The 59,465-nt window shown below is 36.6% G+C and overlaps 4 protein-coding genes across 4 annotated transcripts; all 4 read left to right on the top strand.

Moving 5' to 3' along the window:
- The first annotated feature begins 1,035 nt into the window (after positions 1–1,035).
- Positions 1,036–2,565, top strand: LOC143597421 (uncharacterized). Its single transcript, XM_077075930.1, has one exon. It carries the CDS (start codon positions 1,036–1,038, stop codon positions 2,563–2,565), a length of 1,530 nt encoding a protein of 509 aa, XP_076932045.1.
- A 16,800-nt stretch (positions 2,566–19,365) lies between these two features.
- On the top strand, positions 19,366–22,636 carry LOC143597420 (uncharacterized). Its single transcript, XM_077075929.1, has 3 exons — positions 19,366–19,520; positions 19,573–20,394; positions 22,267–22,636. Exons 1-3 carry the CDS (start codon positions 19,366–19,368, stop codon positions 22,634–22,636), a joined length of 1,347 nt encoding a protein of 448 aa, XP_076932044.1.
- A 10,658-nt stretch (positions 22,637–33,294) lies between these two features.
- LOC143597419 (uncharacterized) lies at positions 33,295–34,737 on the top strand. Its single transcript, XM_077075928.1, has one exon. The coding sequence runs from the start codon at positions 33,295–33,297 to the stop codon at positions 34,735–34,737; it is 1,443 nt and encodes a 480-aa protein (XP_076932043.1).
- Positions 34,738–57,797: 23,060 nt separating this feature from the next.
- LOC143597418 (uncharacterized) lies at positions 57,798–58,874 on the top strand. The gene has a single exon (XM_077075927.1). The coding sequence runs from the start codon at positions 57,798–57,800 to the stop codon at positions 58,872–58,874; it is 1,077 nt and encodes a 358-aa protein (XP_076932042.1).
- The last annotated feature ends 591 nt before the right edge of the window (positions 58,875–59,465 follow it).

Below are 59,465 nucleotides of genomic sequence, written 5' to 3'. Positions count from 1 at the left end.
AAAAAAGAGAAATAATAACATGCATTCCTTTCTCACACCTTAATTAACTTTGAATCCTGGGATTCATAACGTAAGAATCGAGCACAGCATCAAAACGTACCCGTAATCCCATATTAAAGTTGCCTCACGGCTCGGTTTTTAGGCCCTGGGAACCATCACAAGCCACCGCGCAACCACCACCAACAGCCATAGAAGCTTCCCTCGATCTCATTCATTTTCTTCTACAGAATACTTGTTTAGGTAACCATTTGTATTCGTACTTAGGAATATCATTGAGCCAAATTATTTTATTAGTTAGTTTTTTTAGATTATGGTAAGAACTATGAAAGAAAAAAAAAAGAAAAGTAAACTAGTTTTCTTTATTATTATTTTCATCCATTTATTTTATATCGAAACGTACATAAAAATAAATATATTCAAAATTGTGTTAGACATATTTGAAAAGAAACAAAATATGTTAACTCGATCAGAAACCATAAAAATGAATATCAACACAAGTTCCAATAATAACGATAATGATACCAATGTTCTTCCGTAGGTATTTGTTATATATATATTCGTCACGGATCTAGTACGTTACGTGCGCTCAATATAACTTTTGAAACTTAAAAAACACCTATTTTGAATACAACTCTATTTTTAACAAAATTTACAGTGAAATATTAAGTAAAAAATTAAACAAGCTGCAAATCAGTTAAAAATTTGCAGTTTGTTTAAAAAAGTTACTGAATGAAAGTTATCATTGAAAAAGTACATTATTAAAAAAATAAAATGGGTAAAAAGCTATATCTAGTATAAGTAAAATGGATTTTAATAATCTCAACTTTGATTAATTAAAAATGGCAACTATTCATCGTATGTAAACAAGAAGTGGCACCTTCGATGCTCCGTTTTCTTATGTACATAAGGGTTCAAAATATGTATTATGATGAACAATGAAATGCTCTCACATATCGACTTTCAGTGTTTAATGGTAATATAAATAAGTTGTGTTAGGTAACAAAAAAGAAGATTTGAGTTTACCTTACCACAACCATGGCCATGACATCACTCCCAAGGTTTTTTGTGCTGCAAGCCCCCTCTGGAGGTCCATATCTATGCCCGATAGAAGATCCCCTAGCAAACCAGCCATCGGGATTCTTAAAATGCGATGAAAGTCAAATTTTGAGTCCTCGCGTAAAGTTTGCAATAGAGCATTCAAAATGGGGCGAACGAGTGCACATAAGATCTTGCTATAATAATAAGTACTGGGTAGTGCATCAAAGCGAAGGGAACTCTTGGATTTGTGCGTCCGCCGACAAACCAAATGGGGGCACCTTGTTCGTTGTTAAGCATTCTACTAATTCATCAGGAACCTCAGGTTTTAAGTTCTCAAGCATCCACGGGTATGTAGTGAACAAGAATGGCAATTTAGGTGGTTTGATGTTGTCGAATGAGGGAGACATTTTCCCTGCAGTTGATTGGGAAACACTCGTGATACTTCCTTCCCAAGTCTCATTCAAATCCGAAGACTTAGGTGGCAATTACCTTTGCTCCCGTGTTTGTGACAGATACTATAACTATCATAGGTTCGAGCCTGGATTCGACATTGGCGATCCACGGGTGGCCCATCAAGTCTTCCCCACTGCTAATGGAAACTACCGTATAAAGAGCTTGTATTACGGAAAGTTTTGGAGGCGCAGCCCAAACTGGATATGGGCGGACGCGGAAGATTACAACCATTCTGATGACACCTTGTTTTCATTTGTCAAATTAAGCAACAACGTTATTGCTCTTCGCAATTTGGGTAATAACTACTTCTGTGGTGCACTCACAACTGAGGGGAAAACAAACTGTTTAAATGCGCACTATCCAACTATATCAAGACAAACAAGGCTAATAGTTGAAGAGCGCGCCCTGCAAAGAGATATCTCAAATGTAAGATACCGCCTCTCAGACTCCAGGATTTATCAAGAGGAAATCCAAGAAGTATCCCATGCTTTCGCAACAAATGACAGCCCCGACAAAGAAACCACAGTCACCCTCACGTATTCCATATCTGATTCCAAGACCGCTACATGGACTAACAGCGTGTCAATGACTTTTGGTGTATCTATAAAATTTGAAGTTAGTTCAGTTCCATTAATCGTTGAGAATGGGGTCGAAATGTCAACTGAATTTGGCTACAAGTATGAATGGGGAAAGGCCAATACAACGGAGAAAAAGAGAGAATCGAGTTATGCGGTTGTGGTGCCACCTTTAACTAAAATGAAGGTAACGCTCATGTGTACCAAGGCTGCTTGTGATGTGCCTTTCTCCTACACGCAACATGATCTTCTTACGAATGGTGAAAGAGTTACCGCTATCAAAGATGATGGAGTTTACACCGGCATCAATTCCTACAACTTTTATTTTCAATCCTCAGAAGTAGACAAGGTTCATCAAGGAAGAATGCCTGCATTGGTTAATCCTGATTTCAAGGAGGAAATAAACGAGCCCAAGAATAATAAAGTTCGTTTGTATTTCTTGGTTAAGTTTATTGGTTGGATTAAGTTTAAATTGTTTAATAGGTTGTTCTCCAAGTAAGTCTAATATAAAAGAGTTTAGGGTGAACATAAACCCGGTGTGTTAACCTATCAAAGGGATTACAAGTTGTGTAATGAGATCTCTACGTGTATGATAAATAATAATGGGGTCTCTTGGAATATTATACAGGATTTCGAAGACTCCTGATGCAACTATATATATATATATAGAGAGAGAGAGAGGATTATGTTAGAATGAAAACTCACTTGAGTTGTGAAAACTTTAGAAACTCATTCTCAATCACATGTTTTTAATTAAAGATTAAATCTTGTGTTCCACAATTAATGTTAATAAAAAAATGTAAAAGTTTATTTACATTTTCTCTCTCCTGAAAACATATATAAAAATTACTAAAAAAATGTAAAAAAAAATAGCAAAACATTTTTTTTATGTTTTCGATGTTTTATATTAAATGTAACAACATATTACATGTAACAAAAAAAACAATGTTACATAGGGTTTTCACGGGTTTTATCAACTCAAGAGGGTTTTCAAACTATACTTCTCCTATATATATTATATATATATATATATATATATATATCTCGTGTGTTTTGTGTTCCATGTAATCTTTTGTGTATTAAATATATGGGTGTGTTATCATCCAAGGAGAATGCATGTAATGGCATATATACAAACTAATCCCGACCGAAATATTGACACCGACACAGACACCGGCCCCCTTGGTTTAAAAAATCACGCAAGAGACGTGATCAGGCGCTTGAATACGAGGTGCTCCCCGAAGCGGCGGTTAAAGGGTGGGGCATGTTGAACTTATTTGATCAAGTGAATCAAAAAACATGAACACGATTTGCAGAAACCTTATGCGACTCTTTTTATTAATAATGAACAAGAACGGAATATTGAATACAAATAAACTATGCCCATATTTATAGGCTACATGAAGTGATGAAACTTAGAAAGTAAGGCAAACTCTAATTCTAATAATTATAATAATATCTAATTATTTATAGGCTACATGAAACTTGAATTAGAAAATCTAAACAATTTCTAACTCTAATTATAAACAACTTCTAATTCTAATTAACTTAGTCCATGAACTTTAAATCTCCACCATCTTCCTTCACCCTAACGTGGATCTAATTTATAAAATTTTATACTTATAAGCCGGGAGTTTTATTTTTATTATTTATTTTCTAGGGTCTCAAAGATTAACAAGTAGAAAATGTTATCTAGAATTAAATTATGTGTCCTGATTTGAATCGAAATATTCTGACAACCAGAACTAAAGTCTTTGTGATGACATCCGACTTGGGTTGAAATTTTTTATATTTAGCATTACACAACTGATCAGAAAAATTTCTAAGCCTCACAAAAAATTCTTGTGTTCGAGATATTCATTCAACAAAATTACATAATTCAAAAGAGGCGATGTTCTGAAACTACCAGAATCATTTTTTCATACAAATAAATGTTTTTTCAACTTTCACATTCAGGTACTTCTACCCAAATTTATTTCAGTAGATGACTTTATTAAACCAAAGGTGGTGTTCTTGAAGTGCTCGAATGAATTACCCGATCACGTTTAACGTAGCACCGTCCCTTTAATTGCACTGTAATAATTCAAACCATTAAAAGCTTTAAATACTATGGTTAACCAATTTTTACAAAAAAAAAAAAAGCATATAATAATAAGAATAATAATAATAATAATAGTAAACAGAAAAAAAAAACAATGGTCAAACATAATTATTTACGTGCATATTCTTCACAAGTAGAGGTGCATAAACCAGTTTTTATAATATATGGTTCTCGGATAGAACCAAGCTCGGGTATGATCGGATATTAGAAAATCGGGTATTGACAGTACTCGGATCGAGTTTGGGTCTGGGTATTGTCTCTAAAAATCATACCCTATGTACTGGGTTCCAGACAGGTATATAACAGGGTATTCTAAAACCGGGTATTTGAATACCCTATTTCTGTGTATTGAAAAAAACCCTATATTCAGTTTTTTATTAGATATTTTTCGGATATAGATTCGGTTTTGAAGGGTTGCACTTATTTGAAGTATTTTTCTGGTATTTTTAAGGTAATTTCGGGTATAGATCGGAAATTGGAAAAACCCAGTTCTAAGTATGGAACCGTTTCCAGTTTTTGGGTATTATCGGGTACAAATTGGGTACAGTTTTAGATACGGGTTTTAATACTGAATTAATGCATACTTTATCCATACCCTACGAGTAAGGTAAGGTATTGGTACATGTAGTAAAAACTCATGTATAAAAAAGCCATTTATGGGTTTTTCTTTTCAAGTCCAGTTTCTTTCACCTCTATTTATGACACAAGAAACGAGAAACTAAGTGTTATGGGCCTTGAGTCAGTCGAATCATTACAATCTGCCCACTAGAGCTTTATGCCTTTTCATAATTTCTCATTTTCTTGATCATTGATAAAAGGACCACTAATTGGTCTTCTAAACAAAACAATACCTGGCATCAGATCGACGAGTTTGGTTTCCTTGGTTGTCAATTTTCTTTGGTCAAAACCGAATTGAATTAATTATGCTCAAAACGATTTTCGGTTTGGACCGAAATCCAAATTCAGTTGGGAAGCAACAACTTCAAAGAAAAATAAAACTACTGAGAATTGAACCGGTGAGGCATCATTTAAGGGTGAGCAATTAACAAAGTTCTTTGTAAGTAGCTTATAAGTTAAACGTATAACTCAAAATCAAAGTCACCGCATGAATTTAACAGTGAAGTAGCAAGAAATCAAAATAGGTTTGGGAAAACATGAACTATGAAGCAACAGTAAATCAAACTTACTTAGAAATATGTTCTCGCGAGAAATGTCTTCGAGTTAGGGTTTAAAATCGAATATGTGCTAATCGTATTTGGAAACGAAAATGAGAGAATCCAAACTTCTTCGGAAAGAATCAAAGTAAAGAGAGCAATGTCATTCATGCCCCATATACTAGTCCAAGTTTTTGTCAACAATATCGTAAGGATCAAAATGTGACTTACCATATCAAAAATATCTTTTAGACAAGTGATTAGTTAAAGTTGGCGAGAAATTCGAATTAGAGAGGAGAGAGCTTCTAAAATATCACTGTTTGGCTATAAATAGGGACTTGTATTGTTTTTATTTGTGTGTGTTTTATGATGTAAATCAACCATCCAAGGGGAGCTCACCTAGATGGGATCGGTGTGGTTTTAATATATTAATATTTTGTGCCAATTACGAGATCGTTAATCATCTATCTTATCTTTATATTATTTGTTTGATCGCTTGATTTTGCACACCCATCTCGATCACTTATTAAGAGTAAATTAGTTCGTTTATGTTAGATCAGGTTTTGGGAGACCTACAAATATGACAAAAATAATTAATCGAAATTGACGATACTTCTTTGAACACGAAAAAGAAAACTGTGGTTCATTATTATTAATCCTATCTCCTAAATAAACAAATTATAACAATAAACTTCCCGCAAGTCACAACACTTAAGCATTATTTTTACCAAATACCATTATTGTATTAACAACATAAAAGTTTGAGTTATTAGATTTTATAACAAAATAGTTTAAAAAACATAACTTAATTATAACAAGCTTCTTTCAATATGAAATAAGAAAGGTATGAAATTAATATGCATGAATAGAGAGAGTTTAGTGGTCCAAGTTTCTTAAAACAAAACAACAAATTAAGTTGATCAATGCTCCTGACCTATTGATTCGAGCATCTTTAAAGGGAAAGAAAAGCATGGTTCACTAGCCTTATCTCCTATTGAACAAGTGTCAACAGTCCTTAATATTGGTGCCAATATGTCATCCATTCTGTGCTCTATCGTCCTGATATTTGTATACTCCTTTTGCTACTACTATTAACTTTTGTTTCTGTTTATCTTATAATTTCTTAAGTTTATTTAAATTCCTTAGTAGTGTTGATTTGAATAGAATGCACAGAATGTTTTTATTCATATATTGTTGTGTTTACAAATGAAAAATAATAACAAATAAATAGAAGAATGTTATGTTTTTCAACAAGGAAATATATCAAATAAAGGAACGAAGAATCCTTGATTTATACTCAAACGGTCATCCTTTTGAGGTCTTTTGGTGTTGATGTGATCCAAATAAGGAAAAGATATATAGTTGATTATTTGATATATTTATTATTTTCTAACACTCCCCCTCAAGTTGAGTAGTGCGATCTCCAATGCTTAACTTGACAAGACAATTGCTAAATATTCTTCCGTTGACGGCCTTTGTTAATATGTCTGCTAATTGGTCTTCTGATCGGATAAGTGGTAGCTCTATGACTCCATCTTCAAGTTTTTCTTTGATGATGTTTCTATCGACCTCCACATGCTTTGTACGATCGTGTTAGACAGGATTTTTTGAAATTTGTATTGCGGCTTTGTTGTCACACATGATTCTACTTGCTTCAGTTTGGAGAAAACCAATTTTCTATCATAAGCTTACGTATCCATAGAACCTCTGTCACGCCCCGTGCAATTCCTCGGAATTCTGCTTCGGCACTAGATAATGCGACAACCTTTTGCTTTTTGCTTCTCCATGTGACTAAATTTCCACCAACTAGAGTGAAGTAGCTCGATGTTGATCTTCCATCATCTTTGTCCCCCGCCTAGTCTGCGTCAGTATACAATTGAACTTTTAGATGTTTATTTGGTTGGAAGAGAACCCCGTGGCCTGTTGTCCCTTTGAGATATTTGATAATCCTCCATACAGCTTCCATGTGAGTGCCTTGAGGTTGATGCATAAATTTGCTGACTACTCCCACTGCATATGCGACGTCTGGATGAGTATGCGAGAGATATATTAATTTACCTACTAAGCGTTGATATCGTTCTTTGTCTGCCAGTTCCCCTCCTTCTTCCATATGGAGTTTATGATTAACCATTATTTGCGTATCGGCTGGTTTGCAATCGATCATTCCTGTCTCAGTTAGGAGGTCAAGAATATATATTTTTTTTACATATAAAAATACCCCTTTTAGATCTTAGTACTTCAATTTCAAGAAAGTACTTAAGCCTTCCTAAGTCCTTCATTTCAAATTCTTTAAACAAGTTTGCTTTCAACTTCTTCATTTCTTCATCATCGTTCCCTGTAATGATCATGTCATCAACATATATGATTAAACAAGTTACAAGGTTACCTCTGTTTTTAAGGAAAAGCGTATGATCGGAATTGCTTTGTCGAAATCCATTTCCCTTCATTGCTAGGGTGAATATGCCGAACCAAGCTCTAGGAGATTGTTTCAACCCATAAATAGTTGTTTTTAGGCGACATACTTCCTTTGCTTTAAATTTTTTTGTGAAACCGGGTGGAGCTTCCATATATACTTCTTCTTTTAATTCTCCATGAAGAAAGGCATTCTTAACATCAAATTGGTGAAGAGGCCATCCTTCATTTGCAGCGATCGAGAAAAGGACCCTGATTGTGTTAATCTTGGCTACTGAAGAGAATGTTACTTGGTAGTCAATCCCATACGTTTGTGTGTAGCCTTTCGCTACCAATCGTGCTTTGTATCTTTCAATAGTTCCGTCTGTTTTATGTTTAATCGTGAAGACCCATCGACATCCCACAGGTTTCTTTCCTATTGGACGATCACATATTTCCCATGTATCATTTTTAATCAGTGTTTTCATCTCTGTTTCCATAGCATCCTTCCAGTTCTTTGATCCTAAAGCTTGTTCCACAGAGTTTGGAATTTGTTCGGCGTATATGGAAGCATTAAAGGCCTTGGCTTCTTTAGATAGGTTTGCTTCCGCTATGTTGGCTATAGGATACTTCGAGGATTTAGATTGTTTTTCTGGTGAGTATCTCTTTGCAGGAATTCCTCTATTGACTCTTGGTGGGAGGACATATCTCTCGGTTGTTTCTTCTTGTCTTGTTTCTTGTTGTACAAATTCTTCTTGTTCCACCTGCACTGTTTGTTCTACTCCTATCTCATGATTGTCAGATATATTAATATTTTGATTTTCAGGAGATACTTTATCTTTATACTTTCAGATGTATGAGAATTACTTATCTCAGGTGTTAGTTCGAGAGGATTTTCATGAAAAACATGAGATACTTTATCTATTATACCTTCATATGTTTGAGATGTACTTACCTCGGATGTCAGGTCGAGAGGATTCTTGTTGGGAACACTGGTTATTGGTCCATCAGAGTGTTATGAAGTCACTGACTCATCTTAGGTGCTATGATTGATTGCTTCGGATGACGGAGCCCATTTTGGAACCCATTCTAGCCAACTTAGTGAGTCATGTTCTTTTTCCTCCTGGCTACTGTGTTGGGCGGTATAAAAGAATTCGGTTTCAAGGAAGTCACAGTTCATGGTAGTATGAATAGTACGATTTTTTAGACTATAGCAACGGTATCCTTTTTGGTTGACACCATAGCCTACAAATACACATTTTTCAGCACATGGGTCGAGTTTTGTTCGATTGATTTTGGGTATGTGGACAAAGACGGAGCACCCAAATATACGTAGTTTTAAAGTAAGGGCGGGGGGTAGTTTGGTAAATTCTGAAAGAGCTTGAAGAGGGGTTTTTAGGTCAAGGGATTTTGTTGGTAACCGATTAATAAGATATGCGGCAGTAGCGAGAGCTTCGGGCCAGAATGTAACATCCCGAAATTTCTAAAGTAATATTTAATATATTATTTTTCCGGGTGAAATAAACGAGTTAGTGGAACAATAATAATAATAGCAAAATATGAAGACTTAGTAGGATAATTAGATGGGATTAGATATGGACCAAAAGGAAATATGGGCCTTCGGTCCATGGGCTTAAGGGAGTATAAATACCCCCTTAAACCCCAATCCTTTCCATTCCATCCATTTATCCATCCTAATCTCTACACACTCCAAAACACACACAACCCGAACCAAGATCCGAAGGCGAAAACCCGAGCTTGTTGGTGCTGGAACGTCGTGACGGACCAAAACAACATCAAGGCTTAACCGGGTTCGTAGTTCGACTCGTTCAAGGTACGTTTATAGTTAGAAATCGTTCGTATAGGTTCGGTTTGATTTGGGAAATCATAGATCTGTGTTAGTTTGTTATAAACGAACCTAAAACAACAAATATTACTGGAATTGATTAGCATTTGATAGGTTAATTGTTAACCTAAAAGAACCCGTAACCTATATGCCTAAATCGCACCCCTTAAACATCGATGTTAGGCCGATTTGATGGTTGGGGTTTGTAGGCGCTGGTCAGATGATTACGTGGATACCGAAATCGAGTTATTTGGTTAAGAAACGAAGATGATTAAGGACGAACAATAGCTGCAGCCGACAACTTCGCCTGCAAGCTAAGTTCGCCTGATGAACTTCGCCTACAAGCTAAGTTCGCCTGATGACAACTTCGCCTAAAGCTAAGTTCGCCTGATGACAACTTCGCCTAAAAGCTAAGTTCGCCTGATGACAACTTCGCCTAAAAGCTAAGTTCGCCTGATGACAACTTCGCCTAAAAGCTAAGTTCGCCTAAGGGTTAACTTCGCCTAAAGCTAAGTTCGCCTAAGGGTTAACTTCGCCTAAAGTCAGGTTCGATTAGAAAATAAATTAAAACGATAAGTAAAAGTAATCTAATACTAGGCCACCAGATTAAATCAGGCGAGTATTGATACGTGTAACTTATACAGTCAGCCGAGCTCAGTTAAAGAAGGGATTTACAACTATCGGAGGAAGAAGCAGAGTTCAGGTGAGTTTCTAGCCCCATTCCTTGTTATGTTTTCGGGGCTGTGTGCATACTCGATGTGTTGTTAATACATTTATCCTAAGTGATAAGTGTATGCCATATGTGATATATGTGATGGATATGAATGATTGCTTGTCGGTACGCGAACGATCTTCGGATATTGCGCGTACTGTCAGGTTAAAAATAAAGGTACGAATATTATATGTCGAAGATGTATGAACATTACAAATGAATACTTGTCGGGGCGTGAACGATCTTCGGATATTGCACGTATCGACAAGGGGTATGGTTGTTAAATGAATGATGTAAAGAACGCCTAGAGTGTTCTTATGCTATAATGTAATTATTGTATATGTGAGGTATGTGTATACAGGTACACGAATGGTATGTGAGTTCTACGTTCGACATAGTAAGTTAGGATGGCAAATCCCTCTAGCTTCTGTCAGACATAGACTCGGCTGGTGATGGCGTAGTTAAGGACTGCGGGCCTTATACGTAAGGTAGATGATAGACGTAAACGTAGATAGGGACGGTGGGCCTTATACGTGTTACAGATAATAGGCGACAACGTAGTTAAGGACTGCGGACCTTATACGTATTATAGATAGGCATCAGCATAGGAAAGGACTGTGGACCTTATACGTGCTGTATTTGTATTGTGGTAGCATAGGGGAGGACTGCGGACCTCGTACGTGCTATGTATTGGTATTGTGGTAGCATAGGGGAGGACTGCGGACCTCGTACGTGCTATGTATTGGTATTGTGGTAGCATAGGGGAGGACTGCGGACCTCATACGTGCTATGTATTGGTATTGTGGTAGCATAGGGGAGGACTGCGGACCTCGTACGTGCTATGTATTTGTATTGTGGTAGCATAGGGGAGGACTGCGGACCTCGTACGTGCTATGTATTTGTATTGTGGTAGCATAGGGGAGGACTGCGGACCTCGTACGTGCTATGGTTTAGGTTGCAACATAGGGAAGGACTGTGGACCTTGTACGTGTTGTGGATGTAGGATGGTATAGGGAAGGACTGCGGACCTTGCACGTACCATAAACGGTGAACATAGGTAAGGACTGCGGACCTTTTACGTGTTCACGACCTTGAGTACAGGTATAGACGGCGGACTATGAACGTACTCTCGGTAGACTGAGGTTAGTGATTGTAGATATGTATGTATGTATGGTAGTAAGTATGTATGTAGAACAGAAGGGTAACTAGTTAAGTATGGATATGTATCTTCGGATATGTATGTATGTGTATGTATTATATGGCGTCCGATTAACTAGAACTCACTCAGCGTAGCTGACTTTTAGTATGCACGCAGGTGAGTAGAATGAGACAGCTAGCATGAGCGGGCACATGGTGGGCGAATTGGAGACTGGCATCTGAAGACTCAAGATGTTTTAATGTAATTGACGTTTATTTTGAAAGACAAGAATGTTTAATTAAGGCAAGTTTTGGATTGTTGTAACGTTTCATGAAAGTTTTTATATTCCGCGAAAGTTTTAATGAACTCTGATTTGTAAGAACTGTGTTTATGAGTAAATCCGACGCTAAAGTAAGGCTACCGGGTTCGGGGCCTTACACAGAAGGACTTAGGTACTTGAGATTCAATCAAGAGGGCTAGAGTTATTTCTAAGAGAATTCAGTTTTTTCGTTCAACGGTGCCATTTTGTTCAGAAGTGTGGGAGCACGATGTTTGGTTAATAATTCCTTTCGTTTGACAAAAAAACTTCATTGAATCGTTTATGAACTCCCCACCATTATCGGATCGAAGAATTTGGATGTTGGTTTTGAATTGCGTTTGTATCATGGCATGAAACATAGTAAATTTATCAAAAACTTCATATTTGTGTTTTAGAAAATAAATCCATGTCATGCGAGTACAATCGTCAACAAAAAGTACAAAAAAAACAAAACTTTTGTCCTCCAATAACTTTTGCCGGTCCCATTACGTCCGAATGGATAAGGGAAAAAGGTAAATTAACTCTTGTGTTATTTGATTTAAAAGAATGTCTATGGCTTTTAGCCAAGACACAAGTTTCACAACTTAGTGTTTTATTGAGGGTAAATAACTTTGGGAATAAAAGGTTTAAATAACCGATAGATGGGTGTCCTAATCTCCTATGCCATAACCAAGCTTCCCTATTTGTTGTTCCATGAGCCAACATCGCAGTACCATGTTGAGTCACTTCTTCCACATAGTATAATCCTTGACGTTCAGTGCCACGCCCAATAATCGTTCCCGTCTTTATATCTTGTAAGATACAGAACGTCGGGTACATTAATACCGAGCAGTTTAATTTTTTTGTCACATGACTAATAGATAATAATTTATGTGACAAAAAAGGGACATAGAGACAATTTGAAAGTTTTAAAGTTGGTGATATTTCAATAGTTCCCCCTCCCTTTACAGGAACTACTCCCCCGTTTGCGGTTTTTATGTGGTTAATTTTGGGTTTAGATTTTGAAATTATATCGGATAATTCAAAGGTCATGGACTCATGGTGTCAGTAGCACCACAATAAAAAATCCATGATTTATTCAAATTTTCATATGTTTCGACCATATTTACTTCTCCCATAATTTTATTTGGGTTGTTTTCATAAATTATAGAATCTTGGGGATTTTTATTAAAATGGTTTTGGCCAGTATCACACATAACAGCTTCTTTAAAGATTTTATTGGAATTGATATATTCATTTAGAGTTTTATCAAAAACTGATTCTTCAAAGGTTTTATCAACCAAAACTGATTCATCAGAGGTTTGATCTAGAACTTTTAAAACTAAAGGATCAACAAAGTTAGATTTGCAAATAAGAGGATTTGAGAGTATTCTCTCAAACCTGTTACCTATGTCGACATTCATCTGAACATCGATCTCTTCTTTGGCCGATGCAACACCACAAAAAACTCTGCTTCCTCTTCTGATGTCACGCTGGTCGGCGTCATTCCCGGTAGCTTCTGGGTTTCCAACGGTGGTAGCAGCCTTGCCCCCCTCCATATCGGCTTTCTTGTGTCCATCGGTCCACCATTTAGGGAAACCGACAAGTTTGAAGCACCGATCTCTGGTATGTTTCGACATCCCACAATGATTGCATATTAATTTGCTTTTATCGATCAGGAATGTTGAATTGCTTGAGTTCTTATGACCTGCCCTACCCTTTGACAGAAATTCTAGTATTTCTGATTCATGTGGCCCATCAGCGGCCACCCCGTTTTGAGAGGAGGGGCTGTTTGTAAGGTTTTGGCTTTTGAGCACATCCCTGTTTTTATTATTCACAGGCATGTTGTTGGTTCACAGAAAAGAAAAAAAAGTTTTGAGTATGGGTAAAAAAAAGGTCTGAAATTGGGAATTTGAAAGGATTGAATATGCAGATGATGGGAGGTTTAAAGCATGTCGATCCTAAGACCGTAAACACTGCTTTGATACCATGTTGATTTGAATAGAATGCACAGAATGTTTTTATTCATATATTGTTGTGTTTACAAATGAAAAATAATAACAAATAAATAAAAGAATGTTATGTCTTTCAACAAGGAAATATATCAAATAAAGGAATGAAGAATCCTTGATTTATGCTCAAACGGTCATCTTTTTGAGGTCTTTTGGTGTTGATGTGATCCAAATAAGGAAAAGATATGTAGTTGATTATTTGATATATTTATTATTTTCTAACAATTAGTTATTAAAATTCAAATGGCAACAAATGCTCCATGTTTAATATTGACATTAGGGTGGATGAAGTGGCTGGGGAATAAGAGATTGGTAGAGAATGTTTACTGAGGTGGAAAATGTGGTGGAGAAAATGAAACGGGAACAATGTGTGAAATTGGGTGGTTCTCCCCAATTTGGAGAGGTGCACGCGGAAAAGAAACAAAGAAGAAAATGGAGAAAAGCCGGAGCTAATAAGGAAGAATGGTAGCGGTAGAGGCGGGAATACTGTAGGGCCAATATTATATATTGTTTTTAGGATTGTGTATGTTGTTTTAGTTTGCTTTTAGTTGGTATAGTATGTACTCGGTACATTTATTTTGTAAGTTTATTGTGTAAACTTTGAAGAAATGAGGACCCTATATAAAGGCCACTTAACCCATTTCTCCACACCAACTTTTTCACAACTCTTGGAAATAAAAAGAATTTCTCTCTCTCTATCTTCTTCTTCTTTCTTTCAAGCAAATAAACCAAACAAACTAAGATCCGAGATCCGAGTGTCGTTGGTGATTTTCGCTAACCAACAACACGGATTGATCCGAGTCAAGTCTTGAGATCCATTTAGAGGACCTACAAGTGACCTACAATTTTAGAGGGAGAAAATGAGTTAAGTTTAACTCACCAAAAAGATTTTCAGTTCATCTTAAGAAAAGCAAAAACAAATCATTTGATTTACCAAAAAGATTTTATATTACTTTTAAGAAAATCTAAAATGAATTGTCCCGTTTAGAGGGAGCTCCTGCTTAGAGGGAGTCGGATATTTATAACTTTTAAAATTTTTAGAAATTGATCCGACCATTGGAAAATGATAAGAAATCATCTCTAACGATTCTAGCACATGAAAAGAGTAGATCAAAAGCCAACAAGATCATTGCTTGATGTGTAGATAGGCTTGACAAATGAGTAAGTGCCATAGTGATATAAACTTAAATATCTGCCTATGCTAGTGGTTACAGGTTATGAAGCGGTTGCCGACTCCAACTAAAGTCATATTAATGAAGGCTGAAATGCAAATAAACATGTCATACCCAAGCCTCTCTTTACCTTATCACAATTGTCTTATGAAAAATCAGTGTCATTTTTAATTTTTATTGAGTCAAGAAAAGAGTCAAGTAAAATGTCAAGAAAAGCAAGAAAAAGAAAAACAAAAGAGTCAGAAAAGAAAAAGAAAAATCAAGAAAAAGAGTCAGAAAAAGAGTCAGTTCTAGGAATTTTAACTTCTGTGTTATTTCTTCATTTATTTTGATTCAAGCCTTGGACTTTCTCCTGCGCGATAATATGGTATTATCCGACCTGATTGTTAAGGCCCTGAATCTTCTGCTTTGTTTTATTTTCTTTCTTTTGTTCAAGCCTTGGACTTTCTCTGCGCGATAATATGGTATTATCCGACCTGATTGTTATGGCCTGAACTTCTGCTTTATTTTAATCTTTCTAGATCAAGTTAAGTGTACAAAGTTTCAAGTGCACAAAGTCAAAGTGTCAAGTGTGTTAATAAGATTACTGTGATCAAATAAGAAAGGTTTAAGTCAAGTTGAGGTGACATGTGAAAGCAATTAAGTCCGAGGTATGATGGAGTCTGTAATTTGTCAGATTAAATGGGGACCACACAAGCATTGTGCCTAATTGTACCTTAATGTATCATGTTGACATCAAAATACTTGTTAAGTTTAAAGTGGAAAAATTATATCTACAATCGATTTTGGGTTCTTGGCATAATAATGTCCAAATAGAAGTGTGATCTAGAACATTAACAGATAATGTGATTCCATGTTGTGATCTTTCTCAGAAAAATAATTTAGTAAACGTTTAAAGTAAATATTTTTGATATACAATATTAATTTCATCTTTACTCCTATCTTATTTTTGTTTTATTTTTTGTTTCAACTTCAAAATATTATGTACATATTTTCGTTATTTTTAAAATATATGAAAATGCCAAAAAGATTTTAAACTTTTATTATGTTCGTACATATTTTGTTAAACTTTGTTTCATTCAAAATCATGTGTTTTGTTGTCAAGGTTGTTCATGCAAAGTTCGTTGGAAATCTGGGACTTAAACAAATCATTTGCAAGTTGAGAGACTGAAATTGGGAGGGTCTGTGAACAAATTCTTCTTTGACCCTCGAGAGGGTCTGTGAACGAATCTTATTCGTTCTAAGTTTTGTGCAGTTATACATGGACAGGTAGATCAAGATCAAGTCTGCTTGGAGTTGCAGATGCTAAAGCGCTTAAAAGAAGACGAGAACGTGAAAGTTGGTGGTTGAACCTAAAGATGAACTGATTGTGTCCGAAGACAAGGAATGAAACCAGCCGGCTCAAGAAAGTCAACAAGAGAAAATTAGATGTCGAGCCTCCCACATCTGATGTTTCTAAAATTTGCTGTTGCCGATCCTTTCCAGAAAATAAGATTAAAGTTCAAGTCTATAAGACTGGAAAATAAAGAACTGTTCAAGATCCAATCTGGTTCAAGATCCTGGATCAAGACAAGTACTAAGTTTCAAGAAATAAAGACGATGCAAAGAACTTGACGAAGGTTCCTCGACATACTCAATCCTAGAGGGAGATTGTATGGCCAATATTATATATTGTTTTAGGATTGTGTATGTCGTTTTAGTTTGCTTTTAGTCGGTGTAGTATGTACTCGGTACATTTATTTTGTAAGTTTATTGTGTAAACTTTGGAGAAATGGGGACTGTAACATCCTAAAATTTTAATGATGAATAAAGGAAGTTATGTTTAGTGATTTCGCGTAATTGATTAATGTCGGGGAAGGAGCGGGTCTTGGACTTGGATTAATTGAGATGGGTTAAATGAGAATGGGATTTCAGGGATATAAATACCCCCAAAATCCCAAAATATCTTCATTTTCCCCCACTCTCCTAAACACACACATACACACACACCAAACACACCCAAAACCGCCGCCGGCCGGGCCGAGAAAGAAGGAAGGATCGAGCGAGGTCCGGGTAAGAGAGAAAGATTAGTGGTGAGACCAAAATAAACGAGATCCAAACAAGCTCAAAAGGTATGATTCTTGATCTTGGAAGTTTAAAGATCCGAGCTTTTAGTGTATAAACGATCGAAAATGGTCGGGAAGTGTAGTGGGTAGTATTGAACCTTAACAAGTGTGTTAAAATCGCCCGAAATGTTGATCAGAAACCGAAACAGCGAACATCTGGGCAACTTCGCCTTCATCTGGGCAGCTTCGCCTTCATCTGGGCAACTTCGCCTTCAAGCGATGAACTTCGCCTGCAAGCTAAGTTCGCCTGATGAACTTCGCCTGCAAGCTAAGTTCGCCTGATGCTAAGTTCGCCTGAGGTTTAACTTCGCCTAAAGCTAAGTTCGCCTGAGGTTTAACTTCGCCTAAAGCCAAGTTCGCCTGAGGTTTAACTTCGCCTAAAGCCAAGTTCGCCTGAGGTTTAACTTCGCTTAAAGCCAAGTTCGCCTGAGGTTTAACTTCGCCTAAAGCTAAGTTCGCCTGAGGTTTAACTTCGCCTAAAGCCAAGTTCGATTAGAAAATAAATTAAAAACCTAATGAAAAATGTGTTAAGACAGTTAATGGAAATAAAATTTTTCCAAGCTGACCTGGCAGCTCGACCCCAGCCAGGGGCTCTGCCCCTTGGACCCTGCTAGGGGCTGCCGCCCCTAGACCCCGCTGCCAGGGGCGCTGCCCCCGGACCCCGTTCGTTGTGGGTCATATAAAGATAGAAATACATTATGAGAAGTGATAGTTAATTGATACGTATACTTGTTATACAGTCAGCCGTGCACAACTGAAGAAAGGAATTACGATTAACGGTGAACGTAACCGTGTTCAGGTGAGTTTCTAGCCCCATTTATGTGTTATGTTTTCGGGGCTGTGTGCATACTCAACATGTTTGTTAATACACTTATCCTAAGAGATAAGTGTATGCCTTATGTGGATAATGTGAAATGTATGAATGATTGCTTGATGGTACGTGAACGATCTTCGGATATTGCACGTACTGTCAGGTTGTAACGCTACGTATAAGGTAAGTATGTTATGTATGTTTATGTGTATGAACATGATAGAGATAATAGAAGAAAGAAATGATAATGTATGGTTGTATGGTTACGAAAAGGGTACCGAGCCCTAATAATACTCGAGGAAAGAGGGTACCGAGCCCTAATAATACTCGAGGAAAGAGGGTACCGAGCCCTAATAATACTCGAGGAAAGAGGGTACCGAGCCCTAATAATACTCGAGGAAAGAGGGTACCGAGCCCTAATAATACTCGAGGAATGTAGGGCGTAATGCTCTTTATAACATAAGATATGAAAGTAAGTTAATACAAAAGAAAGTAAGAAAGTATGAAAGTAAGAAAGTATGAATGTAAGAAAGTATGAAAGTATGAAAGTATAAAAGTATGAATGAAAGAATATAATGTTATGTGAATGGTATGATTATGTGATTATCTAGAACTCACTCAGCGTAGCTGACTTTTAGTATGCACGCAGGTGAGTAGGATGAGGCAGCTCGCTTGAGGAGACACATGGCACTGAACAAGAATCTGGCATCTGAAGACTTATGATGTTCTAATTTTAATGCTTTAATGTGAAAGACAAAGGATGTTTTGAGACAAGTTATGAATTATGTAATGTTTAATGAAAGTTTTATATTCCGCATAAATGTTTTAATTAACTCTGATATTTAGAACTGTGTTTATGAGTAAATCCAACACGAAAGTAGGGTTACCGGTAACGGGGCCTTACAGGGACCCTATATAAAGGCCACTTAACCCATTTCTCCACACCAACTTTTTCACAACTCTTGAAAATAAAAAGAATTTCTCTCTCTCTATCTTCTTCTTCTTTCTTTCAAGCAAATAAACCAAACAAACTAAGATCCGAGATCTGAGTGTTTCCGCTAACCAACTACACGGATTGATCCGAGTCAAGTCTTGAGATCCATTTAGAGGACCTACAAATACCACCCAACCAAATTCGTATTATGTTTCATCGAAAGTTTCTAAGCAATACTTGAGCCATCAAAGCAATTATCGTTTAAAAAAGTTAAATCATTTCCATAAATAACATAACTTCATCATGATAAGATATTTAAAAAAAAACTACACAAATTTATTTCAACCCCATGGAAAGATAAACCCTATGCATAAGAAGTTAAGTGGTCCAAGATTCTTTCAACAAAACAACAAAGATAATTAAATGGTCCCAATAAATGGTCCAACCTTCTCTCAACAGAAGCTTAAAAAGGTGGTAAATTAGTTGGATGCAATCCGAACCGATTTAGTAACTACAATAAACAATTCATCGCATTAATCCATACCGTCTGTCTATAAAAAGAATGCTAGGTAGTATGCATTTCAAAACCATCTAGCCCGATACTCTCATAATTGTCCTTGTAGCCATGGCAACTCTCCCAAGTTTTTTCCTGATGCGAGCAACTTCTCAGGGTGCGTTTTTGTGTGCACAAGATAAACCGCCATCAAACCGACCGCCAGGATTCCTGAGATTCAATGAACCTGAAATTTTGAGTCCACGAGTGAAGTTTGCAATGGAGAGGTCAGCCGTGGATCAAACACTAGTTCACATAAGATGTTGCTACACCAATAAGTATTGGTTGGCACATTGGATGCAAGGATGAGATTTGGGTTGGTGCGTCCGCTAACAAACCAGAGGAAGACCGAACAAAGATCGGGTGCACCTTGTTCCAAGTTTCTCGGTCAGGCACACAAGGTTTCTGTTTCATAGACATTGCCAGGAATTTGAACTTAGGGAGCAATGATAACGGGTTGGCAGCGATGAGCTGGAGAGAAACCGAGTTCCATGTAGTTGATTGGGAAACGCTGGTGATCCTTCCCTCTAGAGTCACATTCCGATCTGAAGACCCGGATGGCAATTACCTTTGCTCCCGTGTCATTGAGAAATGGTACAATTATCACCGGTTCGAGTCCGGATTAGACGTGGGTGACCCGCTGGTGGCGTATGAACTCTTCCCAACTCGTGAGGGAAACTATCGTGTAAAGAACCTACACTTTGGAAATTTCTGGAGGCGAAGCCCTAACTGGATATGGGCGAACGCAGATGATAACGACAACTCTAATGACACCTTGTTTTCATTTGTTAAACTCGATAAAGATATCTTTGCTATTCGCAATTTGGGCAACAATCGCTTCTGCGGTGGACTCACTACGGAAGGGAAAGAAGACTGTTTAAACGCCCAATATGATAACATATCAAGACAGACAAATATCAAGGTAGAAGAGCGTATCCTGAGAAGAGAGATCTCAGATATCAGATACCGGCTCGCGGACTCTAGGATTTATCAGGAGGAGCTCAAAGAACTTGCCTACGCTTTCGGAATAAATGACAGCCCAGACCATGACTCCACAATCATCCTCGAGTATTTCGAATCTGATTCCAACACCAGTCATTGGTGTGACATTCGTCATTTTTAAAAACCCGAAAACCCGCACCATGTTAAAATTTTGATACTTTTCGAATTACTAATAAAATCTCCGCATTTATTGAGTATTGATTGTGTTATTTAATTGTTTATAATTATTAGTATTCTTCAAGATGGGTCAACCGCCTTCTTCTCATCCTCTCTAAATTCCCGCCATTTGACTCGTTTTTTCCAAGTATTGGATGAACCTAGACTATTTTATTATTGATAATTAACTTCCTAATTCACCAAATTGGGTCAAAGCTCATTAATTTGGCGATTAATATTGCTTAAGACTAGCCTTATGACTAGCTTATGCAATTAATCATTTCAACCTTGTTATTAATGATTTGAAGCCTATATAAAGCCTCTCAAACTTTTACAAATCATTCACCACAACACTTTACACTTTCAATTGTGTTATTGCTTTTCAAATGGTGCAAAAATCCAAGTTTCAAGTTCTTCTTTCTTCTTTGATATGCCATCCTCGGGTAATTATTGTCATAGTTATGCACAACATATCATGTGATCATCATCATGTTTTCACTCTAAATTAACAACCGTGGTTGTGTTTTCACTATCACTCGTCGGCACGTTAATGTTCGATTAAAAATAAGTTTTAAGTTAAAAAGTAACTTTTGCAAAACTAATAAACAAGACTAAGAATTTCCAACAAGTCACGCCATCTTATCATTTCAAGCATGTTAGATATATACCCGAATCAAACCGAGTTCATGTCCAACCAAAAACATGAACCACTCGTTAAACTTGTTTTATTAAATAATATTCGGCTCGGAAACGAACTGAAATCATTAAAATTAACTAATAATTATTGTAACCTTTATTTTTATTTTTTTTTTCTAAAACTAAAACAAAATTGATTAAAAATCAAATAATTAACCTATTTCATTTAACTTAAAAAAATAGAACAAAAATATATTTTTAACAAACTTTTCGTTTGAGAATTATAAACCGAACATGTCGGCCATCTATTTCTTATCCTTCCTAAACCCATTTTGATCATAGTTATCTATTTATCTAGGGTCACTTATTGAACCAAACCCTGTCGGTTCACTCGCTTAAAGACATCTTCGCTTATTTACTCATTCTTGCTTATTTAACATGTGAGTTCTTCATAACCCCATTTTTAATGCTTTATAATGTTTTGGGGTGTAGCACGTCACAAGTTTTTATTTCGTTAGTTATGTGCTTGTTTACAAACCGATTCACTTATATCGTACATGTTAATATTATTCGTGCATATTGTTTATGATTATACGTAAACTTGCTTGCAACGTGTTTATTGTTTTATTGGTGGAAGTTACGCAAATGCAAATGCATACACATAGTGGGAGGGTCCGACGGGACGTAACTGCGCCGTCTAACATTACGACTTCGGTTGTTTACGTAAGGTGGTTCTCATTTCCCCGACTTCTATGGCTCCGGCTAAATGAACGGGATGACGACACTATTTGATTTCATTTATATTACGCTTGAATATTTATTGCATGACGATCGTTGAATCGCGCATTTTATATATATTTATATACGCAAAAACTTATGAAAACTCACCAACATGTGTTGTTGACAAAATATATTATTTTAAACGTGCTGCAGGTTGATATGATGAAGTGCCAGGACTAGAAAACTAGTTATACCCTATGATTATTTCAATGAATAATATTTGTTTCATTTAGATGTAATGTTGATTGTCTCATTATCAAACTATTTGTGTACTTGCGATATTATGGAATAAAATAAATATATTGTCACTATTAATAGTGTTACGAGCTTATGAGTGATCTGTACGTTGCACCCGGGTGTATTCCGCTTAAAGTCGGGGTGTTACAATTGGAGCAACAGTCTGTCAGTGACTTTGGATGTAACTACATCGCTTGAAGCTTCTGTTCCGTTAATCACCACGGTTGGTCTGGAACTTTCAACTGAACTTGGGCGTACGCATGAATGGGGTGTGTCCGAGACAACAGAGCGTACCCGAACAGCAACTTACACTGTTGTGGTGCCACCATTGACTACAATGAAGGTGACGCACAAGTGTAGCAAGGCTGCTTCCGATGTACCATTCTCCTACACGCAACGTGACCTTCTTACCACCGGCGAATGGATTTCCATTGACAAGGACGTTGGAGTTTTCAAGGCCGTCAATACCTTCAACTTCCATTTTCAATCTGAAAAAGTGGTTCCGGATGCTCAAGGAAGACTATTTGAGTAACTGCTATCTACCTACGTACCTATGTATGCATGAATAACGGGGTCGTCTCTTAATTTGGACTCTAGATGTAACATTTTACGTGTTTGTTTTTGTGTTGTGTCGTGTGTTTAACTTTGTGTTCCATGCATGCATTTCATCTTCTTCGTACTAATTATTATGTGACTTTATTTTTATTTCATGACTTTTAAGTGACTTACTTGGTTCTTTTCCTTACCTACTTGACTTAGTTACTGAAATTATTCATCTTTACCGGCCAGCTACTTAATTGGTTCTTATATTTTCATTTTCATTTTCATGAGCCACGTGCAACATGAATTTAAGAGGAACTGTAGAGATAGGGTCCATACCATATTATTAAGAGGAACTGTTATGCTACTAACAGGAACCGTAGAATAGCTGGCACCATCCGTAGATGCCACTTTTTGTTGTGGACGAGGGAAAAGCGACCATGGACGTGGCCGAGGTAGAGGTCGTGGCGTTGGACGAGGTAGAGGTGGTCGGTTCCAACCCAATGAAGATCAAAAGGAGAAAGGTATGGGTCGAGGTAAAGCTCATATCAGATGTTATAATTGTCTTGAATATGGTCATTTTGCATATGAGTGTCCTAGACCAAAATCGAAAGAAGAAGCTACTAATTTGGTTCGTGAAGATTTAGATCCAACACTATTTTCAAGAGTAACGAGTCCATATCAAGATTAAGGGGGTGAATGAAGGATTAATCTTGATAAAGGTTTAAAGTTTAAAGAGTTTTAGTTTGAGTCGGTTTAGTTTATTAATTAGGAATAAGATTGGTTATTTTTATTTATTTATTTGGTTTCCTAGTTTGAGTCTAATTAGGTTTCTTGGTGAACAAGTTAAGGTTTTAGTATAAATAGATGGTTAGGGTTATTGTATTTTGTGTGGTTTTCGTTCTTAATATTAATATTGAAAGAGTCGTGAGGAGTTCTCACAAAATATCAGTGTTGTTCGTGTTGCTCGATCCAATTAAGTCAAAATATCGGTGTTGTTCGTGTTGCTCGATCCAGTTAAGTCCAACACTTTTCTGCTCGTGAACCAATCCTTGAGATAACATAAGAAGCTCGCAAGCACGAGACGTAGAGGAGGAAAACATTACATAATGGCTAGTCTGTGTGCCTATCACAGTGCAATATTCCTTTGTGTGACAGCTTGTACAAAAAGGACCACAAGGGCACGATGAGCCTATCAGCGGACGCAGTACATCCAGGCGACAAACGTCCTTATCCACCGGCTGTCGCATCCATTAAGAGACCTCGTACGTGCTTAACCATGAGAATAGAATGTTCTACTGATGGTGAGAGCCTGGCTAACCCCTTCTCTACCTCTCCGGCTTTAAATATAATACTTGACAAAAGGTTTGAGAATCCATATTCACTCATTCCATACTTAAACCCCGAATAGTCATATTGATTGACACGTTGGATCACAAGAACCCCTTATTCCTCTTCTCGTAATGAGCTCACAATGCCCTATTTTGTAGGTTAGATAGACATTCATTCATAGATCTTTATAGATATTGAATTCAACTAAACCCCTCGGTTGAGATATTAAGTTAACCCTCCTTGGGTTTAACAAGTGTTTCTTCGGTGCGTGTTTGTGTGTTGTGTCGTGTGTTTAATTTTGTGTTCCATTCATGCATGTCATCTTCTTCGTATTAAATAATATGTGACCTTTATTTTTATTTTATGAGACTTTTAAGCGACTTAATTGGTTCTTAACTTACCTAATTGACTTAATTAATGAAACTATTCATCTTTACCGGTTACTTAATTGGTTCTTTTATTTTTATTATCATAGGCAACGTACACCATGAATTTAAGCACGTATCCAACCATCACCTCCACCCGTTCAACTTTTCCCCACCACTCCGCCCAGTCAGGTTGCATGCTTCTTAAATGGGTTTAAAAGGCGTGGTACTAGCACGAACACTAGCATGCTGATAAATATTCAAGTGGATAATTGGTTGGACTCTATCCCACAAATCAGTTACACCAGCCTAAACCAAAACTTTATTAATGTAGGTCCCTCTTTAGATCCGACAAACAAAAGAATTTTGTTCTTGATAAACGATAGAGATGGGTGCGACGAAATCAAAAGATCGAACAAAATAATATTACGATAATATAAATAGTGAACGACTCCATTATCGGTTTCGAAAGATGAAATATATAATAAGCGAACCGACCCCACCCAAGGTGAGCTCCCCTTGGGTGGGGTGATTTACATCATAAGAACACACACATGCGTATGACTACAAGTCCCTATTTATAATCAAATAAAAACATTCTAGAAGATCGTTTACCCCGTTGAAGCTAAACGTGTGCACCGAAACTCTCGTCTTTACCGGATTTCTCGCCCACTTTATTTATTTATTTTTATTTTCATTTTGTCACGCCATTCATACTTTCTTAAAAAAAAAACCAAACGATTTACAATGAAGTGGTAGGTAAGCGAGCAACTAGCTGCGCCACAACCCCCCTTTTGGATAGAAAATCCAATTCTACTAAAAACAAAGTTTTGACTCTTATGGGCCGATAAATTACTATGCTCGACTTTCTGAACTTTGTTTAAAAGGTCCACGGCATCCGGAGCTAAGACAAAATGTGTCAAAGGCAAAGGGATAAACACGTGCTGATTTTTCAAACAAGCTTTCTCGTATTTAACAACCTTGCCCGATGCCGTCTTCAATGCTGCCTGGCCTGCTACAAACCCATTGCCTGGCATCCGGAGCAAGGTTGTTAAACCCTAAACCCTAAACCCTAAACTCATGTGAGATCCACACAAGCGGGTTTCCCCTACCCATCCAAAAACAAGAATATCGGCCGGCTGTAAAGTAGATCTTCCTTCTAGAGGATCTGTAAGAAAGTTTACAGGGCCTCCCTTTTAGTCGAAATTCCGGCCCATTTAAAAACATCGCATAGAACATCCCTCACAAGTTAAGGGGTGATTATTAACTTGTCCATAATATATCTAACGAGTTTCGCCATATTAATATCGCAAGTCACAAATATTGGCCTTAGAATCACCCTTGACTAGTGATATCAACTTTGTCAAACCGTGTCTCGCATCTTCACAAATCACCAGATAAACCGAAGTCTCTCATTTCAATTCACCCCCACAAGGTATAATCCACGTAACTTATTCATAAAGAATTTCCGCTTCTTTACCCATTCTCTCGGATCTTAAGCAATATAGTTTGAGAAGAGCTTGAATATCCACAAATCAATTTTGAATTACCGAATTCAGTGATCAAATGACAAAGCTTATTAATTCGTTCGAAGTTCACCTTTCGGATCCAACTTCTCGAACGCCTTAGAAATAACAAGCTTTGAACACGGTTAAACAATGACGAAAACCCGGCAAAGTTTGACTTTCTTCAGTTTAGTCAACACGAAAAATAAATGATTTGTACTATAGGAACCGGCTCCACATGAATTTATCCCCCATAAAAATAATCCAGCTGGCCCATCACAAATAATATGGCTTAGACAAAGTATCCCGGTCAAAGTCCAACAAACCCAAAAAGCTATAACAACCCAATTAAAAATAAATAGCCCAAACACTTTATGTTTAGTAAGAGCCCATATGTATCATTTTAATCAAAAACCCTAACTTCGATATGAGTTAGTCGCCACCATTAAGAAATCACCAGTGACCTTCTGCCGGAAAACCCGATTGCCGGAGATATCACTGCCGCCGACCACATCCATCCTTCAACAAAACCCCTGATTCACTCACTACTCACAACAGTGACAAAGATCCGACCCGTTTCATTCTCTCATAGTCCCAAAAAAATTGCCGGATCTTGAGGCTCCACTAGTTCGCCCAAAAAGGAAGAAAGTGTGGGCTGACTATTTTGTACAGATAAATTACTCAAAAAAAGAAACCCGTCAAAAGACGCATTTGTCTCACAGCCCGAAAGCCCTGGATCGCAGTCAGAATGAAGAACGAGCTCCGGCCTCACCACCATTAAACAATGCTTTCTGGAGAACCAAACCCTAACTCCACAACACCAAAGTCAGCCGCCATCAATAACAAGACCACCGCCAAAAAACCGTTCACCGAAGATCATTCTGAGCCGGTGACAGTCTCTGGCCAGAAACCACCATAATCCTTCAACAACTCCAGATTCGTCACAATTCAGGCCTAACCCGTCGCCGGAAAACCGACCTCCAACAACAATCTGAGCTAACGAATACTCATGTCGGAGTTCGATGTGCATCTCCAATATCTAGAATCGTCGTCGGAGAATAACCCTAGGTTCACCGGAATTTCGGCGCTTGGCGGAATGGTCCATAAACGCCGGATCTACAAAGACGAACTTCTAGCACGATTATTTCCAAGATCTTCAAACTTCATTTTCAAAACTTCAATGGGTATTCAAGAAATTAACGTCTCGGTTCGGGTAATCACGAAAATAGAACCTGAATATCAAGAACAAAGTTGAATCGGTTGATTCAAACCCGCTATGATACCAATTGTAGTTCCCTCCCGAGTTCCAAAAAGCAAACGAATTTTGTTCTTGATAAACGATCGAGACGGGTGCGGTGAAATCAGACGATTGAACAAAATAATATAACGATAATATATATGGTGAACGACTCCGCTGTCGGTTTCAAAAGATGAAATATATAATAAGCGAACAGACCCCACCCAAGTTGAGCTCCCCTTTGGTGGGTGATTTACACCATAAGAACACACACATACGTATGACTACAAGTCCCTATTTATAGTCAAATAAAAACATTCTAGAAGATCGTTTACCCCGTTGAAGCTAAACGCGTGCACCGAAACTCTCGTCTCTTGACTGGATTTCTGGCCCACTTTAATTATTAACTTGACCATAATATATTTAACAAGTTTCGCCATATTAATATCGCAAGTCACAAATATTGCCTTACAATCAATCAAGCGATATCTAAATACAAAGACCAAGAGCAAACAACTATTTATAAACCTTTACCTATATTAATCCGACTCTAACAAGGAAACCAAATGGATAACATTCAATATTTAAACTAAGAAACTTAATCTAAACATATGATCTACACTTGAAAAATACTATCTTCTTTCCAAACAATCAAACATTGTCGCTTCCGCATTTATTGATCTTGACTATTTGATCCAAGTGTTGCACATACTTCCCTCAACACTTGCTATCTTCGTATTAATATGTAACACCTATTTGTACCATTGTCGTGCACGTATAGGCCTTGACGAGTTGGTGCCTACAAAATGATGCTGGTGTCTTGGTTATCACGCCCCTCGAATAAACATTTAAGAGGATAAGCATAACCAAATCTCATTTTTTTTAAAACACACAAATTTATGCCAAAGCTTCTTTAACAGAATAAAAACATTGGTCCACTGGTGTTGGCTACTAAATATAATTATCTTCACAATTTATCATGCATTCCATAATCTAAATATAATTATCTTCTTATACTTTTCCTAGGAGTGTGCCATCCCTGATCAAGCCAGAGCCATGGCCATGAAAGTGTTCCCAAAGTTTTTGGTGATGCAAGCCACTTTCGGGGGTCCATATTTAAACATTCAAAGAGGTCTCCAAACAAATACATCATTTGAAGTCCACACCTGAAGTTTGAGGCGGAGCCATCAAAAGCTAGCTGGAATGGTACACTAGTGAACATAAGATCATGCCAACAATAAGTCTTAAGTGGTACATAAAATCAATAATGATTATTGGGTTGTTGCATCCACAAACAACTACAGGAAAACCAAACAAAGCCCACGTTGATGAGGAATTCAGAAGAAACTTAGATTATCTGAAAGTCATTTAGTACTTTCAGATTGAAACTATCTTGTGTTTATCCAAATATTTCAACCCAATAAAACTCATATGAGATCAAGAACTAGTATTCTAAATTGAGAGCGAATTCTCGTGAATCAAAGTGACTAAACGCATTTCGCAAGACAACCAAAATGACTTCAATTTATGGAGGTTTAATAGAGGTGGTCAATAACCACCAATGGTAGTTAAGTAACTACCCTTGGTAGTTATATAACCTCCTGGTAGTTATTTAATCGCCATAACTACCCTTGGTAGTTTTATAACCGCCGTAATTACCAAGTAGTGGTTATAACCACTATAAATAAAAGTTTGTAAGGCCAAAAATGTGACTTGTGATAACAATGTGACAAAACTCGTTATATATATATATTGGTTAATCAAATTGGTGATGTCGGCAAGAATTCCGGATCCGAGACAAGGGTTTCGGTGCATGCGTTTAGCTTCAACGAGAAGAAAGATTCTAGATTGTTTGTTATTTGGCTATAAACAGGACTTTATTTGTTAGTTTTATGTGTGTGTTTATATGGTGTAAATCACCCACCCAAGAGGAGCTCACCTTGGGTGGGAACAGTTTGTTTACTATATAAATCTTTTACCGATTACAGAGTCGTTCACTATCCATATTATTTTTATATTTTTGATCGATCATTTGATTTCACCGCACCCATCTCGATCACTTACCAAAAACAAGATCCGTTTGTTTGTTAGTGGTATAAGAGCGGGTTGAATCAATTGATTCAACTTTGTTATGATATTCGGGTTCAAATTCCGCGAATATTCGAACCGAGATGTTAATTTCTTGAAGTTTTTGAAGATCCGTTGAAGTTTTGAAAATAAAGTTTGATGTTTGGAAATAAAGTGTGAATATTTGGGAAAATAAAGATGATCGAAGTTCATCTTGAATTTGTAGATCCAGATTCACAGACAATTTTAAAGATACGAAATTAGCGTGAGCTGATACATCTACATCAACATCTATTCACTATCATCATATTCGATTTTGAAGGTTCTTGATTGTTCATACGGTTTCATCTTCAATTTAACAGATATGTATTCTCATGTTCTTCATTTTCGTGTTCATCATCATGGTACAAACAGTTGTGTGTGAGAGAGAGAGAGAGACCAGAGAGAAAAACAACCTTTTGAAATCCAGATCTGAACTAATTTCATTTAATATGGCGGCTGGGTTTCTAAAGCCCTGGTGGTTCCGACAAGGTTGGTCCGTAACCAAGCATGACCGGTGGTTTATAGCAACTAATAACCTAGTCAGTGAACAAGTTGTTCACCGGAATAAATGGTGGATAGGAAGAGAGCATTGCCTACGAAATTTTGGCTCATGTTATATTTAGATGGTGATGATGTGCTCCTGGTTCGTTTATCCTCTGAACGATCGATGACTTTGTGAGGTTGGATTTGGGCGACAACGGTGATGATTTGATGATGGCCGAAAACAATTCTCTGGTCGTAGATAGTCGGGGGCACGACTGGTGATGATAAAGATGGCAGGAAATTGTTTTTCGGGTAGAAAGGTTTCCGGAGATGAGGATGGGTCGCTAGTGACCTGAGATGGTGGTTCATTCCGGAAGGATGATGATTGGATGTTTGTCAGTGAATGATTTTCCGACAGCGATGTGATAGCTAGGTGGATTGATGATAATAACAGCTGAAAGTTTTTCTTCTTGGTGCTCTAATCTGAATTGATATAAGGAAGTGGGCACTTAGGCTTGTTGTGTATATGGGCTTAGTGTATGTTTGGTTGTGGTCTATATTCAAAATTGTTGTGGGTTAAAGCCTCAAGCATTTTATTATTTCTTTTGGGATGCTGAATTATTTTATTTTGTGCCAGCTACATTATATATATAATAACCATATTTTTGGGCTGGTTATGTGAAATAGTTATTTGTTGGGTTAACTGAAACGGAAGAAAGTCAAAATTAATCTGGTTTTTGCCCTTATTTGACCATGCTCAAAACTTGTTATTTCTATATTATTTTCAAGACGTTCAAGAAGTTGGATCAGAAAGGTGAACTTTGAACAAACTGGATATGGATTTGGATTTAAAATAGAATTAATAAGTTTTGTCACTTGATCAATGAAACTGGTAATTCGAGATCGATTTGTAGATATTCGAGCTTATCTCTTGCCTATTTACAACTTAAGATCCGAGAGAATGAATAAAGAAGCAAGAACTACTTCAAAATTATATATAAGTGGGTCATACCTTGAGGGTGTGAATTGAAACAAAGAGGCTTCGGTTTATCGGGTGATTTTTAATGATACAAGACACGGGTTCTACTTCAAGATTAAATGTAAGTGGGTTTTTTTCTGTTTATTGTAATTTTTCTTCTTTGTAAAAGAACAACAAACACCATCAATAAACAGTTCTGATTTCTATTTGATCATAGAAACGTGTGCTTGATCGATCGTTTGATCTGTACAAATAAATATATGTTACTTTTATTTTTCTCTTCATGAGACTTTTAAGCAACCTAATTGGTTCATTTCTTTGCCTAATTGACTTAATTACTGAAATGATTCATCTTTACCATCTACTTAATTCTTTTTTATTATTATTATTATTATTATTATTATTATTATTATTATTATTATTATTATTATTATTATTATTATCATTTTCATGTGCCACAACATTCATTTAAGCATGTATCCAACCATCATCAAAACCGGTACAACTTTTCCCCACCACGTATGTGATGGAAGTTCAAATCGATACTAGATATATAGAACAATGCGATTCGTGAGGTGTTCTCCAACTTCTTATATGCTTTGATTTGATTCAAAAGAAGTTCGCTTTCTCCGCTCTTCAAAAAACACAAATATCGCTATAATTCATCATTGGACTAGTTTTCAGTTCAAGAGTCCCCTATTGTTTTGATGCCCCTATCTTCAAAGGCTGAAGAAAAACATCATATTTGAATGATTTAGAAATGAATATCAGAAAAATAACGGATGGAAGGCCAGGTTTCTCTCTTTTGGTGGTAAGCTCACTCTCTTAAAATCAGTCATTTCCCCTATTCCTATACATACCTTGGTAGTGTGGTTTCCCTAATAAAATAGAGTGAAAGGGTCCACCCCGAAACCAAGGGGGTACTAACTAACAGCTGAGTCCTCTCTGAACCGCAGGAGATAGTTGCCCATCATACGGCTCACCAACTTCAGTTGCCTCTATGGGCGGCTCGCTCCGTGCAGGTTCGGATCACTTACAATACATGGCTTTACGAAGGAAGGCCTCCTTCTTTGCTTTGTTCCAATAGAGTCTAAGGCGAAGCTAAAGTGGTTCGTATGCCTACTTTACCTACTTGACGAAAGGGAACGAACTTAGTTTCGTTTCCGGGTTTATGGATTGGATTCGGTCAGCCTCACTCCTTCCTTTTTATGTTGTCGTGATGGTTACCGGCGAACGCTCCCAAAGGCCGTGTGTGTATACAACGGTTAAACAAACGCAATAGTGAATTGTATTATTTCTTGGTAAATTGTCATTACATTGAACATACGTATATATACAAGTGTTGATGATCGAGACGGTGTGTCTGTTCTCAACCGTTGCAACGGTTTGATACATACCATCATTAACCGCCAAAACAATAAACGCAGGTTCTAACTAAATATGTTTCATAATTACAAAAACATAACTAATAATAACGTTATAATACTAATTCTAATTGTTTATCTTGTTGCTCAATAGGATTGGAGGCTGGAGATCCATTTGAACTCTTCCCCACCGCAAATGGAAATTATCATATAAAGGACCTGAAGTCTGGAAAGTTCTGGACGCGAAGCCCTTCGGACAGGATATTGGACGATGGAACGACCGTGAGTTGTTTTCATTCATCAAAATAAGTGGTGGTGTGTTCTCCCTCAGCAGTTTGGGCGACAACACTTTCTGCGGAGGGGCCACGGGCAATGATGGGAAAACAAATAATTGCTTAGAAGCTGGATGAGACACATTAGTAGCGACTAACCTGGGAGAATAAACACAGACTAAGTAGATGTGCTTGTTGTTTCTAAATACTTAATTTGTGATTTATTGTTAATAGTTTATAAACTTGCTAGAGATAACAAGCTTTCTATTAACTAAATAAAGCATCCATTTCTTATGCAACATGTATACGAGTATTTTACAACTCGCATGGTCATATTCCCTTAGAGTAGTAAGAAAATTGTATTGCTAACTATTTCTAAAAGTGTTATAATACAAAAAGCAATAATTACTTCAAAATATAAAGTGTACGTGTGTGTTTTTAGGCATTTAAAAAACATATAAAGATTTAAAAGATGAGGTTTTCTAGTAAAATAAAAGAAGTCACATGATTTTATTTTCTGGCTTCAATCAATATAAAATGACAAAGGTAGATTGGTTCCCATGCAAATATTAAATTAGATGGTGCAAGTGTCGTTCAACAAATTAATAACCAAGTTAATTATCGTTATTGTTTTTTTATCAACATTACCTTGCAGTTGCGGACACCATACCACTAGATGAATAGCTTATGCTAACAAAGTTAATTATTGATTCGCTATATAATTGTCCAAGTTCTTTCAACACAAAAGAAACAAAAAAACGTGGTTCATTAGCTTGTCCTTTTAACACACTCACACAGACAAAAAGAAAAAGATACAAAATTTTGAAACATGCATCCTTAAAAAAAAAACGTGGTTCATTAATAAGATCCAATGAATCAGAACCAAACAATATTAAGATTTAGGACATGACTCAATGTGGTCCACTCTTTCTGTCTATTTAAAGGATAACGAGCTAGTAAGCATTTCACAATTAACCATCTAGCTCTATACTCTCATACTTGTCATGGCAAGTCTCCCAAGTTTTTTCGTGATGCAAGCCACTTCTCAGGGTGCGTTTTTGTGCGTACAAGAAGCCCCGCCATCAAACCGACCACCAGGTTTCCTAAGATTTGATGTACCTGAAATATTGAGTCCACGAGTGAAGTTTGCATTCGAGAGGTCAGTCGTGGATCAAACACTTGTTCACATAAGATGTTGCTACACCAATAAGTATTGGGTGGTACATGATATCCAAGGCCAGCTTTGGATTGGCGCGTCCGCTGACAAACCACAGGAAGACCGAACAGATCCCGCATGCACCTTGTTCAGGGTTTCCCAGTCAGGCACTCAAGGTGGTTTCCGTTTCTTAAGCATCGCCAGGAATATGAACGTAGCGAGCAGTGATAGCGGGTTGGCAGTGGTCAGCTGGAATGAAACCGAGTTTCGTACAGTTGATTGGGAAACGCTGGTGATCCTTCCCTCTATCGTCGCATTTCGATCCGAAGACCTAGATGGAAATTACCTTTGCTCTCGTGTCCTCGAAAAACGCAACAATTATCATCGTTTCGAGTCTGGATTAGACATAGGAGATCCGTTGGTGGCCTATGAACTCTTCCCCACATCCGATGGAACCTATCGCATAAAGAGCTTGCACCATGGGAAGTTCTGGAGGAAGAATTCGATCACGGATGGTTTCACTGACGTTACTAACTGGATATGGGCCGACGCCGACGATAACAACAACTCTAATGACACCTTGTTTTCATTTGTGGAACTCGATGACGTCATCTTTGCTCTTCGCAATTTTGGCAACAATCGCTTCTGCGGTGGACACACTACTACCGAAGTGAAAGACATACGTGACTGTTTAAACGCCCATTATGAAAACATATCAAGACAGACAAAGCTCAAGATTGAAGAGCGAGTCCTGAAAAGAGAAATCTCGAATGTAAGATACCGGCTCGGGGACTCTCGGATTTATCAGGAGCAGCTCCAAGAGCTTTCCCACGCGTTCGCAACAAATGACAGCCCAGACAAAGAATCCACAATCACCCTCACCTATTCCGAATCTGATTCCATCACCACTCATTGGACCAACAGTCTGTCAGTGAGTTTTGGTGTAACTACAAAAACTTATCTTGTTCCGGCGATCACCAGCGTGGGTGTGGAACTTTCAACTGAATTTGGGTATGCTCATGAATGGGGTGTGTCCAAGACAACAGAGCGTACCCGGACAGTGAGTTACACGGTTGTGGTGCCACCATTGACTACAATGAAGGTGACGCACTTGTGTAGCAAGGCTTCTTCTGATGTACCCTTCTCCTATAGGCAACGCGATCTTCTTCCGACTGGCGAATGGATTTCCATTGACAAGGACGATAGAGTTTACAAGGGTGCCAATACCTTCAACTTCCATTTTCAATCTGAAAAAGTGGTTCCGGATGCTCAAGGAAGAGTATTTGAGTAACTACTACCTGTCTGCTTACCTACATATACATGAATAACGGGGCCTTCTCTTAATTTGGACTCGAGATGTTACATTGTACGTGTTTGTGTTTGTGTTTGTGTGTTGTTTTTTGTAGTTGTGTCGTGTGTTTAACTTTCTGTTCCATGCATGTATGTCATCCTTTTCGTATAAAATAATGTGTGTCTTTTGTGTTTATTTCATTAGACTTTTAAGCTGACTTAATTGGTTATTTTCCTTACCTACCTGACTTAGTTATTGAAACTATTCATCTTTATCGGCCAGCTACTTAATTGAATCTTTTATTTTCATTTTCATGAGCTACGTGCAATATGAACTTAAGAGGAACTGTAGAGATAGGGTCCAGACCCGCCCGCATTGCTAAGAGGAACTGTTATGCTACTAACAAGAACAGTAGAATAGCCGCCACCATCCGCAGATGCCCCTTTGCTACTCTGGACCGATCCTTGAGATAACATAAGAAGCTGGTGAGTGCAAGACTGGTCACCCGTAGATGAGAAAAACAGTACGTAACGACTAGTGCCCGTGCCAATCACAGTGCGATGACCCTTTGTGCGACAACTTGTACAAAAAGGACCACAAGGGCACGATGAGCCTATCAGCGGACGCCAACGCTATACCTCAAACATCCTTCTATTCCACAAGTTGTAGCATCCAATCAGAGACCTCGTACGTGCTCAACCATGAGAATACTCATATTGATTGGCACGTCGGATGATGGTTACGAGAAGAACCTCATATTCCCCTTCTCGTAATGAGGTCATGGTGTTCTATTTTGCAGGTTAGATCAGCATTCATTCATAGATATAAATTCAACTAAACCCCTCGGTTTTGAGATATTAAGTTAACCCTCCTTGAGTTGAACTAGTGTTTCTTCAGTGCGTGTTCGTGTTTGTGCATTTTGTGTTATGTCGTGTGTTTAATTTTGTGTTCCATTCATGAATGTCATCTTCTTCGTATTAAATAATATGCGACTTTTATTTTATTGTATGAGACTTTTAAGCGACTTAATTGGTTCTTTTCCTTACCTACTTGACTTAGTTACTGAAACTATTCATCTTTACCGGCCAGCTACTTAATTGGTTCTTTTATTTTCATTTTCATTTTCATTTTCATTTTCATGGGCCACGTCCATACCCATCTGCTTTACTTAGAGGAACTGTTATGAAACTAACAGGAACCGTAGAATAGCCGTCATCATCCACAGATGCCCCTTTGCTGCTCAGGGGACAATCCTTGAGATAACATAAGAAGCTCGCGAGTGCGAGACTAGTCACCCGTAGAGGAGGAAAACAGTGCATAACGGCTAGCCCCCATGCCAATCACAATGCAAGATTCCTTTTGCGACAGCTTGTATAAAAAGAACTACTAAGGGCACGATGAGCCTATCCGTGGACGCCAACACTGTACCTCAAACGTCCTTATCCACCGGCTGTCACATCCAATCAGAGACCCGTACGTGCTCAATCATGAGAAGAATGTTCTACTTATGTTGACAGCCTGGCCAACCTCTTCTCTACCTCTCCAACTTTAAATAGGATACTTGACAAATGGTTTAAGGATCCATATTCACTCATTCCATACTTTTACCCCAAATACTCATACTGATTAACACGTCAGATGGTGGTTATGAGAAGAACCCCATACTCCCCTTCTCGTAATGAGCTCACGATGTTCTATTTTGTAGGTTAGCTCTGCATTCATTCATAGATATTGAATTTAACTCTCGGTTTTGAGATATTAAGTTAACCCTCCTTGAGTTGAACTAGTGTTTCGTTAGTGCGTGTTTGTGTTTGTGCGATGTGTGTTTTTTCGTGTGTTTAATTTTGTTTTCCATTCATGCATGTCTTCTTCTTCATATTAAATAATATGTAACTTTTATTTTTATTTTATGAGACTTTTAAGCGACTTAATTGGTGCTTTAACTTACCTAATTGACTTAATTACTGAAACTATTCATCTCTACCAGTTACTTAATTGGTTCTTGTATTTTTTTTTATTATCATGGGCAACGTACACCATGAATTTAAGCACGTTTCCAACCATCACCACCACCCGCTCAACTTTTCCCCACCACTACATTTGAACCGCCCAGTCAAGTTGCATGCTTCTTAAATGGGGTTTAAATGGCGTGGTACTAGCACGAACACGAACACGAACACGAACACGAGCATGCTGATAAATATTCCGGTGGATAATTGGTTGGACTCTGTCCCACAAACACGACCAGTTACACTAGCTTAAACCAAAACTTTATTAATCAAATGAAATCTAAATACAATGACCAAGAGAAAAAGACTAGTTATAAACCTATACCTATATTAATCCGACTCTAACAAGGAAACCAAATAGATAACTTTCAGTATTTAAACTAAGAAACTTAATCTAAACATATGATCTCACTTGAACAATACTATCTTCTTTCCAAACAATTAAACATTGTCGCTTCCACATTTATTGATCTTGACTGTTTAATCCAAGTGTTGCGCATACTTCCCTCAACACTTGATGATCTGGGGAAAGCAAATTAAGCCCGACGTATGATGAAGTTTGTAATTTGTCAGATTAAATAGGGACCACATAAGTATAGTGCTTAATACATACCCTAACATATCATATTGACACCAAAATACTTGTTAAGTTTAAAGTGAACAAAATATATCTATAATCGAATTTTGGGTCTTTAAATAATAATATTGAAATAGAAGTGTGATCTTGAACGTTATTGGTCGATGTGATTCCATGTTGCGATCTTTCACATAAAAATATTTACAGCTTATGTATATTATTTGCATTTTTCATAAAAAAAACACAAAATATTATGTATATATTTTCGTAATTTTAAAATATATAAAAATTCCAAAAAGATTTTAAGTTTTTATTGTGTTCGTACATATTTTATTAAACCTTGTTTTATCCAAAATCATGTGTTTTGTTGTCAAGGTCGTTTACGCAAAGTTTGTTGGAAACCTAGGACTTAAACAAATCATTTACAGGTTGAGGGACGGAAATTGGTATTTTATGAAAAGTCAAGATAGTATATATATATGTGTGTGTGTGTGGGGGGGGGGGGGGGGTAAGGATCCTAAGAGAACCATTGGCAAATTGAGAACTTAGAGAACCATTTTGGACCACTAAAAAAACCTCTAAAAATTATAAAAAAAACCGAATTTTTTTCTTTTAATTCGTATTATACCTATACACATATGTATACTTTCATTTAATCTCTAGTTACGTAATCTATACATATGTACATTATCATTTTCCTTAAATATACATATGTATATAGGAAAAAAAACATGTGTGTACATATTATACGTATATGTATAATAAAAAAAACGATTCTTTTTTATTTTTAATTCGTATTATACCTATATACATATGCATACTTTTATTTATTCTCTAGTTACGTAATGTACACATATGTACATTATGATTTACCTTAAATTATACATATGTGTATAGGAAAAAAAACATGTGTGTACATGTATATACATATTATACATATATGTATAATTAGTTAAACCGAGAATTTTTTTTTTACGTTTTTTTAGAAATCGGGATGATAAATAAGAACTTTTGTTTTTTTACTTTTTTATTTTTGTGTTTTTTTTCGTTTTATGATTTTCTTTATTTTTGGGTTTTTTTGTAGTCCAAAATGGTTCTCATAGTTCTCAATTCCCTAAAAGTTCTCACATGGTCCTGATCCAATATATATATATATATATATATATATATTCAAATTTCAAAGTTATTCTGCCTATTCCTCAAACCAAGGGCATTTTTTGAAAAAAGAAAATTCTTCTTTGACCCTTGAGAGTGTCTATGAATGAATCTTATTCGTTCTAAGTTTGTGTAGTTGTCCATGGACAGGTAGATCAATATCAAGTCTGCTTGAATGCAAAATCAGAAGTTGCGAATACTGAAGCGCTTAAAAGAAAACGAGAACGTGAAAGTTGGTGGTTGAACCTAAAAACGAACTGATTGTGTCTGAAGATCGGTTGAAGGACAAAGGAAAAAATCAATCGGCTCAATAAAGTCAACAAAAGAAAATTAGATGTTGAGCCTCCCGCATCTGATGTTTCTAAAATTTGTTGTTACCGATCCTTCCCAGAAAATAAGATTAAAGTTCAAGTCTACAAGAATGGAAAATAAAGAATTGTTTTGATCCAATCTCGTTCAAGATCTTGGATCAAGGCAAGTACTAAATTTCAAGAAATAAAGACGTAAGCAAAGAAATTGATGAAGGTTCCTCGACAGACTCAATCCTAGAGGGAGATTGTAAGGTTATATTTCATATTATTATTAGGATTGTGTACGTCTTTCAGTTTACTTGTAGTCGGTTTATTACGTACTCAATACGTTTATTTTTTATGGTAAAAGCCCATTGGGTAAGCCTACTTGGGCCATCAAAATGAAAACCTAGGAGAAACGGGGACCCTATAAAAGGGTCACTTTTACTCATTTCTCCTGATAACTTCTTACAAAACTTCATCTTTTTATCTCTTTGTGTGTTTGTAAACTAAGATCCGAGATCCGAGTGTTGTTATTGATTTCCGCTAAATAACAGCACGGATTGATCCGAGTAGGGCTGCGCAACGGTTCTGAACCGCGAGAACTGAACCGGGTACCGTTAAATGCTAAATATAAGAACCGGAACCGGACGGTATTTTAACGGTTCCGGTTTGGTTTAGAACCGAGTTAACGGTTCTTGTGCAAATGGTTCTTGTCAAAACCGTTTTTCAATTAAAATTCTAAATATGAAATATTAGAATGTGCAAGAAACAAACGACAACTCATAAAATAAAACATTATCATATCAACATATTATATTTTAATGAAGGGTGTTAGGAATAGATTAGAATGGCTCAAAATATTTCAGAAAACAATTATTTTTTAAAACAGATTTAGGATTGTGTAAGATGATTATCGTTTATGATATTGTAAGGGATTAAATGTAACCGGGAAAGTGAGAACGTGGATGGTCGCTCGTACATAGAAGTATGAAAGCCTACTAAATAAGTAGGATTTTAAATATAATCTTCAAAGTTTAAACCTAACTCGGTTCTATAACTGACACTGTCGGTTCTAACCGGAACCGAACCGGGAACCGTTTTCACCCAAATTTAAGAACCGGAACAGGACAAGAAATATAATAATACTGTTCGAATCTAGCGGTTCGGTTCCAACTCCCTGGTTCTCGCGGTTTGAAACTGTGAATTGCTCACCCCTAGTCCGAGTAAGTTGTGAGATCCATTATCTAGGACCTACAGATAAACTTCATCAATTTAGGGCATTATAAACCCTATTGCAGTGACATGTCGTCGCCATAAGTTCAACCAAACTACGTCATTTCAAGGTTTCATTTATTCAATCTGAAAACAATGAAAAACAAATAAATAATTTAACCTATATATGGTGATGGCATGTCGCCATCTTAGATGAAATTCCTTTTTTTTTCTTTTCTTATATATTAATTAGAAATAAAAAAAGTTAAAAAATATATATTATAATCTATGGCGACAACATATCGTCGAGATACCTTTTCAAATTGACATGATTTTTTCATAGATCTCGTCTAATTTGTATAGTCGGGTAAGATCTAAAATACTATATGTTGTCATGGGTTGATCATCCATGCTGACAACATATGTCATCAATATAGCACTCTTTGCTATAGGGTTAATTTTGATACTGTGTATTGAATGTTAGGATGCCCCTCTCCAAGTGATTGATGGTTCAACTGGAGGACAAAAGTATAAATAAAGGGTGACACGTTTCCCTTAATATATGACGGTCCTTCAGCAGAAAAGATAAGATGTATACACATGATCATACATTTGTCCCAATATATGAAAATATTATCTTCTTCTTTCTACTGAACAAAAAACAATGGTCCATTGGTACCAATCTATTGATTATTGTATCAAAGTTTGTGACGGAAGCAGCAGTTGCAAAGTTTACGACGGCAGCTAGGTAGTGATCGATGTCGAAAGGTCAATCAAAAACATTTATAAAAATTACCTTTACTAGCTAGGGCAAGTAAGGTGTCGAATCCACAGGGAATCAGTGGAAAGTGCTAACCAAGTTTAAGTCTTTATAATTAATTATACTAGGGTGGACAAACGATATCAAGCGGTTTGAATATTGATTTGTTTGTAAAACAGTTAGAGAAACAGTGACACACTTCAGGTTCAGGTAATGCAATGAACTGATTGACGATAAATTATAACAACTGGGAAATCACATAGACATGATTTGTTTATTAGAGTAGATAAATGATTACTAGACATAATAGTTTGGTTATGATGACTCACAGAACTTAATCCGAAGAATTGACACAACTGAACACGGTCTATCTAATTACCAGTTCATTAATATAAAACTTAGCATCTATCAATGATTAGTGGTAAACGGTTCAATGACGATAAGAACTTAATCCTAAATGTTGATAAACACAAACCAAATAATTTTTGATAAACGAAAGTCCCAGAAACACAACTATTTAATAAGTTCCAATAAACATGTAGATTCAATCAACCAAAAGATTAATTAAAACTAAATCCCAATACATGTAATGGTCATGAAAATAATCAGTTCATATGCAAACCCTACACCTGAAGTGGTCATGAGTGATTTAGCCTTGCCTCTTCATCATAATTAGCTCGATTACGGATTGGAAGGATGAAACCATGGATGATTATGGTGATTGAGAGGTGTTAGAATGGTAAAGCATGGCCCCAAAATCGCCCAAATATGTTAGGGTATGAAGCATTAGGGTTGAACCGGGCTTAAAATAGTCAACAAAAACCTAAAAATCGCGTGTTTCCGCCCAGGCCACCGTAGCCTACGGTCTCCCCACCGTAAGCTACGGTGGGACCGTAGCCTACGGTCATCAGCCACTGCTTTACGGTGACAGCCCCCTTGCACTGTTTTGCTCATAACTTCTTCGTTATTGCTCCGTTTTACACACCGTTTTCGGCCACGTCTTTGTCTTCAAATTCTCTATCATTCCATGCAATAAAATCTTCATTTCTACTCCATCCCATATGCTCTAATTTAGATCCTTTAAGCTCCGCCCACCTGTAAACGTAAAACCACTCAAAGTAATCGTGTCCAAGACATATTAACACACAAAATACATGATATAACTTACTTAACACACAATATTTCACCCACGCATCACATTCCCGCACTTATCCTTTTTCGTCCCGAAAAAGTTGTACAATGAAATCAGAACCGGAAACTATTTTTTTTTCTAAATAATTAAATTATATTTTTAATATCAACAAATAACACAAAAACCGCGATTGCTGATATTGCTATCCACTTAAACCCATGCCCTAATACTTACCGGGACAAATAAGGCATGAAAATTTTATTAATTTATACGATTAAATTGAACCCACACATCAAAGCCCTGAAGCCGCCTTACTATGCTTCATTATGGTTTTACCGAGCCAGACCACCCCAAATTGACTTAAATCTTAGTGCTAGATGATCAAAACTATGCACAACCATGTGTACCATTTTAAGCCCATATGTAATAGCTAAAACAATCATGGATATTTTATCGAACCAAAACCTAAACTTAAGCATCACAGTCTAACAGAATGGCCATTAGATACGATTAAAGTACAATTATGTAACTAACTAACAAATAGCCCCCACTACATGGTATACCCCCGTTATCAAGCAACACCCCAAAGTCCATCACCATGGGTGAGTATGCACGAATCTGTAAGGCTTACATATGACGTGTCCCATGTGGTCCGTTTCTTAATGGTAATGAGACGCGAGCACGGAGACCCCATATGACTAACAGCGTGGATGATCAAGTCAGTAGTGAAATTTGTACTTTGAAAGCACTTTTTGTGATCATGTTTATTGACTTATGAATTGGCAAATAAACTGCGGGTTTGCTCTTTGAGCTCTTTTAATATTCATAAATCCACTTAGGAGATATGAATACCCAGATGATATACCGCATAAAGACCCATGGTCTCCGAATCCTAGAGCATCCCATCAATACATGATTTAAGGTTATAAAACCATACACCTATGAAGCGTTAACCACTTAAACTAGAAGTATTTTCGTTATGTTTATATCACAAGCCATCTAGCATACTCTCACGTTAAGCATATCCAAGCATCGTTCAGTAGTCTAATATTTTAAAAAAATTTCTTTTGGTGATCAAATCTAACAAAAAGGCTTGAGTATAGCCCAACCTTTCATCCCAGTCCTTACACAGGCTTAGCTAAACAAACAAAACCCGAAGGTGTCTCCCACTAAAATCAAGCAATTAAAAGTTCAATTAAGCTAACAACCAAACCGTCATTCCATTCTTAAAGGCTGAGCCTGCCGACATATCCCAAATTAAGTGTGTTATTTTTATTTTATTATTATTATTATTATTTATTTGCTTATTTTTATTTTTAAAATTTTTATTTTTTATTATTATTATTTTTTTTATTTTTGACAAACAGTTCCAGTTTTTCTATCATTTTCCATTGTTTTTGCAAAAAAAATAAAAATAATTTGGGACATTTTTAACATTTTTCACCTTTCAACTCCAATCCTGCATCCCAACACTTAAACTTTACATTGTCCCCAATGTAATTTACTGTTAAAAATTGAGTGTAGTACACGAGAACTTAAAAATTTTTAACAACCAAAGTACAGGAAAGAGACACATGCACCTGATTCGAATCTCTCTTGTCAAACGGGTCCTGCTGATATGTACTTTTGCAACCTTGACCCGCACTCCTTAAACTTTGGTGTTACATATTGAATCTTGACTATACCACCATGAACTTCCCCACACTTAGGGTTTAGTATGACTGCAAATCACAAGCAAAAAGTAACACGCAAAAAGAAAAAACAAAAATATTGAAAAACAAAACAAAATTAAATAAAAGGCCGGGTTGCCTCCCGATCAGCGCTAAGTTTTTGTTAAGGTCTTCAGCCAGACCGTTACCTCATTTGGCGATTATGGTGGTCTAATGGAGCATTTACCTACCGAGGAATTTCCCAAGTAAGCTCGGCAATTAGCATGCATCGGCTCTGCTTCCCCTGTCAATTTCAGCATGTCCAATGAACAAATATGGGCCGGTGTGAATGCACATTTTCTCCTTGGATTTCCCACATACGCCTTATAGTTAACACATCTAGCCCTCAACCTCTTTCTAATCTTTGAAGCGCCAAATGTTGATCGGGGGCGAACTGAGCATTTCCCCACCGAGTTCCCGGAGTATGCTCGGTAGTTGAGGTGTTGTGTCCATACCTTCTTTCTTGTGGTTGACGTCAGTAGAACCCATGTGAGCCCAAATAATCTTCATCTTCACCTTCTTTATATTCGAATTCAAATCATCATCCTTGACTTTATCAATATAAATAATGGGTAATGGAGGATGATCCGGATAATATGAAACTATCTCTTCGGTTGGGTCTAGACATTCAACTCTATGCTCCAACAACTCTAGATCCTCTCCTACTACTACATCATCATCAAACAAAACCTGGGTTACTTCCTTTATCAATTCTTCAAAGGTTTCTATGTCTTCAACATGGTATAAACTTTCAACTTCATGCCCTAAAAGATCTGAACATTGTCCCTCAATGTCATCTTCTTCAACCTTAACCGCAACATTCATTGGCTCATCGGTAATTAACGGAGTTGGTGTGGTATTAATCTCCACAGCCTATTCCTCCACTTCGTGCTCTAAAAGTCCCTGAACCTCATTTATCACTTCATTATCCACCATGACCCCGCTAGCCAACTTCTCTCGTTCTCTTTTAATTTGGGCCACCTTTTCTAATAGTTGACTCATCAGTTCATCTTGGGCAGCATTAGACGTTGCTTGAAGCTCTAACCTTTCATTTATAGCCTTATTATGAGCTTCTTGATCTCTCTTCATCTCCTTTAGAAAATCCATAACGTCTTTAATAGACTCTTCATTGTTACTCAAGGAATCTTCTGGATCTTGCTGATAATTCCTTTGATAAGTACCACCATGATTATAATATAGAGGGACTTCTTCGTATATCGGTTGGGGGTACTCATCATAATAGTAGTCTTCCTGCTCTCGGTAACTTACAAAAGTTGGCGTCCCAAGTTCATCACTATCATATTCACTTGACTCATAATAGCTTTGAGGGTTGTATGAAGGTGGTTCATGGTATGGAAATGAATGGTCCAGATAAGCATCTTCCACGAACTCATATCCCTCATTGTGGGTCATAAACCCAACTGCCTGTCATTGTGAGTTACCTACACACATGAAACACATAGATACCAAGCGTAGAATCTAACAAATAAAACTAAAAAACAAAAACTAAACAAAACACTAAACTAGCACTTTGCGCGTTAATTCCCCGGCAACGGCGCCATTTTGATCGATGTCGAAAGGTCAATCAAAAACATTTATAAAAATTACCTTTACTAGCTAGGGCAAGTAAGGTGTCGAATCCACAGGGAATCAGTGGAAAGTGCTAACCAAGTTTAAGTCTTTATAATTAATTATACTAGGGTGGACAAACGATATCAAGCGGTTTGAATATTGATTTGTTTGTAAAACAGTTAGAGAAACAGTGACACACTTCAGGTTCAGGTAATGCAATGAACTGATTGACGATAAATTATAACAACTGGGAAATCACATAGACATGATTTGTTTATTAGAGTAGATAAATGATTACTAGACATAATAGTTTGGTTATGATGACTCACAGAACTTAATCTGAAGAATTGACACAACTGAACACGGTCTATCTAATTACCAGTTCATTAATATAAAACTTAGCATCTATCAATGATTAGTGGTAAACGGTTCAATGACGATAAGAACTTAATCCTAAATGTTGATAAACACAAACCAAATAATTTTTGATAAACGAAAGTCCCAGAAACACAACTATTTAATAAGTTCCAATAAACATGTAGATTCAATCAACCAAAAGATTAATTAAAACTAAATCCCAATACATGTAATGGTCATGAAAATAATCAGTTCATATGCAAACCCTACACCTGAAGTGGTCATGAGTGATTTAGCCTTGCCTCTTCATCATAATTGGCTCGATTACGGATTGGAAGGATGAAACCATGGATGATTATGGTGATTGAGAGGTGTTAGAATGGTAAGGCATGGCCCCAAAATCGCCCAAATATGTTAGGGTATGAAGCATTAGGGTTGAACCGGGCTTAAAATAGTCAACAAAAACCTAAAAATCGCGTGTTTCCGCCCAGGCCACCGTAGCCTACGGTCTCCCCACCGTAAGCTACGGTGGGACCGTAGCCTACGGTCATCAGCCACTGCTTTACGGTGACAGCCCCTTGCACTGTTTTGCTCATAACTTCTTCGTTATAGCTCCGTTTTACGCACCGTTTTCGGCCACGTCTTCGTCTTCAAATTCTCTATCATTCCATGCAATAAAATCTTCATTTCCACTGCATCCCATATGCTCCAATTTAGCTCCTTTAAGCTTCGCTCACCTGTAAACGTAAAACCACTCAAAGTAATCATGTCCAAGACATATAAACACACAAAATACATGATATAACTTACTTAACACACAATATTTCACCCATACATTAGGTAGCAAGATTTCCGACTGTAGCATTGGTAGCAATATTTGTGATGACAATTCGGTCGCAAATGAAAACGTGGTCGCAAAATAGTCGCATTTGTGCATTTGCAACCTGTTTTTTTCCACCGCATTTTTGGTTGTAAAAACGGTCGCAACAACCCAATTGCGACCATTTTTCGACTTGAATGATGGTCGCAAATGCTTAATTTTCTATTAGTGGGAAGCTAGCTTCTGCCAAAACCAAACAAAATAATTAACTGTTAACAATCCATTATGCAATATTCATACCTTAGAAGCAATGTGGTCCATGCATGTGGCTTGCTCATACGTGTATATGTGTATATATGTATATAACAAAGGATGAGCTTGTGGTTTTTTTTTTATTTTTGCGTTCAGTTTAGTGAGTGGCTATTTATGTTATGACAAACAAATAAAAACAGGGACCTTTTTCTAAGCTTAATAATGTGGAATTATTTGAAACCCTCTATGGGATATCTCTCCTTGTAACAGACAGAAGATATATTTTGTCAACAAAAGCTTATGTAATATGAGCCATATATATACAAGCATAAGCCCTGTTTAATTATATTGTCATAGAATAAATTAATAAATACACCAATTTAAATTAATAAAGTATGTATTTTATTATACCCTACAAAATTAGAAGTAAAGTCTACAGTAGACTTTGTTCCAGTGCAATTCGGATCCCCATTGTTTTATCAATATATGTTTAAGTTGAGGCATATGTGTTATGCACGATGCATCATCTTTAAGTTTCTCTTTGCATCCCTATTATTTTAGACTTTGTTGGTAATTTGATTGGGCTAATTACACGTATCTTAACGGCTTTACTGTTATTTACATCTTTTAATCTTGTTATCGCTTCTTGATACCAATTCAAGTCCCAGATCGATAATCAAGCACGAACTAAACGAATGACTCTCGTTTATTGTTAATGTTTAAGCGGAATTGATTAATTGCTTTATGAACAAAACGGATTACAAGAACAATTAAGATCACAACAGTGTATCTGATCTTATTACCAAGAAGTGATTACAAAACTGAAAGAGAATATAAAAGAAATTGAATTACATCAATAATGAAAGAAAACCCCCAATTATAAACCCTAAACCAACTCTAACGACTAATAACAAACTGAACAAAAAAGTTACACTATAAGCCCCTGATCTTTGAAACAATCTTCAAGTAGAGTCACAAACATCAACTATCAGTCACTTCACTTTCAGCCCAACCTTAATAACATTCTTTCTAAATCAACAAGAGTTGACTTTATAGTTGACTTTTCATAACCTCATATCAGTATGTACAATTTCTATCTCAACACCTAACAATCTCCACCTTTGAATAGAAATTGAACTAATACCAAAAATAACCCTGATCTAAGAAATATGCAAAGTTTTTAAACAATGCTCAAACTTAGAACCTGGAACACTTTTAGTTAACATATCATATCTGCTGCATTATCCCTTGTGTCCACATAGACCACCCTTACTTCCTTTGAACTTAGGATCTCTCTTATCCAATGCAACTTCACAGAAATGTGCTTAGACCTTTCATGAAATACTTGGTGTTTTGACAATTGAATAGCACCCATATTGTCACAAAACACTAAGCCATCTTTGACTGATAATCCTATCTCAGTCATAAAACCTTTCAACCAAACACATTCTCTGACAGCCTCTGCCAGAGCTACAAATTCTGCTTCTGTAGTAGATAATGCCACTACCCTTTGTAAAGTTGTTTTCCAACTTATAGTACCACCAAGCATAGTGAACACATAACCTGTAATTGACCTTCCCTTGTCAAGATCTTTAGCAAAGTTTGAATCCACATAACCCTGCACAACCTGATCTGAACTGTTACAATTACCATATACCAACCCTACATGCCTGGTGCCACTAAGATATCTCATAATCCACTTAACACCTTCCTAATGTTGTTTACCCGGATTACTCAGATATCTGCTTACTACACTAACTGCATAGCTTATATCTGGTCTGGTATAGACCATAAAATACATCAAACTGCCAACTGCATTTTCATATGGCACATTGACCATTTTACCCTTTTCTTCATCTGATTGAGGACAATCTACTCCTGATAACTTGAAATGCATAGCTAAAGGAGTTACAACAGCTTTACTATTTTCCATATGATAGGTCCTTAACACCTTTTCTAAGTAGGATTTTTGTGACATCTTAATAATCCCAGCAGCCCTGTCTCTATGAATCTCCATGCCTAAGATTTTCTTAGCCTCTCCTAATTCTTTCATCTCAAAAGCAAACATTAACATCCTCTTTGTCTCTTTAATCAGACATTTATCTTTGCAAGCAATTAACATGTCATCTACATACAGTAGCAAGTAAATGAACTTTCTTTCACCATATTCTTTGTAATACACACATGTATCATATTGACTCCTTTTAAACCCATGTGCAACTACATGACCATCAAACTTCAAATACCACTGTCTAGGTGACTGTTTCAGTCCATACAAGGACTTTTGCAACAAACAAACTCTGCCACCTTGACCATTACACTCAAAACCTGGTGGTTGACTCATGTTAATAGTTTCTTCAAGATCACCATGTAAAAATGCTGTTTTAACATCCAACTATTCAAGTTCTAAGTCAAAAACAGCAGTAATTGACAAAATTGCCCTTATAGAAGCATGTTTGACTGCAGGTGAAAAAACCTCATTATAATCAACTCCTTCTCTCTGTGTGAATCCCTTTGCTACTAATCTAGCCTTATATCTAGGATCTTCACCTGGAAACCCTTCTTTAATCTTAAAAATCCATTTACAATCTACCACTTTTTGATCTTCTGGTTTCTCAACTAACTTCCAAGTTTGATTTTTATATAATGAATCTAATTCATCCCTCATGGCTGCAACCCACTTATCACTATCAGGTGAATCTAAAGATTCCTGATATGTAAGTGGTTCACTAGAACTCTCTTCTGCAGCCACATGAAACACATAAGCTGAGATATCATCTTTGTACCTTATGGGCTTAACAATATTTCTTCTTGTCATGTTCTCAGCAACACTTGGTCTTTCACTTGTGTTACTTTGAGCTTCAGATTGATTTGCAGTAACAACCAGATTTTCAGTTCCCTTTTGAGATAACTCCACCTCAAATTGAACTCCTTGATCAATGTTTTGATCAATGACATTTTTACCCTTTACATCTGAGTACATTATGTCTTCCTTGAACTCAACATTTCTGCTCAACACAATTTTTGGACTTCCTCCTTCTAATCTCCACATTCTATACCCCTTTACCCCATCTAGATATCCCAACATTATACATTTTTCAGCCCTGGGCTCTAACTTTCCTTGGCTTATATGGGAATAAGCCAAACATCCAAACACTTTGAGATTATCATACTTAGTTTTTAACCCTGACCATTTTTCCATAGGAACCATCATCTCTATGGCAGATGAAGGCGATCTATTAACCAAGTATGCAGCTGTCATTAGTGCTTCTGCCAAGACTTTGGCAGACCAGAACTAATTAGAATGCACCAAACCTTTTCCAACAGTGTTCTATTCATCCTCTCTACAAGCCCATTTTGTTGAGTACCTGGTATAGAATGATGCCTTGCAATCCCATGTTTCTTGCAGAACTCATTAAATTCACTACTACAAAATTCCAATCCATTATCTGTTCTCAACTTTTTCAACTTCTTATCAGTCTGATTTTCTACCAATGCCTTCCACTCCTTAAACTTACCAAATGTTTCTAACTTATTTCTTATAACATGCACCATACCCTTCTAGAGTAATCATCAATTATTGATAGGAAGTAAGAAGCTCCTCCTAAAGATGAGACTTTGGCAGGACCCCACAAGTCTACATGCACATAGTCTAATATACCCTTAGTCCTATGAATACCTTTTGAGAATCTAACTCTTTTGGCCTTTCCCAATGAGCAATTCTCACAATCACCATAGTCACAACTATTTAGACAACCTAATGCACCCTGCTTCTTTAACTCTGTTAAACCTATATCACTCATATGTCCTAGTCTCTTATGCCATAACATAGCATAATTGATTGTTTTACCCTCTACAACAGATGCAGAACCAGAAATAACATTCCCATCTAAAACATATATGTTATTTGCCCCTCTGGTTCCGGACAAAATGACCATAGACCCTTTAACTATTTTCACTTTCCCATCCCTTAAATTCACATGACATCCCTCCTTTTCAAAAGTCCCTAAAGAAACTAAATTCCTTTTTAACTCATGGATATATCTAACATTACTTAGATCTATAACAGACTCATTACTTAGTTTGAAAGAAACAGTACCAATACCTTGAATCTGACATGGTCTATTGTCACCTAATTGAACCACCCCTTGCTTTTCTAGCCTTAACACTTAAAAGAAAGCCTTATTAGGTGTCATATGATAAGAGCAGCCTGAATCTAAAACCCAATCATTTCTTGACCCCTATTTAGACGCAACATAAACTTCTGCACTATCATACCCATCTTTGTTATCTTCTGACTGACCACCCTGTTTCTTGTTCTGCTTGAATTCACTCTTCCTTTTGTTCCATTCAGGACATTCTCTTTTGAAATGCTTATCTGAATTACACACAAAACACCTTCTCTTTACCTTTGACTTGGATCTAGCAGCATTGTTCTTACCCTTGAACCCTCTTTGTTCAGACCTGCCTCAAACAAATAACCCATCAGCACCATCATCTTTATTCTCACTCTTTTTATGTAATTCCTTGGAATTCATGGCAGACACTACATCTTCCATAGACAAACTCTCTCTTCCAAACATAAGAGTATCTACAAAATGTTCATAAGACCCTGGTAATGAGGCCAAGAAGATGATAGCTTGATCTTCCTCATCAATTTCCACTTCAATGTTTTCAAGATCAAGAATGATCTTATTGAATTCGTCAATATGATCCTCAATTGATTTACCAAAAGTCATTTGAAATGTGTAGAGCTTCTTCTTTGAATATAGACGATTAGCCAATGATTTGGTCATGTATAAGGTTTCCAGTTTCCCCAAACTCCGGCAGCCGTTAATTCTTTTGAAACCTCTCGGAGAACTCGATCACCAAGACTCAAATTATTGCACTATGAGCCTTCTCGAGTATATCTTTCTTCTCCTTATCTGACAGTGTTTTCGGCATGTTTGGTTCACCCAAAAGAGCATCAGAGATGCCTTGATGAACTGACAATGCCCGCATCTTGACTCACCACAGACTAAAGTCGTTCTTCCCGTCAAACTTTTCAATGTCGAACTTTGCACCGGTCACTATGAGTACAACTTCAATCAAATAGTAAAGAATCAATCAAGATCGAGAGCCGAAGCTCTGATACCAATTGTTAATGTTTAAGCGGAATTGATTGATTGCTTTATGAACAAAACGGATTACAAGAACAATTAAGATCACAACAGTGTATCTGATCTTATTACCAAGAAGTGATTACAAAACTGAAAGAGAATACAAAAGAAATTGAATTACATCAATAATGAAAGAAAACCCCCAATTATAAACCCTAAACCAACTCTAATGGCTAATAACAAACTGAACAAAAAAGTTACACTATAAGCCCCTGATCTTTGAAACAATCTTCAAGTAGAGTCATAAACATCAACTATCAGTCACTTGTCACTTTCAGCCCAACCTTAATAACATTCTTTCTAAATCAACAAGAGTTGACTTTTCATAACCTCATAATATCAGTATGTACAATTTCTATCTCAACACCTAACATTTATATTAATCAGAAAATCTCACTCAAAAAACTGATTACAAACTCTCAAATCCTAACTCGGTTTGACTCTTGATGAACCCTAACTTGGTTGCATCAACTTCTGTAACATCCTAAAATTTTAAGGTTGAATAAAGAAAGTTATGTTTAGTGATTTCGCGTTATTGATTATTTAATATCGAGTAAGGAGCGGATCATGGACTTAGATTAATTGAGATGGGTTAAATGAGAATGGGCCTTAGGTCCATGGGCTTAAGGGATATAAATATCCCCTAAACCCTAAAACATCACTCATTCCATCTTATTCTCTAACACTCCAAAACACACCCACACCACACGCACCGCCGGCGGCCGAGGGAGAGGAACGAGCGTGATCCGAGAGAGAGTGAGCGATTAGTTGTGATTAAACAAGTTAAACGAGATCCAAACAAGCACAAAAAGGTATGATTCTTGATCTTTGAAGTTTAAAGATCCAAGCTTTATAGTGTTTATACGACCGAAAACGGTTGGGGAGCGTAGTGGGTGATGTCGAACCATAACAAGGGTGTTAAAATCGCCAAAAATGCTTGATAGAAACCAAACAGCGGCTGAACTGGGCAACTTCGCCTTCAAAGCGATAAATTCGCCTTCAAAGCGATAACTTCGCCTGAGGCCAAGTTCGCCTAATTGATAACTTCGCTTACGGCCAAGTTCGCCTAACTGGTAACTTCGCCAGAGGCCAAGTTCGCCTAATTGATAACTTCGCTTACGGCCAAGTTCGCCTAACTGGTAACTTCGCCTGAGACCAAGTTCGCCTAATTGATAACTTCGCTTACGGCCAAGTTCGCCTAACTGATAACTTCGCCTAAAGCTAAGTTCGCTTAAGGTTTAACTTCGCTTAAAGCTAAGTTCGCCTAAGGTTTAACTTCGCTTAAAGCTAAGTTCGCCTAAGGTTTAACTTCGCTTAAAGTCAAGTTCGATTAGGAAATAAATTAAAAACCTAATGAAAAATGTGTTAAGACAGTCAATGGAAATAAAATTTTTCCAAGCTGACCTGGCAGCTCGACCCCAGCCAGGGGCTCTGCCCCTTGGACCCTGCTAGAGGCTGCCGCCCCTAGACCCCGCTGCCAGGGGCGCTGCCCCCGGACCCCGTTCGTTGTGGGTCATATAAAGATAGAAATGCAATATGAGAAGTGATAGTTAATTGATACGTATACTCGTTATACAGTCAGCCGTGCACAACTGAAGAAAGGGATTACGATTAACGGTGAACGTAACCGTGTTCAGGTGAGTTTCTAGCCCCATTCCTTGTTATGTTTTCGGGGCTGTGTGCATACTCGATGTGTTGTTAATACATTTATCCTAAGTGATAAGTGTATGCCATATGTGATATGTATGAATGATTGCTTGATGGTACGTGAACGATCTTCGGATATTGCACGTACCGTCAGGTTGTAACGCTATGTATAAGGTAAGTATGATATGTATGCTTATGTGTATGAATGTAATAAAGTTAATAAAAGAAGGAAAAACGGTTGTATGGTTGTATGGTTACGAAAAGGGTACCGAGCCCTAATAATACTCGAGGTATGATGTATGGTTGTATGGTAACGAAGAGGGAATCGAACCCTACTAATATTCGAGAACTAGGGACCAGACCCTTATAATATCTGTGATGTTAGGGACCAGACCCTTATAATATCTGTGATGTTAGGGACCAGACCCTTATAATATCTGTGATACTAGGGACCAGACCCTTATAATATCTGTGATGTTAGGGACCAGACCCTTATAATATCTGTGAGGTTATAGGGAGAAAGGCTCTTTAAAACGTATGATTATGTATGTAAAAAAAGTACGAAGGTAAGAATGAAAGTATATGCACTTAGGTGTGTATAAAAGAAAGTTAAGAGGTTAAGTATGAAATGTAAGAATGTATTGTATGATTATGTGATAAACTAGAACTCACTCAGCGTAGCTGACTTTTAGTATGCACGCAGGTGAGTAGGATGAGGCAGCTCGCTTGAGGAGACACGTGGCACGGAATAAGAGGCTGGCATCGAAAGACTCAAGACGTTTAAGTTTAATGTTTCGTTTATTTTGAAAGACAAAATGATGTTTTAAGACAAGAAGTGTTTTGTTATGAAATGTTTTATGAAAGTTTTTAAATTCCGCGAATGTTTTAATTAACTCTGATATTTAGAACTGCGTTTATGAGTAAATCCAACACGAAAGTAGGGTTACCGGTGACGGGGCCTTACAACTTCATAATATAATGTCTAACCATAACTCGGTTTATATAGACTAACCTAACCTGCTAGTCAAAACATTACCAAATATTAAAACCTTAATTAATTCTTGGGTTAGGCCTTACATTTAGGCCAAACAACAATTGAGCCAACAGATGGAGGTGCTATCTAAAATAGCTAGAAGCTTAACGGGTTGTTGTTGGAACCAACTCCAAAACCCTACGTAAAAGAAACTAATAACGACTAGGATGGACATTGTTTGTAGCAACGCAACCCTCGATGATTTGAAGCCACAACGTGTTATCAATTCTGAACCTTAAAGGCCCCTTCTTTGTTTAAGTTAAAGTGCATACTAATTAATTATTTGAATAACATATTTAGCTAGAGTATTTCAAACAGAAAGTGTAAGTTGTCATGTAGAAAAGCGTTTGTGGAATCTACCTATTCTAATAAAGTAAAATAATTGTGGACACATATCAGTTTGTGGTTAAACCTTATAATTTTTCCCCACCAAACTAATAACTATGTCATAGATCAATAATTATTCACTTTCCTTTTGCATTCCATTTATATCATATCTATAACATGATTATATTATTCACTTTCCTTTAAACTCTATTTTATTATGTCTATACATTTTTATAAAAATAAATATTCTTATAAATTATAAATTTATGTTTTAAATCTATCTATTTATTTTTTCAGTTAATTTACTAAACTATATATATGTTAAAATGTAATAATATATACCATTCACTTTCATATATAATAAAGTTTATCATAGTCAGTTTCTTGGTTTTTTTTATCAATAATTGTTTCAACTTTTTTGTTGAACTTAAATTTGATTGTTACAGGTCAAAAGTTGGTAAATAGATTGTATGGTACAAGTTAACTACATTTGGCTTAAAGTTTGTTACAGGTCAAAAAGAGGTAATATGAGTGTTTTTAAAAGTTTGAAAAATGCAAGTAGATTTATCGTCAAATTTGTTATTGGTTCAAAGTTTTGACTTGAAAATGTCAAACAAATGAAAGTTAGAATTTTAAACGTGATTTATGTTTCAAATTTATTTTCAATGACATTTTTGAAAATAATGAAAAAATTCAGGATTTGTCTAATTGACTAGTTTTTCCACAACTATTAAAATTTAAGAAAAGATGACGAACACTTCCGACATGCTACCTCCAAACCTATCAATGCTTCTAACTTTTATCAAATTTGAAACACTAGTGGCAGCATTGACTTTTCCTTTAATGACGATTAAAATGTATTGTGTAAAACATGTCATACAAAATTACGCTCAAATGAAGCAAAACATTCACAAAATTTGACAGGTTAACGCGTTATTTTTATGTGTTGTCATTATGGAAAAGTCGATAAGCCCCCTCAAAATTATAAAAATCATTTTCGTGGTTCAGAACTATTATTGAGAACTATTATTGTATGAAAAGTCTTTTTTGAAACTGGTTCATAACCAAAGTTCTTTCAATTATACATATATGATACCGAGAATCAAATTTCCAATAGATGGACCGTTCTCATGTATGTTTTTGCACTTGCGTTATTATTGTTGTTATTATTATTATTATTTTTTATTAAGTTGATTTTTTTTTGAAAAAAAATATTTTCTAATATAAATAAAATCAATTTATGTACACGTAGTATAGATATAAGTATAGATGTATCATTTTTTACATATACAATATATACTTATTTGCTTTATTTATAAATTTTTATTTAAACTATCTCGTGTGTTACATGGGCTATAAAGCTAGTGTTGCTATAAATTTGAAAAATATTTCTTTTATAATAATACTAGCTTCAGACCCGTGTAATACATGGGTTTGTCAACACTAAAATTATTTGGGTTTACGTATTTGTTTCAAATTCTTCAGTGTTGGCCAGGCTAAAAAAAATCTCATTTTCTAATATAAATAAAATCAATTTATGTACACATAGTATATATATAAGTATAGATGTAAATATTTTTTCATATACACTATATACTTATTTGTTTTATTTATAACTTTATTATTGGAATCATCTCGTGTGTTACATGGGCTATAAAGCTAGTGTTATTATAAATTTGAAAAATATTTCTTTTATAATAATATTAGCTTCTGACACGTGTAATACACGGGTTTGTCAACACTAAAATTATTTGGATTTACGTATTTGTTTCAAATTCTTTAGTGTTGGCCAGGCTAAAAAAATCATTTTCTTAAGTTCATTATTATTATTATTATTATTTATTCATTTTTTTTTTAAAAAATCATTTTCTAATATAAATAAAATCAATTTATGTACACATATTATAGATATAAGTATAGATGTAATTATTTTTTCATATACATTATATACTTATTTGCTTTATTTATTACTTTATTATGTGAATCATCTCGTGTGTTACATGAGCTATAAAGCTAGTGTTATAAATTTGAAAAATATTTCTTTTATAATAATACTAGCTTCAGACCCGTGTAATACACGGGTTTGTCAACACTAAAATTATTTGGGTTTACGTATTTGTTTCAAATTCTTCAGTGTTGGCCAGGCTAGAAAAAAAAAAGGCTTTATTTTGGATTTGCTAGATCTAGTGGCTATTGTTTAAAGCTATTATGGACCTTCAGATTTTGGGTCTTGTGCAGCTGCACAGCCTGCATAGACCCGAATCCGGCCCTGCTAATAACAACTAGGATGGACATTGTTTATAGCAAGACAACCCTCGATGGTTTGAAGCCACAACGTGTTATCAATTCTGAACCTTAAAGGCCCCTTCTTTGTTCACGTTAAAGTGCGTACTAATTAATTATTTGAATAACATATTTTAGCTAGAGTATTTCAAACAGAAAGTGTAAGTCGTCATGTAGAAAAGCGTTTGTGGGAATGTTGTTATAAATTAGAAAGATATTTCTTTTATAATAATACTAACTTCAGATCCGTGTAATGCACGGGTTTGTCAACATTAAAATTAATAAAATGAATCATTTGAAAAAAAAATAAACTTAAGTTATAAAATAAGAACACAAATGCAAATATACTCAAATATATATTGAGATATTTTACTCTCTGGTGTGATATATATTGAGATATTTTTGTCTCGCAATACAAACAAAAATAAGATAACTGTCTTAACAATTGCATGCATTTATGCTTTGTGTGCTCTACAGTCCGTGTATATATAAGGGATGAGCTAGTGTGCATTTCATAACCATATCCATCCCTAATCACAAAAATATACTTCCCCTTTGAGTGTACCACACCACAGCCATGACATCGATCCCGAGTTTTTTTGTGATGCAAGCCGCTTCAGGGGGTCCATATTTGTGGATAAATCCGAGTTTGTCAAGATCTGATGACCGAGAGAAAAGGCAAGTTTTCCTGGACTTCAGTGAAGATGATATTTTTAGTCCGTGAGCAAAGTTCGCAGTGGAAGAATCAAAAACTGGGGACGACATGGTCGTGAACATAAGATCTTGCTTCAGCAATAAGTATTGGGTGCCACATCCAGATTCGACAAAGACTTTTAAGGGTATTGCGGCCGCCGACAAGCCACTGGAGGATAAATTAGATCCCAAATGCACCTTGTTCCGTGTCTCTGCTGATTATACATCAGATGGAACCCCAGGATTCCAGTTCTTCACCGTGGGCACGGCTCGGAAGGTGGATTACAATGGTTTCCAGTTAAAACTACAGGATGATCAAGATCAACCTGATGTCCAATACACTTTCCTTGTAGTTAACTGGGAAGATCTTGTGATACTTCCCTCTCAAGTCTCATTTAAATCTCAAGTCCTAGATGGCAACTACCTTGGCTCCGGTTTAACAAAAGGCGTCAATTATCATAAGTTTGAGTCAGGATTTGACATTGGAAATCCACAAGTAGGGTATGAACTCGTCCCTGCTGCTAACGGGAACTACCGTATAAAGAGTTTGAACTATGGAAAGTACTGGAGGGGAGGCAGTGAGTGGGTAGTGGCTGATGCAGAAGATTACAGCAAGTCTGATGACACCTTGTTTTCGTTTATCAAAATAAGTGACAACGTGGTTGCTATTCGCAGTTTGGGCACGAATAAGTTCTGTGGTGCAAAACAAGGGGACAAATTCTTAAGAACAGACTATCAGGATATAACAAACGACACGAGAATAACAGTTGAAGAGCGTGTCATGAAAAGAAAGATCTCTCATGTCAGATATCGGCTTGGGGACTCCAAGATCCATGACGAGGTAGTTCAAGAGGTCGCTAGTGAAATTGCGACAAATGACAGCCCCGACAAAGAAGCTGAAGCCAGCTTAAAATCTTCTCAAACTAGGTCTGTTACCACTACATGGAACAACAGTGAGTCATTGAGTTTTGGTACATCTGTAAGTGTAGGTTTAGAAGTTAGTGAGGTTCCATTGGTCGCCAATTCGACTTTCCAGGTCGAATTGTCAACCGAATATGGCTCCACTCATGAATGGGGAGAGAGCAAAACAACACAGACTCAAACCGAAGCAAGCTACACTATTAAGGTGCACCTAAAACTACAATGAAGATATGGCTCATGGTTTACAAGGGTGCTTGTGATGTGCCTTTCAACTACAAGGAAACCGTTCTTCATTCAAATGGTAAATGGGTTACCAAACAAAGGGATGATGGAATATTCAAAGGCGTCAACACCTTGACATGCGAATATTTTTCCGAGAAATTAGATTATCAGCCTGGTCATGGGAAAACTGTTGGTTAACCCTGGTCGATCAAGAAAACGTGATTCACATGTAAATTGCGAAAGCATGCTCGATCATATGGGGGCGTACTCTCTATCCTTAATTTATGTCGTGTGAAAAATAATCTGGGTCTTTTATATTGTCCAGAGAATCTTGATGTAACGTAACAATCTATGTAGGATTAATGTATGTCGTTTGTTTTTGTGTTCCAGGTAATCTTTGTTTTATTAAATAAGAGTACGTTGTCATCCAAAAAAATGTGTCGATTCATGTTTGTCACGCGTACTTTGTGAATTTACCAACCGGCTGTAATATTTTCCTATCATTTATCTTAAACTGAATAACATTTACATCACACTTTCATGTTCATTTCAAGAGACCTGTAAGCTAGTTCTTTTATGTCTGTGTATATATAAC

Source organism: Bidens hawaiensis, unplaced genomic scaffold, assembly GCF_021521415.1.
Source record: "Bidens hawaiensis isolate Kalapana, Puna unplaced genomic scaffold, B.hawaiensis_p1.1 tig00048250_1, whole genome shotgun sequence".
In the NCBI taxonomy this organism is placed as follows: Eukaryota; Viridiplantae; Streptophyta; class Magnoliopsida; order Asterales; family Asteraceae; genus Bidens; species Bidens hawaiensis.
The sequence above is the reverse complement of the archived record's forward strand: the minus strand, read 5'-3'. Positions and strand labels throughout refer to the sequence as shown.

Bases quoted from the DNA above. Each gene is read 5' to 3' on its own strand.
- LOC143597419 (XM_077075928.1), top strand. From the start codon at position 33,295: ATGGCAAGTCTCCCAAGTTTTTTCGTGATGCAAGCCACTTCTCAGGGT.
- LOC143597420 (XM_077075929.1), top strand. From the start codon at position 19,366: ATGGCAACTCTCCCAAGTTTTTTCCTGATGCGAGCAACTTCTCAGGGT. The intron at 19,521-19,572 runs GTCAGCCGTGGA...TACACCAATAAG, and splicing joins GTGAAGTTTGCAATGGAGAG to TATTGGTTGGCACATTGGAT. The intron at 20,395-22,266 runs GTGTGACATTCG...TTGGAGCAACAG, and splicing joins GATTCCAACACCAGTCATTG to TCTGTCAGTGACTTTGGATG.
- LOC143597418 (XM_077075927.1), top strand. From the start codon at position 57,798: ATGGTCGTGAACATAAGATCTTGCTTCAGCAATAAGTATTGGGTGCCA.
- LOC143597421 (XM_077075930.1), top strand. From the start codon at position 1,036: ATGGCCATGACATCACTCCCAAGGTTTTTTGTGCTGCAAGCCCCCTCT.